Source organism: Lagenorhynchus albirostris, chromosome 2 (assembly GCF_949774975.1).
Source record: "Lagenorhynchus albirostris chromosome 2, mLagAlb1.1, whole genome shotgun sequence".
Classification (NCBI taxonomy): Eukaryota; Metazoa; Chordata; class Mammalia; order Artiodactyla; family Delphinidae; genus Lagenorhynchus; species Lagenorhynchus albirostris.
Window position 1 is genome coordinate 73,021,235 of NC_083096.1, and position 66,481 is coordinate 73,087,715.

General features: G+C 53.9%; 6 protein-coding genes across 12 annotated transcripts in view; 5 read left to right on the forward strand and 1 right to left on the reverse strand.

The window, feature by feature from the left end:
* Positions 1-480: 480 nt before the first annotated feature.
* On the forward strand, positions 481-10,362 carry HDGF (heparin binding growth factor). 2 transcript variants are annotated; one of them, XM_060135947.1, is made up of 6 exons: positions 481-854; positions 7,098-7,174; positions 7,318-7,456; positions 8,134-8,313; positions 8,589-8,812; positions 9,840-10,362. In XM_060135947.1, the coding sequence occupies exons 1-6, from the start codon at positions 768-770 to the stop codon at positions 9,880-9,882; spliced, it is 750 nt and encodes a 249-aa protein (XP_059991930.1). In that variant the 5' UTR covers positions 481-767; the 3' UTR covers positions 9,883-10,362. The 2 variants fall into 2 exon arrangements, with proteins under 2 accessions (XP_059991930.1, XP_059991940.1); XM_060135957.1 differs by having other exon boundaries at positions 484-854; positions 9,008-10,362.
* A 1,169-nt stretch (positions 10,363-11,531) lies between these two features.
* MRPL24 (mitochondrial ribosomal protein L24) lies at positions 11,532-15,129 on the forward strand. The gene is made up of 6 exons (XM_060136023.1): positions 11,532-11,602; positions 13,675-13,918; positions 13,999-14,094; positions 14,302-14,405; positions 14,667-14,797; positions 14,899-15,129. The coding sequence occupies exons 2-6, from the start codon at positions 13,736-13,738 to the stop codon at positions 15,033-15,035; spliced, it is 651 nt and encodes a 216-aa protein (XP_059992006.1). The 5' UTR covers positions 11,532-11,602; positions 13,675-13,735; the 3' UTR covers positions 15,036-15,129.
* A 121-nt stretch (positions 15,130-15,250) lies between these two features.
* Positions 15,251-29,290, forward strand: ISG20L2 (interferon stimulated exonuclease gene 20 like 2). 3 transcript variants are annotated; one of them, XM_060136007.1, is made up of 4 exons: positions 15,251-18,582; positions 23,001-23,846; positions 25,940-26,140; positions 26,852-29,290. In XM_060136007.1, the coding sequence occupies exons 2-4, from the start codon at positions 23,115-23,117 to the stop codon at positions 26,963-26,965; spliced, it is 1,047 nt and encodes a 348-aa protein (XP_059991990.1). In that variant the 5' UTR covers positions 15,251-18,582; positions 23,001-23,114; the 3' UTR covers positions 26,966-29,290. The 3 variants fall into 3 exon arrangements, with proteins under 3 accessions (XP_059991990.1, XP_059991979.1, XP_059991969.1); XM_060135996.1 differs by lacking the exon at positions 15,251-18,582 and adding an exon at positions 22,188-22,379; XM_060135986.1 differs by lacking the exon at positions 15,251-18,582 and having other exon boundaries at positions 22,188-23,846.
* Positions 15,463-22,117, reverse strand: METTL25B (methyltransferase like 25B). Its single transcript, XM_060135971.1, has 8 exons — positions 21,562-22,117; positions 19,019-19,143; positions 18,673-18,865; positions 18,147-18,209; positions 17,769-17,912; positions 16,836-17,317; positions 16,234-16,418; positions 15,463-15,805 (listed from the first exon to the last, which is right to left on the reverse strand). Exons 1-8 carry the CDS (start codon positions 21,670-21,672, stop codon positions 15,684-15,686), a joined length of 1,425 nt encoding a protein of 474 aa, XP_059991954.1. The 5' UTR covers positions 21,673-22,117; the 3' UTR covers positions 15,463-15,683.
* Positions 29,291-41,438: 12,148 nt separating the features above from the next.
* On the forward strand, positions 41,439-47,073 carry CRABP2 (cellular retinoic acid binding protein 2). Of its 4 annotated transcripts, XM_060136047.1 has the most exons (5): positions 41,439-41,557; positions 42,003-42,160; positions 45,625-45,803; positions 46,018-46,134; positions 46,592-47,073. In XM_060136047.1, the coding sequence occupies exons 2-5, from the start codon at positions 42,091-42,093 to the stop codon at positions 46,640-46,642; spliced, it is 417 nt and encodes a 138-aa protein (XP_059992030.1). In that variant the 5' UTR covers positions 41,439-41,557; positions 42,003-42,090; the 3' UTR covers positions 46,643-47,073. The 4 variants fall into 4 exon arrangements, with proteins under 4 accessions (XP_059992030.1, XP_059992021.1, XP_059992051.1 ...); XM_060136038.1 differs by lacking the exon at positions 41,439-41,557 and having other exon boundaries at positions 41,894-42,160; XM_060136068.1 differs by lacking the exons at positions 41,439-41,557; positions 42,003-42,160 and adding an exon at positions 42,400-42,418.
* A 17,490-nt stretch (positions 47,074-64,563) lies between these two features.
* NES (nestin) overlaps positions 64,564-66,481 on the forward strand; it is an 8,513-nt gene continuing 6,595 nt past the window's right edge. The window contains exon 1 of the mRNA XM_060136082.1: positions 64,564-65,502. Within this exon, the coding sequence (XP_059992065.1) occupies positions 64,720-65,502 (783 nt within the window). The 5' untranslated portion in view covers positions 64,564-64,719. The remainder of the gene's footprint in view (positions 65,503-66,481) is intronic.

Here is a 66,481-nt window from a genome sequence, read left to right on the forward strand (position 1 = left end):
CAAACCTCTGTGCGCTCAGGGGCGCGGTGCCCAGCTCTCGTCCCGGCGCCCAGCACGCTGCCATGCACTGGGTGCCCAGCAAACATTCGTGGATGGGGATGGAGCCGAGGGCAGGGAGACACTGCGCCTAGACGTCGACAGTTGGCAGCGCCGAAGCCGCAGTTGGGAGCGACCCGAGGGGCCGGGGGAGGGGCGCCAGGCCGCTCCGTCCTGCCGGGCGCCAGCTCCTCCCGGGCGGGCGGGCACCCACCGACAGCGGGCACACAAAGCCTACTCGGCTTGCTCGGCAATCGGCTCCTCACGCCTGTGTCGCCGCGCACCGCCAGGCGGCTCCAGGTTGGGCGTCGGGCAGTGGCAGGCACAGGGCGTCAAGAAGCCGCACTCATCAAACCGCCGCGGGAGGGAGCGCGGAGGAGGGAGGAGGAGGAGGAGTGAGAAAGGGAGGAGGGAGGAGGAGGAGTGGGGACCGGGAGGGGGGTGGAGGAAGAGGCCTCGCGCAGCGGAGGGAGCAATTGAATTTCAAACACAAACAACTGCACGAGCGCGCACCCATCGCGCCGGAGCGTTGCCCCCGATCCGCGCCCGCCCCGTCCGTGCGGCGCGCGGGCGGAGACGCCGTGGCCGCGCAGGAGCCCGGGCCGGGGGCCACCATCGAGGCGGGGGCCGCGCGAGGGCCGGAGCGGAGCGGCGCCGCCACCGCCGCACGCGCAAACTTGGGCTCGCGCTTTCCGGCCCGGCGCGGAGCCCGGGGCGCCCGGAGCCCCGCCATGTCGCGATCCAACCGGCAGAAGGAGTACAAATGCGGGGACCTGGTGTTCGCCAAGATGAAGGGCTACCCACACTGGCCGGCCCGGGTGAGCAGGGCGGCCCGCCGCCCCCTATCCACCTCCAGACTTGGGTTGCATAACACCCGAGAGGGCAAGAGCGCTCCGCGCGGAGGGGGTGGGGGTGGGGGGCGTCTGAGTCCCCGAATCTTTCCCGAGCGACTCAAGCCCACCCGCCGGTTATATAATGGTGGAGGCGGGGTGGTGGGGGTGGTGGTGGCGGCAGCGGCGAACACCTGGCCACACGGCGTCCGCGCGTGGTGGCGTGTGCACGGCGTGGGGATCTGAGGGCGCCGGTCACTTCCCGGCCCCCGGCTCCGCGTGCTCAGTTCCGCCCCCAGCCCCCATACTCCCAGCGGTTTCGGGCGCGCTGCCTGGGTTTGGGCCAGCAGTGTAACTCCTCCCACCACCACCCCCAGGCGCCACCGCTACCCCCTTCAGGGACCCCCTTAGAGACCCCCAGTTTCTTCACTGATTGTTACCCCCAGTTCAAACTCTCCTCTTCCTACATTAGATGGTTAAGAAGGATCTCAGCCCTGAAAGGCTAGATGGAGGCGGAGTTCGCTTCTAGAAAACTTTGGTTTGGGGCATCCGTAAGAGGTCTGAAGTTGGGAGGGTCGAGGAATCGTTGGGGGGGCGGCAGAAGAGGGGATCCGTCTAGCTTGGAAATCACCGGCTAGTACCCTTCACTCCTCAGCTCCACAAAAATATTTCTCCGTATGCTGCCGACTCAGATTGGGGGCTGAAGGTGGCAGAGCCCTTGTTGGGATTGGGAAGTCCAGTCCAGACTGCCCTGCCTCTTAGTGGAGGTGGGGGGAACCCGAGTTGCTTCTCCCCATTTCTGAGCCTCTCCTGCCAGAACGGCCCAGTCTGCCATGTGGTTGATTAAGCCCGCCAATGTGAGGCGCCCACCCTCCCCCCACCCCAGCACCTGGCCAGGTGGGAGGGTGGGGCCCAAATGCCCAGCCTGGCGCATTCATCATGTTTCCCCTAAGAACTGAGACAGGTGAAGTAAGGAGTAAGGGAGGTTGCCAGAGGGTGCTGGAGGAGGTTGGGGGTGTCACAGGGCACAGTGTCTCTGGCACCTTATTTCAACGTTGGTGTAGAGAGAGGCCTTTGGTATCGGCCCTAGAGTATAGGACTCCTGTAGAGTGTAATCCAAGGGCAGAGAGGAGTAGAGGGAGGGAGTCTTCTGGGCAAGGGGACCAAGTGCAGAACTGCCTTATGGCTGTGGGTTGCTCTTTTCCACATGAGTCTGTGTCTTCATCTGGGCCAGACCCTGCTCTGAGCTTGGGAAGTTGCCCCAGGCTCCCTTGGGTCCTGTTCAGTGTCCAGACCAACTTTGGGGCCACTCCGAGAAAATCCAGGAGACCCTTCCTCACTCAGTACCCTCTCCTGAGGAATATACCTAATCCCATATGCCTTGAGCTCCTTGTTCCCTGCAACTTCTAGATGTCTGGCCTCCGGAATGGGAGTGAAGTACAGAGTGAAGCAGGGCTCTCCAAGCCTCCAGGGCCTTCTAGGGGACTTGGGTTTGGGGGGTGGGGGGCAGTGTGAGGAAGCAGCCACAGACAGCCTTGTGTGTGCATGTATGTGTGTGGTGTGTGAACACTCATGTACTTTACCCTGCACCTTTGATCCATCTGGCTTCTTGGTCCAGATGCCAAGGTCCTGGTGGGCAGGGCAAGAACTGAACACAGGTCTCTACTGCTTCTACCTCCTGGGGGTGGGACAAAGTCCAGAGACTGAGGAGGGGGCTCAGCTGGAATGGGGGTTGTAGGGAACCCCTTCAGGCTGCAGGGAAGAGAGAAAGGGGGGCCCATGCAGACCCACATTGGCCCCTGTGAAGAAGGCCTTCAGGTTTCTGGTAGCCTTTGGAGTGAGGGCAGCGCCTGGGACTGGGGATGCTGTCCATTTCCTCTGTTCACCCTAGGCCTCCAGGACAGAAGGGCAGGACAGGGAGGCAGTCTCTTGCTCTGTTGAGGCCTGGGCCCTTTAGATAAAGTTCGGGTTGGGGGAGGGAGATCAGACTGGATCCCAAAGAGATAGGACCCCACCCTTTGCCTGTGCTCCGGGTCTTGATTCTGAAAATTGGAGAGAGTGGTACACCCAAGGTTGTTATCTTCCGAATACCTCACCATCCTTGGGTGCTGTCTTAGTCTTGTGAGTGGCAGAGCCTGAAGGGGGGCCTGGCTCCTCCTGAGATGGAGGAGGAGTAGGGGGGCCTCGCTGACTGCTCCATCTAATAGGCAACCAGAGTCCTCAGCCATGGTGAAGGCCACTGTGTGGGCTTTCCTTCCTCAGCCCCTGCTTCTGGGGAGGATGGCTGACTCTGGGTGAGACTGGAACAGCCCAGTGCTTGGAGAGTTCAGCCAGAGGGACCACGTGGTAGGCAAGACCTGCCTGGAAGGATGGTGTGACTCCATCTTAACCTTCTCCTTTCCTCTTCCTCCTGCCAGACTTCCTGGGGGATCTCCAAGCACTTAACAGTTAACCTCCAAGACTCAGGGATTTTCCCCCTGAGGTTCCTTCCTCCTTTCTCCACTTCCTGTTTCACAGTCCCAGGAAACCTGAGCAGCCAGAGGGCCTCGCCCATCTGTCCGCCCTCTGCCCTTCCCCCACATCCAGGCACCACCTTCTCTTTTCTGCCTGTTGGGCTTGCCACACTTTCCTGACCCCAACTGTCTCCTGCCCCACATTTTACGGTTCATGGGTCAGGTTGGGCCTGGGCCTTGGGTGTGGTGGTCAGAACCCTGGCTGGCAGTCAGGGTGGGCTTAGCCTTCTCTGCTGCCTTTCTATGTGCTGAGCTGGCGCCCCTGGGCCTGGATTTGGTATGAGGCTGGGGGAGAGGTGTTCAGTCCTCTCTCCCCACTCCTCACCTGGGTACTTCAGGCCTTAGAAGGTGCCCTGGGCTCTGGGAGGATGGGACTTGTGCTCAGGCCTGTGTGATGGAATGAGGCACGTGCAGAGGGCAGAGGGTGGGGGGTGGGGTGGGGGTGGGAGTGGATGAGCCCCAGCCGGGGTGGGGGTGGGGGAAAGTAACTTGCCAGGATTCCTGGAATGGCTGAGAAGTAGCAGAGCCCCCTCCCCTGTTGGCCAGTGGAGGAGGTGCAGTGGGGTACCCAGCACTCATCTGGCCCCACCCTGACCCACTTAGCTTTGACTCACTTGTTCTGAGTCACAACCTGGATATAAAGGCACCGCCTGGGAGACACATGTCTGTATTGGGAGTACAGGCCTCCCCTGAGACTTCATATCCTCTATGTCGTCGACGAAGAACCTCCCTTCACTTCCAAATGCAGAAAGACATTTCCTTTGTGGCTTGAAGGATGAAGGGTCCACTAGAGAAGGAATGTCTCCCCTTTTTGGGGTGAGGGGTTGGGAATTCCATTAAGTTAAAGGAGCACGCCTCTCCTGGCCCTTCCCCGACGGTTGCCTACACTCGAGGTGAGGTGGGATTGGGGTGGTTTTATGCTTTGGGGGTAGATGCCCATCTGCCCAGGCCCCTGGCCTCCCTCTTTCCTCTTTCCTCTCGACCTACCCTTTATCTGGCTAGAAGTCAGCAGGGCGGGTATATCTGGTGTGTCCCGTTCTGTCTATTTTTAATTCCCATCCATTCTTTGGTTTCTCCCCCGCCCCTGAGGCTGGGCAGCTGGTGGCCTCCTGGATCCCCTGTCACAGCGTTCAGCTACCTCTCTTTGAGTTCGCTTCCCACGGGAAAGAGACTGACGGGCAGAGCGCTGCTTTGCCTGGTCTGAGCTCCTTGAGAGGACCTCATGTCTCCTGTTTCTGACCCCTTCACTCACCATCCCCCCTTTCCTGAGCCTCAGTTTCTCCCTTTTCATCACGTTTCCTACAAGCCTGTTAACGTCCTGGCTCAAGTGTGGCACTGAAAATGCAGAGCCCAAAGTAGTTTCCAGCTGGGACCCTTAGATATTCCCCCCCCCCGCCCCCCGTCCTCTTTCCTCGTGCTCGATGATCCACCAACAAGAGGCCTAGGAAAGAGCTTTTGCTATTATTGTCCTCTGCCTGTCTCCTGGGATCTCTAAGCCCTGGAGGCCCTCATTTTATTTTTTGCTTCCCCCTCTGAGAGGAGGGTGGGGAGCTAGCAACAGGACCCAGGTATCCTAGCAGAGGACTGGCTCCTCCTTTGCCCACACCCCAGCTCTGCCTTCCTGAGAAGGGCCCGCAGCCCTCAGCCCTAGCTGTGGTTTCAGGCACAGCCAGGGACCCAGGTGCCAGACTCCAGGCTTGGGGGTGGGGTGTGTGTTAGTGTCCCCTCCTCCCCAATCTGGAGAGAGGGCCTGGGGGGGGAGGGGCAGTCACATTCCTGGTTGCTGAGTGGCCCCGGGGGCGGGGTTGGGTTGTCATGGCGATGGGGATTGAGCTGGGGTGGGGGACAGCGTGCCTTTCCACCCCCAGCTCTCACACCCCAGTGTCTTCCCGATTGTGGGGAGGGCCCAGTTTGTGCTGAGCCTTCCTGGGGGGGGAGGGGCTGGACCTCTGTCCCCAGAGGCCACAGGGCAAGGGGGGAGGTGCTCAGGAGCTTGAAGACTCCATGTCTGGAGCAAGATGCCCCTCAGATTCTTGCTCAGGTTCCACCCCATCTCCTGGGTGTGTCTCAGCTTATTTCCATCCACGTAGCCTCCCTGTCTCCCCAGGCCCCCAGTCAGGCACTCTGTCCTAGTCTCTGTGTGTTTAATCACTGCCTTAGCCTGTCTGTCTCTTTCCTATCTGCACCCCGGGCCCCAGCCAACATGGCCACCTGGCCTCTGTCCGGTGGGAAGCCCGGCCGCTAGGGCTGCTGCAAGTGTTGCTGGGAGTTGTAGTCCTCTTCCCCCGTCCCCCACACCTCCTCCCCCCCCCCCAGCTCAGCTTGGCCTGGGCTTCCAGGGCCTGATCTGGGAGAGGGTATCTGGGCCACTGTCTCTCACCATTTCCCTGACCTCAGACCTCTGCACCTTCTCCACCACAGCATCCCTTAAGCCCCCAGGACATTTGAGGCAGAGGATCAAGTCAGGAGCTCTAGTTCTGAAATCTGGCCCTCACTAACTTGTCCTGTCATCTTGGGCAAATCACTTTTCTTTTCTGGGCCTCAGTTTCCTTGTCTGTAAAATAAGAGAGTCTGACTACATGACATGACTTTCAGAGAGTTCCCCAGAAGTCTTTTGGAGCTGCTACTGATGGGGGATATTGAATAGGCAGCCCTTGGCCTCACCTCTCCACTTCAGTCAGAGCAGGTTGCTTCTGTCTGTTTCATAGAGTCATTCAGCATATCTTCACTGTGCACTCACTGGGTGCTAGGCACTGTGTTGGGCTTATAAACAGACCTCTCTGTTCTCGGGGCAGGTATAGTCCACGTAGACATTAAGCAAACGGTAACATGAAGGACTGTAAAACTAGAATTGTGAAAAGCACTGTGAAGGAGAGGTGCTGAGAGTTTTATCTGGGAAGCCAACCAGGTTGGGAGAGGTGGAGAAGCTTTCTGGAGGAAGTGATGATGGGGCTGAGGTTGGAAGGCTGATCAGGAGTTACTATAGGAGACTGAAAGGTCAGTGTGGCTGGAGCAGAGAGCAGAGGGGCAGCGTACTGGGGAGAGGATGATAGCGAGCACATATGCGGGACGTACTACACTATGGTCATTTAATCCTTACAATGCTATGGCTTAAGTACTGTGACCATCTCCATTTTACAGTTGAGAAAATTGAGGTTCTGTCAGTTGCCCAAGCTCATACAAATACTGTTGGCAGCATTGGAATTCAGACCTTGACATTAGGGACAATGGTGAACAGGTGGGCCCTAGAGTCCTGAAAAGCCACCGGAAGGTTTCTAGCAGGGGGAATGAAATGCTCAGACCCGCACTTGGAAAGGCCCCCTCTGGCTGCAGTGTGGAGAATGAGTTGTAGTGGGGCAAGAATGGAGATTGAGAGAAGAGAGGGAGGCTGTGGTTTCAGTCCAGGCAAGAGGGGACAGTGGTTGGACCCGGGTGTTGGCAAAGACGTGGAGCTTATGGGCAGGATCTGTTTATGGACGCTGTTTGGTTTGTGAAAGAGAGGCGGGGATTCTGCTGGGCTTTTATGCCTGACTTCTTTTGAACAAAGTCACACTGCTAAAAATGGTTCAGAAACCCCTTTGGTGAACTCCTGGGTCCCTCTCAGTCTGATTTTTCACAGATGTGCCTTAGAGATCAGCCCCTTAACCCCTACCCTCCGGCCCCAAATTCGTGACCTCAAGACTCCAGCTCACGCTCACTTTACTCATCTTGCTCTCAGATTGACGAGATGCCTGAGGCTGCCGTGAAATCAACAGCCAACAAATACCAAGTCTTTTTTTTCGGGACCCACGAGACGTGAGTGAGGGGGCAGAGGTGGGGAGGGCCACGGGGGGACCACTTTGGGGAACGAGCAGTGGTGACGGCACGCCTTCCCTATGGGGCTGCGCAGCTCAGATGCGGTGAGGGACTCGAGAGCACAGTCTCCCATCTCTCACCAGGGCATTCCTGGGCCCCAAAGACCTCTTCCCTTACGAGGAGTCCAAGGAGAAGTTTGGCAAGCCCAACAAACGGAAAGGGTTCAGCGAGGGGCTGTGGGAGATCGAGAACAACCCTACCGTCAAGGCTTCTGGCTACCAGGTGAGCTGCCATCCGCCCCAGAGACCTCCTGGAAAGCGGGTGTGGCCATAGGTGCCGGGAGCCCCTGGGCCCACGTGTGCTGCTTCAGGAACAGGGGGCTCAGACACCAACACCAGGGCTTTCAGAGTAGGAGCTCGTGGGGTGGGGGGTTGGGGGAGGCTTCTTGCAGAGGGGAAGGGGTTCCGGGTGTGTGATGTAGCTGTGGTCAGGGGCCACCTGTTAGACAGCGCCTGGGGGGGCAGGAACAGGATGGAGGCGGTAAGTGGGGACAGGCCTTTGGCAGGCCCAGTGTGAGTATAGGATGTGGCCTTAACTCTTTCCACAAAGGCTTCCAGGAGGAGGTGCTCGTGAGCCGGGCAGGATGAGGCGGGAGGGTGGGGGGCGGGGGTTGGCGGGGAAAGGGTCCCAGCTCCCTCTGGGAGAAGTTGACCCGAGGTTTTGCCTCCTGCTCCAGCCCTCCCCCCTCCTGCACAGAGCCCTGCCTGCCCGGCCAGTGGGTTTACCCCGGGGCTAATCCGACAGAGGTGGGTCTCAAATCACTTGTGAGACTGGGCACCTGGGTGGGGGCGGGGGAGAGGTGGGAGAAGGAAGGAGTGAGTGGCCGAGGGAGGGGTCTGGGGAGGGGGCCCAGCGTGGCAGTCGCTGGTGCCACTCAGCCTTTGCTGTCTCCGCCGCAGTCCTCCCAGAAAAAGAGCTGTGTGGAAGAGCCCGAGCCCGAAGCCACCGAGGGTGACGGCGATAAGAAGGGGAATGCCGAAGGTAGCAGTGATGAGGAAGGGAAGCTGGTCATTGATGAGCCGACCAAGGAGAAGAATGAGAAGGGGGCGCTGAAGAGGAGAGCAGGAGACCTGCTGGAGGTAACTGCCCCCTACCTGGGGCCCCGGAGCAAGGCTCCTAGTCTGAGGAGGGACGTTACGACTTTTTCAGGGAGTGCCCGTCTGAGAGACAGACTCAGCCCCTAGTTTTGGGGAGTCTCTTGCTGAGAAGATGGGACACAGGAGACCTCTCAGCTAGCAGAGGGTTGGAGGACTGTGGGTCTGCCTAGGAAGGAGAGCCTCTGGGGAAAGGAGGGGGAGGCTGGTGTCCTCCCTCTCTAGCCTCAACCCACCTCATCTCTGCTAACCCTGCCCAGGACTCCCCCAAACGTCCCAAGGAGACAGAAGACCCCGAAGGGGAGGAGAAGGAAGGGGCCACCTTGGAGGGTGAGAGGCCCGTTCCAGTGGAGGTGGAGAAGAACAGCACCCCCTCGGAGCCGGGCTCTGGCCGGGGGCCTCCTCAGGAGGAAGAAGAGGAGGAAGAAGAGGACGAGGCTGCCAAGGAAGATGCTGAGGCCCCGGGCATCAGAGACCATGAGAGGTGAGTGAGCCCCCTGCCCCTAGGCAGCTGGGCTGGGAGGGCCCAGCCCCCTGCTGAGAGGAGGAGGAGGAGGGCCTGTAGCAGTCAGCCTCCAGGGAGGCAGGGTGGGCTCTCCCAGGAGGCCGGCACTGGCTGGGGCCCGGCCAGGCCAAGGCCACACCATTAACCCTTCTCCCCTCCAACCCTCCCCCGCAGCCTGTAGCCACCAATGTTTCAAGAGGAGCCCCCGCCCCGTTCCTGCTGCTGTCTGGGTGCTACTGGGGAAACTGGCCATGGCCTGCAAACTGGGAACCCCTTCCCCACCCCAACCCACTCTCCTCTTCCACTCACTCTCCCCCTTCTGAGCTCAGACCCTGGAGATTGACCCGGATGGGGCAGGCCACCTGGCCCTCACCTCCATGTCCCCACACCCCTGTGACCTGAGTCAGGTCCATGTCTTCTGCTCTGTGGGATGAGATGAGGCCACTGTGTCCCTCCCTGCCTGGAGCTGTTTCCCAGTGTATTTGTTAGGGCCTGGACTGGCTATTTCCATCTTCTGACACCCCTCTCGCCCTTCCCCGGGCATTCTAGACCTCTGGGTTGGTTGGGATCAGGGCTATGAGTGGAAGGGATGGAGTGTAAGTAGCACGGTGGGCTTCTGGGGCCTGGGAGGGGCAATCTTCAAGTTGGGGTGGGGGAGTGGGCAAGAGGATGGCATCCTGTCCCTTCCTCCCACACCTGTTCTCCCAGCTGCCTGGATTCAGGGAAAGTGGGACAGCTTGTGGGAGATGGGCTCCCTTCAATAAATCCTTGATGGTTGACAATGCCCATTCTCTTACGCCAACCCTAGGTGTTATGGGAGTTACAGTTTATCATCAAAAGATTTGGGGTCTTCCAAGTTCTTTGGGTCAAGGACCTGAGATCTGAAGGGTTAACTTCACCCAGCTCCTATGGGAGTGTTGAGGAGTATCCATCCACCTTTAGACCTCAGGCCAGAGATGGGATGCCCTGGGGAGACCCTTAGCTGCCCTTTTCCCTCTCCCCACAGTGCTCAAGGCCAGCCTACAGTCACATACATCACCCAGACATAAAGGAAAAGACACATTTTTTAGGAAATGTTTTTAATAAAAGAAAATTACAAAAAAAAAATTTTAAAGACCCCCCCATCCCTTTGTGTGCCCCCCACTCTGCTCCTTTCTTCCCCACTGTTGCCCCCATTTCTGAGGTGCACTTGGAGGCTCCCCTTCTGTTTGGGGCTTGATGACTTTTCTTGTTGTAGTTGGGGCTTTGGTGTTCCTTCTGGTGTCATTTCCCATCCACATACCCTCACCTGGTCCCCTCAGTGTTGTCACCAGATCCAATTTGTAACCCACTGAGAGGCCAGAGGGAAATAAGCACCCTCTCCCAGCCTCTTTTCTAGTGGTCTATTTGGCTCTTCCGTCTCTCGTCTCTTTCACCCTTGCCCCCCTCCCTTGGGCTCTGATGAAAAATTGCTGACTGTAGCTTTGGAAGTTTAGCTCTGAGAACGTAGATGATTTCAGTTCTAGGAAAATAAAACCCATTGATTACTACATTGGATTTTGACTGATTCTTTGGGGGTGTATTAGTTAACTGATGGTGCAGGGGAATGGGAAAGGGAATGCAAATGATTTCCAAATCCACTTTTCAGATTGAGGTAAGGTGTGCTAGCCTTCTCCATTCTCAGTCTGTTAGAGATATCTAAAATTCTACATGAGGGCAAAGTCACAGAATACGGTGCCCAGTATTCTACTTCTGCCCAGCCACTGTTTAACACAGTTTCCCTCATAAGCACCTGGGAAAGTTTTTCTAAAAGTTTGCACAAGAAGTAGGGTGTGGGACTTCCCTGGTGGTCCAATGGGAAAGACTCCCCGCTTCCAGTGCAGGGGACCTGGGTTCGATACCTGGTCAGGGAACTGGATCCCGCATGCATGCCACAACTAAGAACTCCACATGCCGCAACGAAGATCCCACGTGCTGCAACTGAGACACGGTGCAGCCAAAATAAATAAATATTTAAAAAAAGAAGAGGTAGGTTGTGAGAGGTGACAGTATCAGTCACAGCTCACGATGGCCAGGGAAGTTAGGGTGTTGGGGCTGGTTGTAGAAACAACTTTGACCCTCAAGGGCAAAGCCAGGGATGCCCGCTACTGATAACGTGATGAGGGTCGGGGAGGTTGATAGCATGGAATCCTCCCAATACTCCTGAATTAAGTGGAATGGCTGGATTAGATCCTCTCAGGTTTCTTTCAGTCTGACATTTTGTGACTGGATCATCGACTGGCATTGGAAGGGCCCACGTTTCATCCCTTAGTTTAGAAAGCCTATGACACTTTCTTCACTGCCTTGGCTCCTTCCAGCAGAGGGCGGGCGGGGAGAGTATTGACTGTAGCCTCACTAGAAAGCGAGGCCCTCTGCTTTGAAGAAGCCGCAATCACCTAGAAAATGGAGCCGTCGTCTCTAGTAACTACAATTCCCAGCGGCCTCCACGGAGAGCACGTGCAGGAATGTGCCAGGCGCGATAGCATATTCCGCTTTGCCTTCAATTCCCGACGTGCTTCACGGTGCTCTTAGGCTTCCTAGATTTCCTACAAGGCCAAATTTCCTGTTTCTCGCTTGCTTTGCAGCAGCGGACTACAACTCCCAGCATGCAGAGAGGCTAGATTATCGTTGCGCGTCCATTGTACCATTAGACTACTTTTCCCAGAAAGCCGGGGGACGCTGTGGGGCGGGGCTTAGATCCCACGTGCAGAAGGGACTGGCGGAGGCTCCGGGGCTCAGCGGGAAGCGGAGGTGAGAACTGCGTGGCCCGGACGTTTTGGCAGCTTTGGGCTGGTCCGAGAGCGGGAGCGGGAAGAGCCTTCTTTTACCCTGGCATGGCTTAGTGGCTTCGTCCGAGGTCTCCCTGCTTCGGAAGCTCGGAGCGGGTGGTTGCTGAAGACTGCTGGGGGATGGACATCACCCGTACCTAAGATGGGGCCGGCGGGGCCTTTGGAGCCGGGGTCTGAGGGAGCAGACGCTCTACCTCACTACCTAGCACGGCGCCCCAGAGCGCGCCATGAAAGCCCCACTGCGGAAGGGCACCAGCCTCTCCAGGGTTTGGAGAAAAAAAAGGAAAACATCTAGGGGGCTGGCTTCTGGGATCTCCTCCCAGAGCTTCAGATCTTGAATAGCTGAGGTTAAGGGACGTCCTGCAGCAATCACGCAGGAGTCTCGGGTCTTAAGATTGTCTTTTTTGGGGGCCGCACTGCGCGGCCTGCGGAATCTTAGTTCCCCCACCAGGGTTGGAACCCGTGCCCCCTACAGTCCTTCAGTGGAAGCGCAAAGTCTTAAGCACTGGACCGCCAGAGAATTCTGCTTCTATCAAGTCATGAACTAGGGCAAGTCTCCGGCTCTCAGGGCCTTGGTTTCCTCGTCCCCTGTCAACCTCCCGCGGAGAGCAGTGTGAAGATCAAATGCTGGGAATAGTGAAGTTCCTAGCATTAGACCTGTCACATAGTAGTGCTCCCTAAGCATTTTTTGATTCTGAATGGGAACACCAAGGCACCTAACATTCATCCAGCATTAATTAAAAATAATATTAGGTCTTTTCCGTATAGAGAAGAGAAATGACCTGATATCTCACTGTTCAGATAAACCAGCTGATGTATTATTTTAAAGGTACGTGGTTAGAAAATGCAAACGTTATGGAAAGGAACAAGATGGAAAGAAATAGCCCTCCCAAACTTCCTCATCTCCAAAACAAGTACTTTATTTGTTCCCTGTTGCCTTCTTGTAAATATTTATGTCTGTGATAGAATATATATATTTTAATTTACCCAAAAAAGGATACTATCCACATGATTCTGTACATTGCTTTGTTAAAATGTTAAAAATAACTCGAATGACAGAAACAACCCTGTAAAGTTTTATGGATGATGAAACTGAAGCTCGGAAGTCAAGTTGCCTAGGGTCACAGAATAAGTTGGTGGTGGAGCGGGGACTAGAACCCAGGTCGTCTGATTCCCAATCCAGAGCTTTTAATGTCATTAGAGTGCACTTTAATTGTACTTTTAAGTTAGGCTTTATTCTTAGCTATGAAACAAGGTTAATGGTACCTCCTTCATCAGTTGTCCTTGGGCTTAAATGAGATGATACAGGAAAGCACTTAGCATGGCAACTGGAAGGTAGCAAGTGCTCAGCAAACTGAAGCACTTACTATTTTTGCCCTCAGTTGTCTCACCGCCCCATTGGTTTAGTCCATTATCCAAAATTGGGAGGCTTAGAGTACATACTTAGTTTGGAAATGTAGGACTCTATAATCCTAGAGTCTGGTTCTGGGTCCTTTTCCTTTAGAAAAGAAACTATCTTAGGGAGAAGTGGTTATTTCCTGATTGAGATTAGGAATTGGACATTTTGTAGGGACATTTTAATCCCGGTTTTTATCTCTGCCACCTGTTTGATTGTTTTACCTTATAACTGCCTGTTTTCTGGCTTTACGCCAGTGTTTTGTCCATTACTTGTTTTCTTTCCATCTTGCTGTTGGTGCATTTATTAAATAACTTTTTATTGAGTACCTACTACATGCCAGGCCCTGCTGGGATCTGCTGGATTCAAGGGTGATCTAGATAACATGGTCCCTGGCCTCAATGAAGTTTTGGACTTTGAAGTCAGATATATGTGGCTTTGAATGCTGATTCTCCCACATAGTAGCCTTATGACCATTGACAAGTCACTTAACTTCTCTGAGTCTCTATCGTCATCTGTAAAGCGAAGATAATATCTTGTGAGGATTCAGTAAGATCAAGTCCATTGAGCCATGAAGTAAGTGCTTAAGAAAATGTTGCTTCCCTTGTTTCTTTGCCCCTTTCTTTGTCCTACCCCAGAGCCGACTAGGAAGATTTCTGGGTCTTTCACCGGCCAGGGGATTTCTCACAGTCTCCAGCCATGCGGCTCTCTGCTCTGCTGGCCTTGGCATCCAAGGTCACTCTGCCTCCCAATTACCGCTATGGGATGAGCCGCCCAGGCTCCTTGTCAGACAGGAAGAAGAACCCTCCAGGGACTAGGCGGCGCCGGGTGGCTGTGGAACCTATCTCTGATGAAGACTGGCATCTGTTCTGTGGGGACAGGGTGAGAATCTCAGATGGGGTAGGGTGGCGGGGTGCTCCTGGGCAAGGATCTCCTTCCCTGACGGTCATCTCTTCCCACAGGTCGAGATCCTAGAAGGCAAGGACGCTGGGAAGCAAGGCAAAGTGGTTCAAGTTATCCGGCAGCGAAACTGGGTGGTCGTGGAGGGGCTGAATACAGTAAGTGAAGAGTGAGGATGGCGATGCTCAGGAAGCCTGTGCCATCCGTCCCTGTCCACTAAGAGCAGCACAGGGAGGCCAGAGACTGGCTGAGGGGATGGTGAGACAACTGAACCTTCTGCTTTTCAACTTGAATGCTCTGAGTTGTGGTAGACAAGCCCCCTTCTCACCTCCTGGGTTCTGATAGCCCCCTCCTGTTTTGGACAGCATTATCGCTATGTTGGCAAGACCGTGGATTACCGGGGAACCATGATCCCCAGCGAAGCACCCTTGCTCCACAACCAGGTCAAACTTGTGGATCCTGTGGACAGGCAAGCACATGGGGCTCTGGTCAGAGGGTTTCTTGCCCTCTGAGTCCACACAGCTGTTGACCATGTTTATCCAAAGGGAATGGTGGGTTGGATGTGCTGAAAATTGAGAGGGGCCATCCATGACCCCCCGTAGGAAACCCCAGTGCAGGGGTAGCAGAGAAACGAGATGGTGACCTTAGTGTTCTTAGTCATTGACTTTCGGGTTGGAACATAGGAGGGAGACCTAACTCCCTGGCTGGCCTCACTTCTTCTATCCCCTAGGAAACCCACTGAGGTGGAGTGGAGATTCACTGAGGCAGGAGAGCGGGTACGAGTCTCCAGAAGATCAGGAAGAATTATCCCTAAACCTGAATTTCCCAGAGCTGATGGCATCGTCCCTGAAACATGGATTGGTGAGGCTGGATGAGGCGGCAAGAAGTGGGGGGGTGGGAGGAGTGGGAGTAAGGGATGTTAAGAAGCCCTCCCACCCATCTTCTTTTCTCTGGCTCAATAGGTGGCCCCAAAGACACATCAGTGGAAGATGCTCTAGAAAAAACCTATGTGCCCAGTCTAAAGACACTGGAGGAGGAGGTGATGGAGGCGATGGGGATCCAGGAGACTCGGAGACATAAGAAAGTCTATTGGTATTGAGTCTGGGCAGAGCTGCTTCTCCCCTCCTTGCCTTAACCTTGAAGATTGGGGCCACCTCTTCTTCAGACTCTAATAAAGAGCCTTGGGTCCTGTGTGTGCAGCTGCTGTCTTTTGGTAGACTGGCACCCCTAACGCCTGTTTCAAGGACTGAGGGAGGGAGCATCTGTCTTGATGTTATGACAAAACCTGGATAGAAGTTAGCCAGCCTTAAGGTGGTCCTCCCAAAGGGCAGGGCCTGCAGATTCTGGGATGGAGATCTAAGGGAGAGACAGCTTCCCTCCATGGAGACCTCTGAGTAACAAGGTGCTACCTGTTAGGGAAGACAGTGGGGACTGGGGATGTGAGACCTAATTTAGCACCTCTGCAGGATTCGGTAGGGAGGGTGCATGTCTGTCCTTTCCTATACTTAATAGAAAAGACAGAGAAGTAAAGATTTCAATTTTTTAATAAATTAAAAATAACTTTTTGCATAATGTTACATAACACACAGAGGGAGAGAAAGGGTATGAAGCTGAAGGTTTGTACGGAACCAGGATTCCACGGAGGATGCTGGTTCTCTGGCTGAGGAGGTGGGTGAAGACTCCGCCACCCAGTGTGGTACCTGGCAGTTTCAGATGGGGTCTGAGATATGCCCTTCCTCAGGCTGTGTCAGCTGTCTTCAGTCTCCAGAACAGAGAAGGTCTCACCCAGAGGCCTTTTGGTGGCCACCAGAACCAGGTTTCTCGGAGAGAGTTCGGGGCTGAAGATGGGCAGGAGCTCAGCATGGAAGCCTATGAGAAAGGCAGGGCTACTCAGAAGGGGAGAAATGGAACAGACTCTTAGCCACTTCCTGCTTAGCCTGTAGGCATAGCCCCTTTTCCCCATGGGGGAGGCTCCAGGGGGTCTAAGGAGACCCAGCTCTCCAGGAACATGAGTGCCCGAGACACTGACTCGGGAGGAGGCAGTCTGCAGCACATCGTAGGTTCTCAGTGCCTGGGATGCTGGCTTAAAATGCACCTCAGGGAGGTACCACCACAGGCAGATTCAGTAGGAATTTGCATTAACAAGTTCCCCTTCCCCCATCTGACTCTGAAGCAGCTGGTCTGAGAATCACCACAGCAAGGAACCTAGTCCTGGCAGGTGCAGGGGCCAGGACCTGAAGGAGAGCCCTAGAACTCCAGCCCCTCTGGCCCTGGGTCCCTGCTTTGGCCACCCTCACCCTGCTCCTGAAGGTAGAGCAGCCGGTCCAGTAGAATCAGTGTCTCCACCAGCGGGGCCAGCAGCAGGGCCAGGCTGAAGAAGGCCACCACACGGTTCTCCTGGGACTGGTGGGCCCGAAGGGCAGCCAGATTCAGCGGCAGGTGGGGGTCAAGCCCCACCCGCTGGAGCCCCCGCTGCACGTATCTGTGGGGTCAGCCACAGACAGCACTCAGTTTGGTTTTAGAACCCTCCTCCCCCATTCAAACTGTCCATTCCTAATTCAATTCCAGCTGTAATAGATTTGCCACCCTAAGGCATTTTTAAATGTTTTTCTGGCTGTGAGCTGTCTGTCCAATAGCAAATCAATCCAAAAATTTATTTTCATCCTAATCTGTCCAATTATTTAGCCATATTTTTAGTATTTCAAAAACTTGATAAAAGAGTGACAACTGCCTTTTAAAGAAAGTTTGAAGCTGCTTCAGAACTCAAAATCACTCCCCTCCTCCCAGCACGTTTAGATTTTCTTCAGGACATGCTAAACAGTTGAGGGTGGGAGGGGAGTCATACCTCCAGTAGGTGATACCCCCCTCCTCACGCCCCCCCCCAACTCCCCAGCCTCACTCTTCAATCTTGAGCTCGTGGACCCTGGGGATCCCCTGCACGCCTGGCCGACGGAGCTCGGGCCGGGCACGCCGGATGACTGTCTCCAGTGCTGCCCGGTAGCAGTGGGTTCGGAGGCCAGGGCCTGCTTTCTGCAGCCGCTCAGCGTATTCCTCCAGGGCGTGGCAGGCCCCCTCCCGTAGCCTGTAGGGCAGTTCACGGCCGGGCAGCCCAGCCACCCACTGACTCAGTGGGTAGCCACCGGGGTCACTCAGCTTCATGTAACAGCAGCCCACTGAGGCCAGGGCCGCCACCTCAGGGCGGCAGAAGTGCCTCAGCAAGGCAACACTCAGATCCCCACAGGCGTGGAGGCCTGTCAGCAGCAAGCGGGCCTCACTCTGAGGTGAGTTCTCCAGTGGAAGCAGGAGCTCCTCACACAGGGCCGTGGGGTCTACCCACCTAACCACATGGTGGGGGCGGTGGCGAGGGCCAGTGTGGACCACCTGTGGAGGCAGGACAGAACAGAGGCAGATGGGAAGCCGGCTTCCCGTCCCCGTGCCACCTCAAGCCACGGGAATGGATCTGTCCTCCGAGTTCCTTCCCAAGGAGGAAGGTGGGGGAGAAACTGGGGCAGAGGAGAAAGTGGAACTTTAAATCAGGAGATGGGATAGATTCTGGGTCTGTTATTAGTAACTGCAGGTCTTTTCGTCTGAGCTTCCTCATTTGATTGGCCACTTTTTACAGGTGGCTGTGAGAAGGACATATCGGTGTGGAAAGCACTTTTTAACTAGAAGGTGCCTTTAAGATATGAGGAGGCTTTGGGAAAGGGGTAGCAGAAATAGAGACACGCCATGTCAAGCTGAGAAACTTAAAAGAGGGAATTAGCCTTGGTGCCCAATTCCAGCCAAGCAGACCCTGCTCTCACGGTCCTGGCTGCAGGAAGGGCTGGTCTACCTGTGGGTTCCTCTTCTCCTCTTTCTGCAGAGCCTGCAGGAGCTCCTGGTCTAGGCGCTGGGCTCTCTCCACCAGTCTCTGATCCCCTTCAATGCTCTTCACCATCAGCCCCAGCCCCAGGGACATGAAGCGGGAGAGATGGCCCTGGAGTCCCGAGAGGGAGGGTGGAGACAGCCCCGTTCAGTGTCCTCTCCACTGTCCCCCTCCCTATCTGTGGTTTGGACGCCTGGGTCCTAGGCCCCCAGAAGGCTTAAATTCTGCCCAGCTTGCTTCTACCACTCCTTAGCACCTGCCTCCCTGGGCCTGTGGCCCGATAACCTGTCTTCCAGCTGTTCTATCCCCACAACAAAAAACCAGAACATTAGGGGTCTGGCTCACCTGGCCTGAGCCTACATCCACAACTTGGGTGCAGCCTGTGAGGTCACTCAGCTTCTTCACCAACTGAAAGAGGAGGGAACAAAGGTCTCCTGCCATTGGTGTTGGCTCCCAGGGCAAACACCCATAATGAGGGTGGAGGAGCTGAAGATGGCAGAGGAAGATGGGTAGAGGGAAGAGACAAGAGACATGGAAACCAAAATGGGGGGTGCTGACCCCAGGCTCAGGCTACTGTCTTTGCTCCTCTCAGGCTAGTGATTCAGTCTCCTCCACAGAACAAGAGCCCTGCTGTGAAGCCGTGAGCAGATTGTGAAGGTTATCAGAACAAGATTAAGCCAGTGATTCAAATACAGCCACCAAACAACCCAGCAAAAGGATGAAGATATGATTATAGTGTATCTGACAAGGAAGGGACCTTCTGGGGCCTCTGGTCCTGCAGGTAATATAAGGTGCCCACACCTTTGTAACCCATAGGCTTAAGGAGTCCCCAGGCTCCCAGATACCACCTATACCCCAGCCATCTCCTCACCTCTCCCAGCCTCCGAATCTCATGCTGCTTCTTGGGCCTGACATGTTTCCGGAATGGAGCTGTCAGTCGGGAACTCTGGCTGGGGTTCTCCAGGAACTCTGAGGGGGTCTGAAACCCAGGCGTCCGGGTAAAAGCCAGGGCATAGGCTGTGGACTTCAGGGCCAGCAGGGTGAGTGGCCACACCGACCTGTACCTGAGATAGCCCACCCAGGCCCCCAGTGAATAGTCCCATTGCATCCTGAGTGTGCAAGTTTACAACCCAGGAAGCCCTTGTGAGACTCTGAGCAATGGCTCCCTGCAGGGCTCAGCACCAAGCCCCCCAACACAGGTGCCCTCTTGCCCATACCTGGCCACTTCCCCTTCCCCAGGCTTCCCCAGCAGCAGTGTGGCCAGCTGTGGCGGGTTCAGTCCATCCAGGGCTTCCTGCCATGAGCAAGGGAGTGTGCCCCATAGGTTGTCTGTGAAAAATTCCTGTAGGGGAAAGGGAGAAGCAATCAACAGGCTACTACTCTTCCCATTCTTCCCTGCCCCACTCAACACATGGCCACTGGCTGCAACTAACAGGCACCTCTACTCATTGGCTGTCATCTCTTCTCTGAAGCCTGCTCTAGCCTCCCCCTCCTTCCTCTGAGCCCAAACTGCATTTTGGACACATCTCTCCTTTTAGCAGTGTCCCCACTTATTTATGTGTCTGTTTCCTCCACTCAACTAAAGGGCAGGGATGGTGGCTTCACATCTGCATCCTCAACACCACAGTGACTGACGCCCAGTATTAGTGTTACCATCTAGTAACCTACCATTAGATGTGCCAGACATTATATATGTCAGAATGTTGGGTGTTTTTTTTTTTTTTTGCCCGAACTGCGTGGTTTGTGGGATCTTAGTTCCCCAACCAGGGATTGAACCCAGGCCCTCCGCAGTGAAAGCGCCGAGTCCTAACCACTGGACCACCAGGGAATTCCCTGCCAGAATGTATTTTTATTCATTCATTTATTCAACACAAATTCTGGAGCTTTGGTTAGGCACCAAGTTCTATCCTAGGCTCAGGGGATACAAACAATGAAGCAGACAGACAAGATCCTTGCTCTTACAGAGCTTACATTTTAAAAAATTATTTCAGATAACATCAAATGCCACATAGACAATAAAACACTAATGAAACAGTAACAATGGAGAGTTTGAGACAGTACTATTTTAGAGCAATGAGGGAAGACTTGTCTGAGAAGGTGACACTTGAGCTGAGACTTGAATGATGAACAGGAAACAACACATGTAAAAAAATTCAGGCAGTGGTTGCCAGAGTCAGGGGGTGGGGGTGGGTAAAATGGGTGAGGAGGGTCAAAAGGTACAAACTTCCAGTTACAAAATAAATGTCATGGAGATGTAATGTACACCATAGTGACTATAGTAAATAATACTGTATTGTATACTTGAAAGTACTGTGCACTTGAAAGTTGCTGAGAGAAGATCTTAAAAGTTCTCATCACAAGAAAAAAATGTAGCTATGTACGGTGATGGATATTAACTAGACTTACTGTAATCATTTCATAATATATACAAATCACTATATTATACACCTGAAACTAAAATGTCAATTCTATCTCAATTTTTAAAAATTCAGGTAATAGCAAACACAGAATACTATAATATGCCAGGCACTGTCTGAAACATTTTACGTATATTAATGCATTTAATCCTCACAATTACCCTATGAGATAGTACTATTTTTATCCCCCATTTTACCGATAAGGAAACCAAAGTACAGCAATTAAGTATTCTGTCTAAGTCAAAAAGCTAGTAAGTGGCACAGCTGGGATTTGAAACCAATTTGACTCTAGAGTTCTTGCTCTTAACCACCCTACTCAATTGCCTTTCTGTGGAGGAAAAACATTCCAGGCAGATCAGTAGTGTACAGATCAGTGTAGTACAGTGAATGTGGGAGAGACTGAAATGTGATGGGGTTTAAAAGAGAGCAGGGGACAGATCATGTAGGGTTTTATAGGTAATGGTAAAGAATTACAATTTCATCAAAATACCTAAGAAGCAAGAAGTGTCCTGGTGAGATTTACATTTTTAAAAGATTAATCTGGCTGTTTTGTGAAGAACTGGGTATGGAGGAGAGGAAGCAAACAGAGAGATCAGTTAGGAAGTAGTCCAGGAGAGAGATGATGTTGGCTTGTCCTAGGGTGGTAGCAATGGCAATGGAGACAAATGGGTGAATTTGGATCTATTCTGGAAGTTGAGCCAATAGGACTTGTTGAAGGGCTGGATCGTAGATCAATGAAGAAAAGAGCTGAATCGAGCATGGCTTCTGGGCTTGGGAGCTGAACAATTCGGTGGATGTTGGTGCCATTTATACATCATCTCATTTATTCTTCACAATGATCCTTCAAAAAGAGATCCATTTTACCGCTCAGGAACTGAGGCTAGGAGGAATGTTTTTTTTTATGCCTAAGGTTAACACAGTAGGGGAGGCAGGATTCTAGTCCAAGTCTGTCAACTCCAAAGTTGGAATTGTCCATTACACTGCAAAGCCAGGAATTTATTCAAAGCTTGAATGAATGAACATGTGTGTTCTCGAAACACCTCACATGTTTCTGGGAGAGTTTAACGTAGCTGCAGCAACATGGCTCAAATATCCATGCGTTTTATTACTTTGGACTTGAGAGGGTTAGAAAAACAACCTAGATGCTAAAACTATTAATATTTAGGTCATCTGAAAGAAAAAGGGGGGGGGGCTGCCCCAGCTTTAACCCTTTCTTGTACAGACAGAAGACTGAATAAACATTAGAAAAGAGATCAGAAGCTAACTCTACATTCTTCCCCTGCCGTGGCTAGGGAGCCACCCACATAACCAGGAGCACCCCACCCACAACCCTGTGGCCTCACAATGATGTAGGCGTCCAGGATGGAACGGTAGAGCGTCACGACCCGGGTGAGGTTCACAGCTAGCTGCCTCCTCGCTTCGTGAGAGAGGCCCCGGGCGGAGACCCCCGGCATTCCGGGTCCCAGCCGGTGGCGCGGGGAGGGAGAATGCAGTGAGGCGGTAACCTGGGTCAGGACTACGCGGGTCCGGGACCCGGGCTTGGCTCAGCTCTGCAGAACCGGAAGAAAGCGCTCAGAACCCGGTCCCAGACGCCGCCTTTCCGGGATTCGAGCTTGGGGTTGAAGACTTGAGGCGCCCTCCTGACGTCACAGGCCGCGACGTCCCATAGACCGAAGCTGTCAGCATTGGACGCAAACCGGGAGGCGGTGCCAGCGCAGTGACGCCACAGAGGCGTGCCGCGGCGCCCACCTCAAGGAGTGGGGCGGGCCAAGTTCCAGGTCCCGCCTCCAGATCCCGCCCCTTCCCATACACTTCCCTCTTCTAACGGAAGTGAGGCCCGGGGCCTCCGGCACGCTGCAGTGCCAGTTTGTAGCGGTCTCCTCACACCTTCGAATTGTACCTCCACTGGGCTAGAGGGGCCGGGGAGAGCATCCCGCCTCCGCCCCCACCCACGCCGCCCCGCCGCCGCCGCTGCCGCTGCCGCATCTCACACACTAGGAATCCCTGGCCTCGCTCCCGGAGGCAGGTGCGCTGTGGGTACGCGGGCCCGGCCTCCGGCGCGTTCCAATCCGCTAGCCTGCCGGCTCGGGCCTCGCCTACGCGCGCCAATTTCCGCATCCGGCTCCTGGCGCTTCCGGTCTTAGCTGGGCCCATCTGGGAGGTAGGTGTGTGAGGGTGGGAAGCTGGCTCCGTGGCTTGGACGACCAGAGTGTGCTGTCCCCAGCCTCGGTTTTCCCCTCCGCTAATATGTGTTGTCAAAGGTCCTTTCTTGGGAGAAGGACTTGAGTGAGCTGCATGTGGAGATTTCCTTCACGTGGAGATGAGGGAAATGGGTGCCTGAATTTCTATCTCTGTCCTTGGGACCCGCGCTGGGGATGCCTGGGTAATTCAGAGGTCAACTATGTCAAACCTGTGACTGCCTTCGAGCATACTTAGACGTTCCTTCCCTGGGCAAATGATAGAGCTCACCTATTCTGGCGTTCCAGATCACAAGAGTTTCAGATGGTTGGCCCTGCAACCCCCTCAGTTTACAAGTGAGACTGAGATCTAGAGAGGGGAAATGGCCTTCCTAATACCATACTGCTGGAGAATTGTGGGGCTTCCCCGGAACCCAGGCTTCCTGGTTCAGAAGGAAGTCCTCCTTCCATCATTTCACATTTCACGTTATCTGAGAGGTTACTCTGATGTCTTTCCTCTCTCCTTTAAGTCCTACGGAGATGGGTCTTATCTTACTGGTTCCCAGGCCTATGGACTCCGTTATCAGGATCATTTTCTTCCCCAGGGTATACTACAAACCTCCAGATGTTGGCCTATGGGATTCAGCAGAGGATGAGTTGTCCATCCTCTCATTGGTAAGCTGTTTTTCCCAACTGTTCTCCCACCATCCACCGTCATCATGTCTACCTTACTCCTCAATCTGGATTTTGGCGAACCTCCCCCCAGAAGGGCATTAGAAGGCAATGCCAAGCACCAAAAATTTGTCAAGAAGCGGCGGCTCTTGGAAAGGAAAGGCTTTCTGAATAAGAAGCAGCAGCCCCCTAGCAAGGTCCCTAAGTTGCGCTCAGAACCTTCAAAGAAAGGGGACACTCCCAAGGTGGATGGCACTTGGAAGGCCCCTCCCCTTCCAAAAAAGAAGACTGCTGCTTCCAGCAGTGGGTCAGAGCAGTCCCTGGACAAGAAAGCTGCAGTGCCTTGGCTGACCCCTGCTCCTTCACAGAAAGCTAGTTCTGTTGTGGCTAAAGTAGATTTGCTGGGGGAGTTCCAGAGTGCCCTACCAAAGATCAAGAGCCTCCCAATTCGCCCCCAGAAGAAGGGCTCCCAGAAGAACCCTCCTCAGAAGACTGCCCCACAGATCTCCACCCAAGCTCACTCAGAGAATAAATACCCTGGAGCATCCCAGAAGATGCCAACGAAGATGGTGGCAATTGACTGTGAGATGGTGGGCACAGGACCCAAGGGGCATGTCAGTTCCTTGGCTCGATGTAGCATTGTCAGCTACAGCGGAGATGTGCTTTATGATGAGTACATCCTTCCCCCCTGCCACATTGTGGACTACCGGACCAGATGGAGCGGTATCCGGAAGCAGCACATGGTGAATGCTACACCCTTCAAGATTGCTCGGAGCCAGGTGAGAGGCATGGGAGATGGTGGTAGCAGCGGGGTGGGTGGGGAGAGGTCCAAATCATTTTTCTGCAAAGAATATCACCCTGGGGAGGCGCCGAAGGATTGTGGAGGGAGGGATGGAGTGGGTGGAGTAGCAGATGAAGAAGGCTTTCTGTTGGGATAAAGAGTGGTGAGAGTCTGGAAAGTTACAATTAGCGGGTGTAACGAACTTTATTAAGATCTTTTAGGTCCCAAGTGGAATCCTCATCTGGAGAACCGGGAATCTGCTAGAGAAATATCAGCCAGTGATGGACAGAGCAACAGGCATGAGTGCCAGGGGGAAAGGGCTCAATTTGAGAATGCCTTGTAGAGGTGGGGTCTAGGGTTGAGAATAGAGAGGTGGAGAGGGCTTCCCAAGCAAGAAGTAGCCTGTGGCAATGTGGAAAGTTGGTGGTAGGAGAAGGCAGAGCATTGACAGAAGGAGCTGGGGCATATTTGTATAACTGGAACAGGTAGCCTGCAGTGGAGGGGATAAAAGACACCGGGCTGGTATGTTGGGGTTCTCATCTCACTCACTGAGCAAACCTAGCCACTGTAAGTCCTATGCTGAATACTGGAAGCCCAACAAATGAACAGGAGAGGAGGGTGAGCCGGTAAATGTGAAGGGGAAGGGAGCCTGCTGGTCTTGGAAGGCCTCCAGAGGGCGCCTTTGGTCCACTTCTTTGTAATTTCAGCTCCACATTCTTTGCCTTCTCTAGACACACACTGTTCCAATAATTCCTCATATGCCAGAGCAGTCAGTTGGAGGAATTTCATCAGAGGTGGAACAGCTGGATTTTAGAAGGAACTTGAAGAGTTGAAGAACATCCTGTGCACCAGGGGCATAGCTGAGCAAAGGCTTGGGAGAGGCAGAAGATGGGGTGGGCCTGAAAGAGCAAATCCACTTAGCTTTAAGGCAGGCTATATGTTGAAATTAATGCGAAGTAAAGGTGTTAGTGGTCAGTAAACTGCAGGTGCAGTTAGGAGCAACTAAATACCAAGTTGATTGGACTATATCTGGCTTTCATCATAAAAACCAGTGCCCAAGCTGGGGTATGAGACTAAGGTACATTCAGATGAGTCTTTTCCCTTCCAAGGGGTCCCATTGGGAGGCCAGGCATTGATTCCAGGCCTGTTGCTCTTGTTCACAATCTGTTTGGAACCCCATTTTGGTAATGGCCTTCAGAGCTCATGACATATTCTTTAGTTATCCTCATTGGCAGTATGTTCTTATGCTTTAAGATTCTGAAATGGTGAGAAATTATTTGGTTCCAAGAATGGTGTGAATAAGGTTCCTGACCAGCTGGTAAATACCCTCTGGTTATGAGCAGGAGGAGCTATGAAGCGCCGGGACTGATTTGTTAAAGCAGCATAAGTGTGGGCACTTGATCACTTCCCTCTGCAGCCTTAGTCTATAAATGATTCTTAATCTTTTTCTTTTTTGAGGTGGGGCGCTGTACCTCACAGCTTGCAGGACCTTAGTTCCCTAACCAGGGATCGAACCCCGGCCCCAGGCAGTGAGAGTGCCGAGTCCTAACCACTAGACTGCCAAGGAACTCCCAATTCTTAACCTTTTATGGCTTGTAGGCTCTTTGAGAATCTGATGAAAGCCATGGATTCCCCCCCCAAAAAAGGCAAACATATGCATATCTATTTGCATATAATTTGGGGCTTCCAGTACCTTCCTGGAGCCCATCTTTAACAACATTTATCCCAGCCTATGTCAAACGCCAACATAATGATCATGGTTAAAGAACTTCAGGTATCAAGCCAGGACTGAACTAGGTAGTTACATGAACATCACATTGGGGTAGAAATTAATGTGAAGATAAGGTGCCACTGGTGATGTAAATCCAAACAGGGTTACACCATAGAAAATACCTACTTTTACCTTGGGGAGAGGAGACAGATTTCAGGTGAAAGAAAACTTGTGGAAGAGGGCATTTCAAGGATGAGGCAGGTGGGCAATTGGTTAAAAGAACCTAGAAGGACTTAAGCAGCCATGTTGGGCTTTGAAGATGCAGGGGCTACATCTTTGAATGCTGTTCCTCACCACCTCTTCTCCCATGCCTGTTTCAGATCTTGAAGATTCTCACAGGGAAGATAGTGGTGGGGCATGCCATCCACAATGACTTCAAAGCCCTTCAGTATTTTCACCCTAAGTCCCTCACCCGAGACACCTCCCATATCCCCCTCCTCAACCGTAAGGCCGACTGCCCAGAGAATGCAACCGTGTCTCTGAAGCATCTCACCAAGAAGCTGCTGAGCCGGGACATCCAGGTAGCGTCTTCCCAAATGCTGCCAGACCTCTGGCCTGGACACTGAAGGCTCTCCTGCTGCCTTTCTCCAGGCTCTGACCCTCAAATTCCTCTGGTTGTAGAGAGATCTGGATGGGATGCTCTGATGGGAAGAGCTTTGGGCAAAGGGGTCCATCTCTACATAGGGATAACTATTCCTGTTCTCTACCTCCCAGAGTGTTCCAAAGGATACTTGGAAAAGGAAAAAAGCCTGAAAGTGGGGATAAAACCCTAACTAAGAAAAGTAGAAAGCAGGTAGTTGTGGTGGTCTAAAAGACCACATAGTGGATGCAAGAGGCTCTTATGTATTTCATATGTTTGGCAGTCAAAGAGGGGATGGCCTGCCTGGCATGAGGCTGTAGACACATGTCATATACAGATCAGTTAAGGAACTGGGGAAGGTGGAAGACTCAGAAGGCCTGTCTATGGTCTGGTTTGTTGTGCCTCTACAGAAGAATGTAGAACAATATGGTATGTACATGTTGCTACAGAAAGGATTGAGGCAGACAGTAGCATAGGAGTTGAACCCCTGAAATGAGGTAAGGAGTAGGCTCTCACCACAGGTCTACCTTTGTAGCCCGCTACCTGCAGAAGCAGCAGCATCAGTGGGTTGGAGGGATCCAGTTGGGAAGGGAAGAAACAGTCTCTTGTAGCTTCATGTTCTTTTCTTCCTCCCTTTTCTTCCTTCTCTCAGGTTGGGAAAAGCGGACATTCCTCTGTGGAAGATGCTCAGGCCACCATGGAGCTGTACAAGTTGGTCGAAGTTGAGTGGGAACAGCACCTGGCCCAGAATCCCCCAAAAGACTAGTGCCAGTGGGGACACTGGTGGTGTGGGGAGGCAGAGGCAGCACCACACCCAGGAGAACAGGGCAGTGGACCAGTGGACAGCTCTACCAGCTCTACACCTTTGGAAACTAGAGTTGTTGGGGAGAGTGAGGCTCCACCCCAGACTTAAAATCCATTAAAATTTCACCTCAGGTGTTGTTAAGTGTTCCATGGAAGGAGGAAGGCTCCATGTCAGAACCCAGCCCTGAAGGCTGTTTACCTCTTAAATGGTGCTAACCATGGGTCCCAGGGTGCTTTGCTCCTGGGAAAGCCTTTTGACTTTCAAGGGGCAGGGCATACTGGGAAGTGTAGTTTCCCAAACTGCCTTATCACTAGGGTGACCATATGTCTCATTTTATGCCTTTTGTTCTCAAGTAATTAGCAGCACCGTGTTGAACTTTCCCAAAGTATCCTGCTGGATGATAACTTGTATGATCACAGTTTCTCTCAGACTTTTTTTGGCTCAGAGTCTACATCCAGTCTGTGTTGGGATATCACCTGTTGTTTCCACCTTGACTTCCAGAGGAGCCATCCCTGGTGAGGTTTAGTTCTTAGGGTTACAAGGCAGTAGAGGTAAGAGAGTGTGACTTGGAAATCAATTTTTCGGATTTAGGAAAGCAGCCTCTTTCCTAAAGTGATAGAGGATTTATTTAATTTAGACCCCACTTGGAAGGTTAAAGAAGAATTCAAAGTGTTTTAATGGTTTTTAGTCTTTTACTTTGCTAAACCAAGCCTTTTAAAACTCAAATTATTCCCTTGATAAATTTTTATAAAGGAAAAACAATTGTGTGATGTTTTCTTTATAACTTCACATTAAATAGCTTTGTCACAGGATCCTGTAGAGCTGTAATTCTGATAGGGGGTCCAGGGTCTGTGTGAATGACACTAACTGGGCCCTGGTTTGCTGGAAGTCATCAAGAAGCGCTGACCAAGCCTTTGTGTGTAGCCCATGTGCTCTGCTGCCTTGTCCTCGTCCCTACCACATGTCAACGAGCACACCTAAAGTGACACCCCAAGCCATGCGAACACCCTCACACAGAGGGTATGTGACCAAGAGAGTGACTCAGAGAGTGGGCGTGCGGGAGGGATGGAGCCGGGGAAGAAGGGTGCTTCATGACGCCAGCCTGGTCGCTCCTGCCAGCTCTTCCTCGGTGGTATACACCCTCATGTTGGGAAGGTGAATCACAGGTCTGACTTTGTGTCTGGGATCGCTGCACTCTGTCTTGAGAGAACGCAGACTCCATGTATACACCAAGGCTTGTGCCCTCTTGAGTGGCTAGTTTGGCTCCAGGGGCCAGAGTCACAGTCATGGCTGCCCATAGAAGGGAATTTCCTGCAGCCAAACCGGACCCCACATGTGGTCTTGCTGTTGTGTCCTGCGCTACAGGATCTGCTTGCACAGGCAGCTGTTGAGCTCTGAGCAAGTTGGTTCCTGTTGAACCCAAAATATGTAGTGTCCATGACACTTCACAAAGAGGTGCTAGGCGTCCTTACACACCTCTAAGTGGGATTAATCAAGGAAGGCTACACCAAAAAGCAGGGATAGAAGTCTTATTTGAAATGAAGGCGAGTCTTACTTACATTGTGATCAGTAAACTAGAATATATGTGGAAAATTCTCATTTGAGTTCAAGTTTTAGGGTACCTGGCTTTGTAATTTATTCCACTGAAGTATAGTTGATTTACAATGTTGTGTTAATTTCTGATGTACAGCAAAGTGATTCAGTTATACATGTATATATACATTCTTTTTCATATTCTTTTCCAATGTAATTTATCGCAGGATATTGAATATAGTTCCCTGTGCTATACAGTAGGACCTTGTTGTTTATCCATACTATATATAACAGTTTGCATTTGCTAATCCAAACTCCCAATCCATCCCTTCCCCACCCCACTTCCCCTTGGCAACCACAAGTCTGTTCTCTATTCTGAGTCTGTTTCTTTTTCATAGATAAGTTCATTTGTGTCATAGTTTAGATTCCACATGTAAGTGATAGCATATGGTATTCGTCTTTCTCTTTCTGGCTTACTTCACTTAGTGTGATAATCTCTAGGTCCATCCATGTGAGTAGCAACTGGCTTTTATGCTCCACTTCACCCCCCACTCAGGTGCCCTCAGTCCAGCATTGGGAACAGCTCAGTCTCACTTTAGCTCACCAGGAAGAACCTGGAGACCAGAGGACCTTGCAGACATTTTCTTACTCTTCTCTTATCACACTTCCTGGTCAGAGCCCAGCTCACCCTGCAAGGTGCCTGGGGATCCCTGTACTTTATTATTATATTTTTAATAAATTTATTTATTTATTTATTTATTTTTGGCTGCGTTGGTTCTTTGTTGCGAGCAGGGGCTACTCTTCATTGTGGTGCACGGGCTTCTCATTGGGGTGGCTTCTCGTCGCGGAGCACGGGCTCTAGGCGCGCAGGCTTCAGTGGTTGTGGCCCGTGGGCTCTAGAGCACAGACTTAGTTGCTCCGCGGCATGTGGGATCTTCCTGGACCAGGGCTCGAACCCATGTCCCCTGCATTCGCAGGTAGATTCTTAACCACTGCACCACCAGGGAAGCCCTGGGGATCCCTGTATTTTAATCCCCTCTTTCTCTGCCCCTCTGTTCCCAGGCTTCATCCAACTGATGACAGATAAGCCCCATTGCAGATTACTATGGAAATAGCAATCAGCAAGTCCTGTTTTGTCTTGGGTATTAAGGCTGTTCAGAGTGGAGCATACGTATAACAAAACACATGCTCTTCCAATAGCATTCTTTTCATAGCATAATAATGTTTTCTAATGCCAAGACCCCCTTCTGCAGGTGAGAAGGATAAAGGGAAAAGAGTGTGAGAAGTGTTATCATGCCAAACACATTACTGATCTTAAAATTTCATGTAACAAAGTGATTCTCAGAAGGGTAAGGGGGGATGTATTTTGAAATTTCAGGTGATAGCACTGCCATTCTCTCTACCCTTAAGAACCACTGATTGAGGGAATTCCCTGGCCGTCCCGTTAACCACTGGACTCTGCACTCTCACTGTCAAGGTCGTGGGTTCAATCCCTGGTTGGGGAACTAAGATCCCACAAGTCACACGGTGTGGCCAAAAGAAAAAAGAAACCACTGATCGAGTTAAGGCTCTAAAGGAATCATTTGATTCCTAGTTTAACAGATGGTTACAGCTGACAATAGGAAGGATGAACAGCACTGTAATTATGAACTTACCCCAAGACACATTAGCACAAGTGCAAGTTTAGAGACGCAAATTCCCATGTATGCAATATGCCAAGTGCATTTATGAATATCCTACGTCTACAGTCTACGTATCATTGTTCACAGTGCTCTTTCATTTACCCTGTAATTAAGGGCAAGTCCACAAAACAGCCCATAACAGCATTTTATTGTTGTATTGATACTAGGTTTTAAGTTTGATCTTGCCACTTACTAAATTCGTGATGGTCAGTCAGTTTGTTTCTTGGAGCCCCAGTGGTTCTAGCATTAAAATTCTGGGGTTCTTTTCTAACCTTGAAGTTTAACTGATGGTTGCTGTCATTAATAATAATAATGGCAACATTTATAGAGTGCTTCTCTGTGTCAGGCACTGTGCTGAGTCCTCTAGGAGCATTGTCCCATTCTCTGTAAGGTAGGTGGAGGTATTCCCATTTAACAGTTGAGGAAACTGAGGCTGACAAAAAGGAAGAAATATTCCCCAGGCCAAATAGCTGGAGGTTGGTGGTGCTGGCATTCAGACTGCCAAGTCTGCCTGTCTGAAGCCTCTGCTCTTAACCGCTGCCCTGCTTGGCTGTTAACACATTCAGGCAGCACCTGATGAGGCTTGGAATCCTTCCACTCAAATGTTTATTAAGTACCTGCTATGTGCCAGGCATTGTGCTAGGCACAGAGAAATGGCCTGTGACCCCGAGTTGCTTACGGCAACCTGAAGAAGAGAAACCAGTAAACTAATTTCAATTTAAATTTAAATCCTGCAAGGATTTAAAGCAGGGGAGTGATGTGGTTAGATCTGGGTTTTAGGAAGACGACGCTGGCAGCCCAATGGAAGCAGGATTGGGAAAGGGCCAGGAGCTGAGTTCTTCTGTTTGACTAATTTGATGAGCAGTGACGGAGTCCTGAATTAATGAAGTGGGAAGATGTATATGATCATCACTGAGGAGGTAGAGTCAGTAAGACTTAGAGATCAGGGCAAGAGGATTAAAGGTTGCCTTGATATTTCTGAATTACAGTGAATAGACAGCAGTGGTACCATTCACCAAGACAGAGAATATGGTGGGCAGAAGAGCAGGTTTTTGAGGAGGATGACTTGGGTATTGACTGACTTGACTTTGAGCTGCCTGAAGATACCCAAATGGAGATGTCCAGCCAGCAGCTGGATGTACCAGACTGGAGTTTAGCAGAGTAAAAGAGATCTGGGGCTGGAAACTAAGGCTTAGAGACAAGAGTGTAGCAGTGGGATGGAAGCCTTGGATTGGAACGAAGCCTTTATACATAAAGGTATAAAGAGCAGCAGAAGGTCAAAGTCTCAGGAAGTACCCATCCTTATAAGCTGCTGGAAGAAGAGAGGTCTGAGAGAGGGCTATTGGGTAAGAGGACAGCTAAGGAGAATCCCCAGGAGGGAGGAGATAGCATTAACAGCACGGAGAGCCAGTAAGCTGAGAGCAAAGAAAAGGGTCTATTTTGTAGCGATTTGGTGCCCTTGATCTCAGCAATGTCTGTGGTGGTGGTGGGGAAGGCAGCAGAAGCTCAGCTGACGTGGGCTGGAGAATAAATTGGAGGTGAGGAAGGAGAGGAGTGGGTGTGGACTGCTCTTTCTTGGCTCTGAAGAAAAGCAGGTGAAGGTTGCTGTAGGAGTGAGAAGTCTTAGGATGCCAATGGACAAAGCCAGTAGAGCATAAGGTGGATCACGAGGGGGCAGGTGAAGTAAGCTACAGGGGATCCTGAAAGAGTAGGGGGAAGGGATGCCAAGCTTAGCCTTGGCCAGCAATAGGGATCCCTTGTCTTCTGGGACAGAAAGGAAAAAGGAACGGGTAGGGCAGATGGAGATGGTTTGGGATGATGGTGGAATAAAGTGATTAGCACCTGGTGACCTCGATTGCTCATTAAATGGGAGGCAGAGTGCTCTGCTGAGTATGAGGGGGAAGTCAGGGGACAGGAGCTTGGGAAGAATAAAGACGGTTTGCAGCAGCCACTGAGAAGACGGGAGAGCGAGCCGACCGAGAACACAAGGAAAGGCCTCTGAGCAATGGCAGAGTTCCGATCGAGGTCAGAACCTGAATTTGCAGGAGCACTGCAAGCTGCAAGCTGCAAGCTGCAAGCTGCAAGCTGCTTGTCACAGTTTTTTTCTAGCATCACTCGGCAGCCCAAACAGAGAAGTGGAGAGTTTAAATGCTTGCGGCTGCATAGGCCGCAATGGGAGGACAGTGTGTGGTCCTGGAGGTGAGTGTCTGAACTGAGATGGAGATGAGATTGTTGGAGTCCATGGAGTCAAGGACCTGAGAGGCTGACCTGTTGAGTAAGCGCTGGAAGCCCCCAGGTGGCTGGCTGTAGGATTACATATCTATATATATCTGTACCTATATCTATAGATAGATAGATAGATAGATTTCTTTTTGGTTGCACTGCACGGCACGTGGGATCTTAGTTCCCTAACTAGGGATCAAACCCGTGCCCCCTACGGTGGAAGCATGGAGTCCTAACCACAGGACCTCCGGGGAACTCCCCGGCAGCAGGATTAGAAACAGGAGGATGGGGAGCCTGAGCTAGATCCTTAGGGACCTGAGATAGATAGATGCAGCGAACAAGGAGTTGAAGATGCAATAAACATGGCATGAGCCTCAAAGAGTTGGGTCAGGGATTTCTAAGAGGGCGGCTGAGGCATCGTGGAGAGTTCTGAGGCCTCCCAGGCAGCGGTCATGGCCTCCGCCAGGGCTATATCACTCTCGTTTTCAGACCTGATTTTTGTCAGAGTACCTCTTTCATGCATCTATCAAGGACAGTTAAATAAATGATTAAGCCAGGAACAAGAGTACTAATGAAAGACAGGTATTTCTTTCAGCCTTAGTAGTCATTGATTTTGGTTGATGTCATTCACTTTTCAGTCACTTGTTCAAGAAATATTTATTGAGTACAAACCATGTGCCAGGTACCGTTGTAGGCTAGCGAAGTCTGCACGAACTTCCCTTGTAGTGGGGTGATGAGTGACATGAGGAAAAGTAAGGGGATAAGGCAGATATGTGTACATAAGATTTTAGATGGGCTGTTTAGAGAAGACCTCGCTGAGGAAGTGACACTTGAGCAGACCTGAAAGAAGTGAAGAAGCAAGTTATGTAGATATCTAGGGGAAGAACATTCCAGAGAAAGAGGGAGGTGCAAAGGCAGGAGGAATGTTTGGTGTATTTAGGGAGCAGCAAGGAGGCTGGCATGGCTGGAACAGGGGAAGCCAAGGGGAAGGGGGTAGGAGTTGGGGTTAGTGAGCAGGGCGAGATACAGGCAGATAATATAGAGCCTTGTAGCCCATCGTAAGGAGTTGGGCTTACTATCTGCACAAAATGGGGAACAAATGCAGGGTTTTGAGCAGACTGGTGTGAACTGGCTCAGGATTTAAAGGACTGCCCCTGACTGCTGTGAAGGGAGGAGAGTGGGAACAGAGAACCAAAGAGGAGGCTCTTGCTGTAATCTAGGCAAGAGATGATAGGAGTTGAGGCAGTGGATGTGGTAAGTGGCCTCATTTGAGACTAATTTTACATACACATGGATGATCTTTGGCGTGGTTGATGCTGAACAAATGTTTAAGCCAAGACCGACACCTTTGGCTTTTCAACTCTCACCCAAGCTCCTGTATACACTAGCCCACCAAAGAGAGCTCAGGAAGTACATGCACCCTCAGAAGTTGGGGACCCAAGGATGGTCAGGAGTGGAGATTTGCTGCAGACTCTGAGCAGACAGTCAGAGTTGCACTATCTCTTTCGCGCAGTGACTAAATGGGTAAGTAACATCTAGTGGCACTGCTAGGGGAGGGGTCCTGGTGAGTCCCTTCCACCCCAGCCCCTGGCCTGTGGGAACTGCTGCACAGGTCTTTGCTCCAATCTCCTCTCTGCCCTCCCACCGCTTAACTGGGCTGACTTGCTGGTTTAGTTTGTTTCTTTCTTCAATATGTAAGGCTTCTAGCCTTATTTAGGGATACCATCAACTCTGTGCTTTCTTTGAAAGAGTATATATAATGCATAGGATTTTGAGAGAGATGGGGGTGGAGGGAAGAGGCAGAGAGAGAAGGTATTTTTAAGAATTTGCCATGGAAAGACAAGTACATCTTAATCTTCCTCCAGGCTCAACTGAATTCCACTCTGAAGTGTTTTAGAGCAAAGCTTTGGAATCAAACAGACCCAAGACAGTACATGGAAAGCTGTTGCACAGTGGTGGGTTCAGAGTCAGAGCCACTCCTTTCCCAGACCTGGGCACTGAGGATCGGGCCCTGTGCCTGTGACCCTGACCCCCCTGTCCCAATGCAGCACCAGGAACCTAAATTGTCTGGCATCCCTAGACCAGAGGCAGCTTCCCCAAGGGGCAGGTTCTTCACTCCCTTCTACCTTGTGGAATCCTGCTCGGTTCCTTCTTGGAAAGATTCCATGAGACGGATCCAAACCATAACCAAAGGAGGAAGAAGGCAGACTGCCCCCGCCCTGGGACCTGGGGAGGGAGATGGAGCCCACACCCAGGACCAACAGGGAGGCAGAGGCAGATAATATAGCCCGATAGCCGGACACCTAAGGCTGGGGCTTGGACGCCGGGCTGAGCTGGCAGAGTGGGTAGGTCTGGGAAGCTTTCCTGAAGGGTGGGAGGGTGGATCTGGGGTCAGATCAAAGGGGCCCCCGGGCTGGGGAAAGGGCAGAGCGATCTGTTGCCTTTCTGCTAGGTTAGAACCCACCCCCATGCCCACTCTCCACTCCAAGGCAAGAACTGCCTCCTCCCAGCTTTGGAATCAATTCCCTGGGGCTCCTAGGAACCTAGCACCCGTGGGTCAGGGAGCTCATCGGAGGAGACTTGGCCCAATGAGACCACACTGCCCCCAAGCAGGGAGAAAGGCACACACTGTGTGTCCTTGACTCAGGATGGCTCCCTCTCTAGGCCAGCCACTGCAAGCTCAGTGGGAAGACTAACCAAAACTCCGGATCATCCGGAAACCTGGAAATGTGTGGCTAACAGTCCTAGAGCACTGGGATTTAGGAGGCGTGAGACCGTGGCGAGAGGTTGGCAGCTGTGAAATCCAGGAGCTGCTGGCTCCTTTGATCCCCCAGGGACGTGTCCCTGAGTATCCCAAGTGCCAAAGCTCCCGCTTGGATGTCTTTCCCAGATTGGTGGAGAAGACGCAAGCGGGGCGGGGTGGGGTGGGGGGTTGTCACAACAGTGTGTCCTCAGCCTGGCGAGCTGAAATTCACAGACACTAGCCCAGTGCCCTTTAGGAATCCAGACAGGCTGGGGGGCCCTGGTGGATGGGATGGGGTAAGGGGTACTGGGTTGGGGGAGGCAGGGAGACTGTACAGTCTCTCTTTGACAGCTAACATTTTCCAGAGCTGGAGCCTACAGGGGAAAGGAAATCAGAGCTTCCCACTTCACACATCTTTTTCCCATTTTGTTCATGCTGCCCAGGGAAAGCCATTAGGGCTAGGTCAGTCTGGGGCCTCCCCCACACTCCCATGTCTCCAGCCCTGCTATAAGGAGGGGTGGGATGGCAGGGTCACTGGAAGGACAAGGCCCTAGCCTGGCAAAGGGGCCAGACTCTGAACTCTTGTATCCCTTCTTAATTCCCTGCCTGCTCAAGATGGGAGGATGGGGGCAGGGACCAGGAATCTGGGCTCCTGGGGCCCTCCCTTACTCTGCTCTAATCCCCCTGCACCTCTGATTCTGTCTCCAGGGAGTCTGGCCCCCTGGCCTGGGCCTGGTCTGCAGCAGGAAGGGCCCTGGTGTTGGGGAAGCTGGCCCTTATTACCCGACTCTTGGGGCTTCAGCCCCCTTCCTGGAGCCATTAGCACAGCTGGTTTCCATAGGCCCCTAGGAGCCAGGCTGGGGGCCAAGCTACTAGGTCTTTTTTTTTTTTTTAATTTATTTTTGGCTGTGTTGGGTCTTCATTGCTGCACGCCGGCTTTCTCTAGGTGCGACGAGCGGGGGATACGCTTCGTCGCGGTGCCCGGGCTTCTCATTGCGGTGGCTTCTCTTGTTGCAGAGCACTGGCTCTAGGCGCGCAGGCTCAGTAGTTGTGGCGCACAGGCTTAGTTGCTCCGCAGCATGTGGGATCTTCCCGGACCAGGGCTCGAACCCGTGTCCCCTGCTCGAACCCGTGTCCCCAGATTCTTAACCACTGCGCCACCAGGGAAGTCCCAAGCTACTAGGTCTTACCTGGAGACAGTAGCTGCATTTGGGGGCTAGAGACAGGAGGGGAATGTGAGAGCTAAGGAGCTTTGAAGTGGTGTTCTCCCCAAGCTGGCCGACGTTCCTGAGTCTGACCCATCAGCCCCCTTACCCTGCCCACAGCCCCCCCCCCAGGGACAGTGAGTCCAACACCCTCTTTCTGTCTCCATCCAGAACCTCAAAGCTCAGACCTGCGGCCCCCTCAGTTTCTCCTCTGGGACCTCGCCCTTCTCGCCTCCCTCCTGCCTCTTTCCTCTTCAACCCCAGAGTCTGATTATCTGGCCCAGTGCCCACCTTCTGCAGTTCAGGCCAGAAGAGGGATAGAGCACCCATCCAATCTGCAGCCTTGCCGATTTCTTTCTTCCTCCAGAAACTCCAGACCATCTCAATGGAGAGAGGGGTTCTTTACACCCCTGGCTCTTCTTCCATTTGCCATCCTCAGAGAGTGGGAGAGGAGGCATCTGGGAGATGGTTCGGGCTCCCCAGAACCAGTTTTGGGCTAGACTGCAGGCTGTTCATCTTTTCCAGGGTTAGCCACAGGGTTAAGGGGCCAGTGCAGGGCAGGGAGTGGAAATGGCAGAGGGGTCTGGCCCTAGTCACTGCATCATAAAAGCTAAAAGGAGTTTAACTGCAGGTCTCGGTGCTGACTGACTTCTTCATCCAGCAGTGCTGCCCTGGGGGGATTCCTTCGGGGGGAGAGGGGCCACAGCTGGCCAGAGTCAGGTCCAGGCCCATCCAGCTTCAGATGCTGGCAACTGCCACCAACAGTCCCAGCCACACTGAATCCCCACCTCAGCCGGGAGGTTCTCTGAGAAGCGTAGAGGCTCCAGAGGAAGGGGAGTCGGATTTGGTGCCTTTCACTGCAGTAGGAGAGAAAACTGAGCAGGGGCCTACGTGGAGAAAGGGATGACCTCCCATGCCAGACTGGCAAGAAGCAAAGTCTAGGTGGTGGAGCCACGGTAGAGGGACAGAGAAACAAAGAGCCCAGGGTCAAGGAATAGAATCAGTGCAGTGGTGGCCAGGCCTTGTGCAGGGGGTCTCCAGGCTCTTCAGTGACTGCCCACACCTCTGCGCCTGCCCCCTGAAAAGGCGAGCAGAGCCAGGGGCCTCTCTCAGGCGAAAGAGATTCAATCCGAACACTGTCTTCAGCCAGTGCATCCCCACCTCCTCCTTCTCCCCTCCCTTGCTCAGCCCCCCCCGCGGCTCAGTGTGCCCGGCCCAGCCCTGAGGAAAGCGTTGGCGGAAGGAGCTGGGAACCAGGTAGCAGAGCCAAAAACAACAGAGGAGCCGCCTGGCTGCCTGGGTGCGGTGCAGATCCTCCCCTTGTCTAACTGTAATCCCTCCTATCACAGTCAGTCCCCTCCTCACACCCCATGGCTCTGACCCTACTGGGCCATACTTACCTCCCTCTTTGCAGGGCCCTGGGGCTGGCCCCAGAGGCCACTTGTCATCCCCTACCTTTGAGTCCAGCTGCCCCTTCCCCCGGTCACTCGGATTCTCTGCTCACGTCTTCCTTAGTTCTCAGGGTCTCTCCCATGTGCCCAGATGTTCCTGGGAAATGAGTTGCCTCCTTTCTAGTTCTCTGCCTCCCAGCTTGCACTTTAGCTTGCTGGAAGCTCTTTTTTGGTCTAACTGCCATCCATCCTGTTGCAACGGCAATTTCATTTGCGGAGAATCAGAGCCGGCCTTACCAGGTTTGAAAAGGGCTGGTCCCTAAACCCAGGGAGACACACGAACGGAACATCCCCTTCGGTACCGAGGATCAGAGCAGACTAGGAGGCAGGATGCTTAAGTCTATGCTCGGTGCTGAGTGGAATCCTGAGGGCTCAGGGAGGCCAGGAGACACAGCTGTCCTGCCCCAGGCACTCCCAACTCCCCTCTTCTACTTTCCGACTTCCCCACCCTCTATAGAAGTCCTGCTTTATTTGCTGCCCCTACCCTGAGTGGCAGAGACCCAGGTGTCCAGCCCCACCTGGGTTTAATTTCTACATGACTCCCAGCCAACAAACTCTGTGATCCAGCAGATGCAATAACACTGGTCAGGGTGAGGCCCTTCTACAAGTGCTGGCTTTGGCCAGAGAATCTCCTTGGTCCCAGTTGGGGGTGAGGGTGAGGGGTTCATGACACTCCCACCCTTCCCATCACTCCTCCCCCACTCAGCTTCAAGGGAATGATGGAGAGGAGTGGGGGAGCCTCCTCTTCCCAAGCCCCCAGACCCCTCAATCGTGCACGCATCTACATCTACTCACACCCACACTCTTGCAACCATTCAGAGCCTGCCCATCTCCATTCCTTGTGCAAAACCAGCCACTTTCCTCATAGCCACACTGCAACGGGAACAAATCCCCAGAGTGTTTCTTTCCTAACTCTCTCAAGCCGGTTGGTTTCCTCCCCACCCCACCCCCATCCTGCCTCTGCTCCCCCAGCTTTTCTCACCAATTAAGCACCCTCCCCCACCTGAGTCTCCAAATTCCTAGGGGGAACCCCAAGAGGAGTATGACCAAGGCTCCTAGAAAGGGGAACGCGTTGCCCCAGGAGATCTGCAGCAGATTTGGTCATAATTAAAAGGCCAGCGACACTAGGAAATTCCTTCTCCTTATGGATCCCAGTGGGAAATTAAAGCCAGTTGTGACTGAATGACTGATGCTGGCTAAACTCCTCCCCATCGCCTTGTTCCAGGGCCCTAGTCCCCGCCCCTTGCCCCTAGGCTCCCCCAGCCTCCTCTGTTAGCCCCCTTTCCCGGTACCCCCAGCCCTCTCATCCCACTGCTCCCAACCCCAGTCCCCCAACCCCCTTCCCCTGAATCTCCCCTAAGCACCCCTTACACATGAGCCTCCATGCTTCTGTGGGGTAACAGGGCTGCTGGAGGCTGAGGCATCCAGCCTAGCTGCCCGGCACCATGCTCTGGACCCTCTGCCCACCTCCCTCAGCCAGGGTTGGGGTGCGGGGGCTGAAACTCAGGCCCAGAGCTGCCAAACCACAAGCACATCTGGAAAAAATTCCCCTCCCAGCCCGACTTTCCTTTGTCTTACTTCTGTCTTTTTGGAAATTCTGGCTGCCTGGCCAGTCGGGGGAGTGAGGAAGTGAAGGGAGGGGAGTGGGCCCAGGCCTCCTTCCTCCACCCCAGGGAGCCCCCACCTCCAGCCTCTCCAGTTTCCTCAGCCAGACCACATCCCTCCTCTGTGCTCCTGCAGGTCTAGGCTCCCTCGTTCTGGTTGACCATCTTTTGAGCGAGGTTTCTACATCCTTCTCACAAGGCTTGTGGGGGAGAGGGCCACCACTGGCCCTTCTCTTTTGCAGCAGGAGGGATGCATATTGAGGAGGAGACTGGACTATTCTGGCTGGGGTCTCAAGAGGGCTGGAGTGGAGATGGACATGGGACCTGGGTGGAAGAGGTAGGGGGCAGTGAGGGGGAAGGAGAGGCAGCAGGAGTCTGCTTTCCGCCATGTTCCCTCCCCCAGCCTCTCCTCATCCCTTTGGCTGGGAGCCTGATTTCACTGTCAGAACCTAATCCCCCTCCCTTTACCTACAGCGTTGCTGGAGCCGGGTGGATGGGGGAGGAGCACAGGCTGTGCCTTAACCCCAGGCCCTAAGCACCCCCCAGGGACCACCCCCTTCCCTCCACCACCTCTGCTTTTGTCTGTCCATCCTCTGAGAGCCCTTCGACCTGCTGCCCCCTCACTTCCAGAAGACCAGGCCACCCGCACCCCCAAATAAACTCTCCCACACCAAACCTGGAACCCTAAAACCAGGCTGGAGCATCCAGCTCCCTTCTTCAGAACTGACATTTTATTGGTTATTGCAGGGTGGGACCCTGTCAAGAAGTCCTTTCTACAGTCTAATCTCCATCCCTCCTGCTCCAGAGTCACCCTAGTTGCATTATTTTTTTTCCCTACACACCCGTAATTCAGAGATTTTGCTCTTTACAGCACAGAGACTCGACCTCCAGTGTGACTTTGGTAAATCCTCCAGCCCCTCTCCCTTGGCTCTCCTCCTCTGGGCTCCTCCCCAACTAAGGCCCCTACCTCCTTAGACCGTTCCCAGGCTCTAAGGGAAAGGGCTTAGAATCTCGGAGAGCCTGTCTTCTGCTCCACCCATGGCCACGCTCGCAGGGAGGGGCCAGGGCAGGAACCCAGGGCTGGGACCAGATGAGGGGATTTTCTTCACCGTCTCGGAAGAAGCTGGGAGGACAGCTCCGGCAGGGTGGCGGGGGTGGGGTGCGGTACGGGCATCGGGGCCACGTGCACGGATTCGCCGAGGGCAGCTGGGCTGCAGTGTCCCTCAGCGCTAGACAGGTCCCCGGGTTCCGCCCGCTCAGGATACCGCATCCTCTGCGGTCGGCGGTCTTGAGTCTCCCGGCCTGTCTCCGAGGTTCCCTGCCTGACTTCCATTTGTTTCTCTGTCTCCTGGCCCTCTCCCCCGGGGTCTCGCTCACTCCCACTTGGGTCTCCGCGGGGAGCCGTTCCCTACCCCCTTCCTTTGATCTCCCACTTCAAAGCTGCTCGCGGCGGGGCGGCCTCTCCTTCCGCCAGTTTTACGGCTCAGAATGGTGACACCTGAGACCCCGCTCCGCCCCTTCCCCGGGGCACCCAGACTCCCCCCAACCTAGGTGGCAGCGCGGCGCGCCGAGGGCTCCGCGCCTCAGTCCCCGCCTCCCCTCCCTGCCGCCTGCTGCGATTCCCTCGGGGGTCTGGGGAGCCGAGTGACAGAGAAAGCGCCGTAATAAAGAGCTCGTGTCAAGTGATTGGCTGTGACCTCTGCCCTCCCCAGCCTGGCGCTCCAGGCTCCTGTTTAACCCTTCGATGCCCGCCCAACGCTTTAAGAAGAATGAGTCTCTTTGCTTCAACTTCCAGCGTCCGCAGGCGCTACTTGAGCCCGATACCGGGTGGGGAGTCGAGGGTGGTGGGTAGGGGGTGAAGCCCCCTCCCAGCCTCTTCGAGTTGTTCCAGTAGGGGGAGCCGTTGCCTCACTTAGGTGCCTGGCCCCTAAACCCCAGGGCTCCCCAGCCGGTCTCGAGTTCGGAGCGGTCACACTGGATCCAACTCAAGCTTCAGTGGAGCCGGAGCTCGGCCGCGCATTCTCTTCCCCAGCTCTGGCTTGCAAGCAGGGGTTCACCCGCCGGTGGTGTCGCCGGGTGTCCGGCGCCAAGGAGTCGAGCGCACCGTGTCAGGTTGGGCAGGGATGGGGAACAAGCGAGGTGCGACCCTGTGCCTCGGACTGCAGGACGTGAGAGCCCAGCATCTGTGCCCCGGGCCTAGCGCCCTCTCCTCTCGGTTGAGAGCCCAGTCCGAGGGCTATAGCCCTCCGTCCGCCTCCTCATCCACCCACTGGCGCGGGAGCCAGCAATCTCGGGCCCTCTCAGCGAATTCTGGACCCGCCCACTGGGCTAGATCCAGAGGACGGGGTGGGAGTGGGGGTGGGGTGGTAATGCAGGGCCGGGGCTCAAGGCCCCCCAGGTGGGGTGGAGGGGGGGCGGAGCGGGAGGCGGGACCACCTCATTCTTGGGCAAGGGCGGGTCCACAAAGGGTATAAAAGCTGCCCGCGCGAGAGCCCAGGCCGGCTTTAGGGTTATCCTCGGACGAGTCCTGGATCCTGAGTCTTACCATCCGGCGAAGGCGGCGGAGACATCTCTTTCGACTAAAGGACTCAGCGTCCAGTGCTCCAGCCGAAGGATCTAAGGGGACCGCCACTAGCACCGCCACCATGCCCAACTTCTCTGGCAACTGGAAGATCATCCGATCGGAGAACTTTGAGGATCTGCTCAAAGTTCTGGGTAAGGAGATTTTTGAGCGCCCGGGAGAGGAGAGGGGGCTCCGCCGAGGCTTCGGAGGTGGGTACGAGAAAGAAAGGGAAGTTGGAATCAGGGCGTGGGAAGCTGGGCGCCTGCATTCCCAAGAATAGGGGTCAGACGCCTGGGTCCCGGGGCGCTGAGCCCGAACACCTAAATCCTTCTTCCTCTGGCGGGGCGCCCACAGACGCCAACTCCTGCGGCGACTCAGCCTCTGAATCAAGTAGAAACCAGAAGCATGAGGTCGGTATTCCCTGGGGTGAGGCAGTGGGGTTCTCCGCAGTTCGGAAGCTGCAAACCCTGCATCCAGGCTGGGAGCCTGGGTCCCTACCCAGCCGAGTCTCCCACCCCCACCCCAGGCATTCCTGCCTCCTTCCCCTTGCCCCCCGCAGGTAACCCAATCCCCGGGCAGATTCCAGATCTCTCTGTGCGGGGCTCCACCCACCAGGTGATCCGTCACCGCAGGGCCCCCAGATCCCCCTTTCAGAACTTTTCCACTCTGCTCCCCCCACCCTCCATCTGTGAGACAAATATTTTCCTACAGCGAGCAGCTCCAGAATCCTAAACTCGCTCTGGATAATTATCACTTTCTTAGATTTCAACAAATGGCTTCGTGTGAAACCCCAGCCATCCCCTCCCTTTGAGAAAATCCGAATTCTCTTCTCCCTGCCTCCCTGGAGACGGGCTGCAGCCCAGCTAGGTCTGTTGGTTAAAGGTGGAGGAAGTTGAATCTACCCAGACTGCCCTTCCCAACTCCTGTGTGCCCTCTGGTGTCTGGGGAGGAGGGGTGGGGAAAGCCTGGGCCGGCTGGGGAGAGGGCTCTGCAAAGAGATGGAGGTTAGTCAAGGACCCAGCCACTGGGAAGCCACCTGGAAACCCTGGAGCCATCCATTTCTGAACTGAACAGAGAGACCCCAGCTGGAATGAGCAGAGGGCACCCTGTGTGGGGCCGGGGGCTGTAGAAATGAGTCAGGAACTAGGAAGGGGCTGGAATGCAGCGAGGAAAGCAGGGATTTCCATCCTTCCTTACCATTAGTTCTGCTTGCAGTCTGACCACAGTATTTCTTGTAATCATGTCAGCCTTTCTTGCCCTACCCTTGTTGAAATGAAAGATCCAGGACTTCCCTGGTGGTCCAATGGGGACCCCGCACTCCCAGTGCAGGGGGCCTGGGTTTGATCCCTGGTCGGAGAACTAGATCCCGCATGCATGCCTCATGCTGCAGCCAGGATCCCGCGTGCCACCAAGATCCTGCCAAAGGATAACAGTTTTCCCTTCAGAAAGCCTAGATGCCATTCCATCCCCCAACTTCTCTGGATTCTGGCCCCTCTCCCCAGTGGAGGAGGCAGTGGCCTGGCACACCCCCAGGCCCCAGCTGGAGGATAAGATCCCAAACCCAACCCTGTTGTCTGTCTTCAGTCTGTTTGTCCTCCCTGCGGGGTCTCTCAGAGCCACGTGCCCTCCTCAGGGCTTGCTGTGGGGCAGATTGAAAACAGACCCATTAGACAAACACAGTCCTGAGTCAGCCAACGTTGGCTGAGCCTGGCCCCAGCACCACAGGTACCAGAAGCGGGCTGGAGGGGTGTCTCCTCTGGACCTAGCCTTGCTTCCGCAGGAATCTCAGTCCCTTCTCACCCCTCTTTGTCCTATGCAAGAGTCTCTCTCCCGGGGAGGGATGCTCAGGTATTTGGGGGATACCCGTCCCATCCAGTATGATGGTTAGGACACATAGCTAGCAGCTCCTGTTCCTATAACGGGAAAGATGGATAACAGGATGGACTTCCCGGGTAGCACCAGAGAGTGAAGTAGTCTTTTTGTCCAAGGAGGTGGAGTGGGATATGTCTCTTTTACCAAGTCAATTAGTCCTGGGAACCTCAGTCATTTCTCCCTGGACCCAAGAGATTGGCAGCCAAGAAGTGGGCTCCTGGGGCTCCTGAGGGACAGGGCTTCCTCCCACTCCCTTCTGTCTGGAATAGAGTGGGTCTGCTCTGGTGCCGAGGGGAAAGGGGATTTGTTTCTTCTCTAGGGACCCAGGTCTGGAGGAGGGCCAGGGGGTCTGGACCGCATTGGGAGGTAGGGAATCCCACTTGCCTGGCCCAGCCCAGCTTGGCCCCCATCCCACCCATTGCTTCCCTGAAGCATTCTGCTCCAGTTCAGGGCAGGAGGCCAGGCCAGGTGAAGGGTGTAGAGCTTGGACCTGGGCCCTGACTAGAGGTGCCTCCCTGCCTGCTTGACTTCCTGCCAGAGGGCTGCTCTCTCTGGCTCCTCCACTCCTTTGAAATAACTAGGGAATAGAGAGAAGGGGTCCAATCTGGGAAAGGATAGGGGGACAGGCACAGCGACTCTGAATCCACAGAGGCTGAATGAGAAGACCTGACCCCTGAAGTTGGGTGGGTGTTCCTGGAGTCGGGCCCACATCAGGGGAGGGGAGGGGAGTGTCCCTTTCTGTTCCAGGAGGGCAGGTGGGCAGGAGTCCGATGCAGGGAACTTTGTCTGAGCCCCAACTCTGGCTTTTTCTTTGCCTTCCTTTTATCAGTGAAAATAACAACAACAATAAGAGTAGCTATTGTTTCCTGAAAACATATAGATGTGCCTGGCACTGCGTGTGCTAGGGCCTAAACACACATCATCCCATGTGATAGGCTCTTGAAGAAGTTACTGTCTCCATTTTACAGTTGTGGAATCTAAGGCTCAGAGAGGTTAAGCCATTTGCCCAGGGTCACCCAGCCTGCAAGGGAGGGTGAGCCAGGTGGAAATCATGGCCTAATGGATCTTATTTCACAGCCGGTGATGTCCCCAGGCTTCTGACCATTCTGTAGGGGGAAACAGCTGTCCCACCTCTTCCCCTGCTGAGAATCCCTGCTTCTTCTCATCCTGGGGAGGGACAGAGGCTCAGCAAATAAAGGTCACAAGACAGGGGAGGGGAGTGGGCAGAGAGGGAAGTGGCCCCTACTCCAGGACGTGAGTAGTGAGGCCTGGCGGGGGAAGGCCTGCCCTGCACGTGGGCGGGGGTGCAGACGCAGTGACTCTGATGAGCCCACCCCAGCAGATGGTCTCCAGCAGGATGGACAAAGGACCAAAAGTGAGGTGAATTGAGCCAAGGTGAGCTGTCGCAGGATGAGAGGAATAGGGGGAAGCTGCCCCCAAGAACCGAGTGAAGAGCTGAGACTTGGGGATCCCGATCCAGGGCTGCTGACTCATCCAGGTGGGGCCGTAGCTAGAAGCAGAACTCCCAAGGGCGGGGCACTGCCTCTTGGTCCCTCTTCCCTGAACCCACCAGCCATCAGGGCTGTACCACCTGCCCTCCCTTCAAGGTGCTTTCTTGGACACCCAGGCAGCTTGCCCCTCTTCCCAGCCGCTCACAGTTCAGCCTGCTCCTGCTGTCCCTGGGGAGAGTGTGAGCCAGGCGCCTGGAGCACCCATAAGAGTTGAGCCTCTCCTCTCCCTCCAGGGGTGAACGTGATGCTGAGGAAGATCGCCGTGGCTGCAGCATCCAAGCCAGCAGTGGAGATCAAACAGGAGGGAGACACTTTCTACATCAAAACCTCTACCACCGTGCGTACCACAGAGATCAACTTCAATATTGGAGAAGAGTTTGAGGAGCAGACTGTGGACGGGAGACCCTGTAAGGTGCGTGCCGGGACGGGGTCCCCCAGGGTCATGGCATCTGTTGCCCTGCCTCTCAACATGACATTTTCCAGTCTTTTCCTAGAGTCTTTCCTCCAGTTCCAATGGAGAAAGTCCCTAGATAGTGGTGGTGGGAAGAAAGGGGGTGCATCCCCTATACCTCTCACAGCATTGTCCCTGCTGTGGGCCCACCTCACCTGACCACCCTCTCATGCAGAGCCTGGTAAAATGGGAGAGTGAGAACAAAATGGTCTGCGAGCAGAGGCTTTTGAAGGGAGAGGGTCCCAAGACCTCCTGGACCAGAGAACTGACCAATGACGGAGAGCTGATCCTGGTAAGGCCTGCCTCCTCTCAGCTCAGAGCAAGCCCAGTGCTACCTTCAGAGATTTTCCGGGACATTCCAGGGTGCAGGAGATTTAAGAACAACTGTGGCTGGTCTCCCCGTCTCCTATGAGGCTGCTGGGGCAGGACTAGGCTGTCCCTGTCCCATACAGTGTCCTTGTGCAAACGTAAAAGGGTGTCCCTTCCATTTGGAACAAAGGACATGCGCTGAGAGGTCCCAACAGTTCTCCGCGGGGATCTTCCTGGCTTGGGGAGAAAGACTTAGGATGGACCCCTGGGGCTGTACTGTCCTCCATCCCATGATGCCCAGGCATTTTGTGACCAGCTCTTACCTGTCAGTCCTGAGCCAAGAAGTAGGTTTGGACCTGGAGGTCAAGCAGAGTACCTCCGCTCAACCCTCCTGCAACCAAGCACAGGACCCAGGCTAACAATGCCTTCTCCCCTTTCAGACCATGACGGCGGACGACATCGTGTGCACCAGGGTCTATGTCCGAGAGTGAGTGGCTGTGGCCCAAGAGCCTCCAGAGCCTGCCACCAGCCCATGCTTCCTGCTTCACTGCCCCATGGGCTGCCCCTCCCCCATTCCTTCCTTCTAGGCTAGCTCTCCCCTCACCCCAGTCACTTCTGGGGGTGCTAGGATGCCTCCTGCAGGGGCTCTGCTTTTTTTGGCCCCTCCTCTCCTCCCATACACCAACAAAGTGGGATGGATGGCAGGACCCCAGATCACCCGTTCCAGAATCACTGCCCCCATCCCAACTCAGCAGTCCCAGCCCCAAGCCAGCCCAGAGCACCGTCTCTCTCTTTTTCTGCAAGGGGACCTGAGGGCCCGACTGGGAAGACCGGCCCTCTGTCTTCCACTCTTTGTCCCTGTAGCCCATACAGTGTAGAATATTTATTGGTTAATTTTATTAAAATGTTTTAGAAAATAAAACCTGTCTCTGGCTCATTGGGAAGGGGTTGGGTAAGTCACCTGAGTTCAACTTTGCCTCTAAATTGCAGCGTGAGAGAGTCCATGTTTCAGCAGCACCGGTGCGACTTACACACCTGGGAGGGAACCACCTTCCCTTCACCTTTCTCATCACCACCCCCTCATTTTCTGCTGAGTCCATGAGCATCACCTTCACTTCCCCTCCTCCAGCCTCCTTTGTCTCCTGCTCTGGCTTCCAAGGCCACCAGGGCCCCCCTGACTCTGAGCTGGCATGCTGGGGAACTGATTCCCACCTTCTCCCATGATGGTGACACAGCTTCCTCCTCCTCCAATTGTTCCTTCTCTCTCCTCCAACCCCAATCTGTGGGCGACCCTGGGCCTGGCCTTGGCTTCCCACCTGGTTCCAGATGAGCTCGTCACCGCCCACGGGCTGGCCTTGCTCTTACCCAGGTATCCTCTGTGTCTGAGACAAACCCATCTCTGCCTTGAGATCCCTCACTCTGCCCCATCTGCCCTGTCTCCTGGGTCTTCCAGGCCCCTTGGGTCCTCCTCCCACTCACCTCACTGAGCCGCCACACTCAGGTCTGTCCCGTGTCTTCCCAAATTCCATCATCATCTCTCTCAAATGCCTGCCTTCCTTCCCCAGGCCACTGCCCTAGACCATGCTTTCTCACTGCTCACCTCCTAACTGGTTTGCCTGTTTGCTCTTTACATTGTCATGCTGTGATAGGGCGAAATGAGCACAAGTGTTAGAATAAGAGAGGCTCAAATCCTGGTTCTGCCACTTGCTAGTTGTGTGACCTCAGACAAGTTACTTAGTGTCTCTGAGCTTCAGTTGTCTGGATTTTTTGTTTTTGTTTTGTTTTTGAGGTACGCGGGCCTCTCACTGTTGTGGCCTCTCCCGTTGCGGAGCACAGGCTCCGGACGCGCAGGCTCAGCAGCCATGGCTCACGGGCCCAGCCGCTCTGCGGCATGTGGGATCTTCCCGGACCAGGGCACGAACCCGTGTCCCCTGCATCGGCAGGCAGACTCTCTTCCCTTCTCTGCGCCACAAGGGAAGCCCCTTGTTTTTGTTTTTAATTGAAGTATAGTTGGTTTACAATATTGTGTTAGTTTCAGGTGTACAGCAATGTGATTCGGATATATATATATATTTTTTCAATTCTTTTCCATTTTAGGCTATTACAAAATACTGAATACAGTTCCCTGTGCTATACAGTAAATCCTTGTTGTTCATCTATTTTATATATGTTAGTGTGTATCTGTTATTCCCATACTCCTAATTTATCCCTCCCCCATCCCCTTTCCCCTTTGGTAACCATAAATTTGTTTTCTATGTCTGTGAGTCTGTTTCTGTTTTGTAAACAAGTTCATTTGTATTATTATTTTTTTGGCCACACTACCCGGCTTTCGGGATCTTAGTTCCCTGACCAGGGAGTGAACCCTGGCCCCCTGCAGTGGAAGTGTGGAGTCCTAACCACTGAACCACCAGGGAATTCCCTGTATTATTTTTTAGATTCCACATATAAGTGATATATAATATTTGTCTTTCTCTGACTTACTTCACTTAGTATAATAATCACTACGTCCATCCATGTTGCTGCAAATGACAATATTTTATTCTTTTTTATGGCTGAGTAATATTCCATAGTATATATATATATATATATATATATATATACATACATGCCATATCTTCTCAGGCCAATCCTTCGTTGATGGGCACTTGGATTATTTTCCATGTCTTGGCTATTGTAAATAGTGCTGCTCTGAACATGGTGGGGGAGTACATGTATAGTTTTGAACTAAACACAAAATAATGTAATTCAATAGCTTATGTACTGGGAATTTTCAGCTGGGTCTAGCTTCAGGTGTGGCTAAGTCCAGGGACTCAAACAAGTACATCAGCCTCTCCCTTTGCATCCATCCTGCTCACCTCTGTTTCTTTGTGCATTGGTCGCCTTCAATCCTATCACACAGAAATGTTCTCTAAGTCATAGGAAATTGGCTTCATATGCCCCAAGCTTACATGGTTACCGCTTGAGATCCCAAAACAAGTGGGACTCTCTCCCGGGGTCTATATCTTCAACATCCCAGAAGGACTCAGTCTGGTTCTGCTTATATCACATGACCATCCCTTGGACCCTTGATCTAGTTGCTGTTGGCAAAGCAAGGGGCCCACTGATTGGCCAGGCCTGGACCTCATGCCACACCCATGGCCAAGGAACAGGTCTGGTTCGGTGATTAACAATCGCATCAGAATCCCATGGGATGGGAAGCAGCACTTTTCCAATGAAGAGGGCTGTTATGAGTCTCAGGCGTCTAATCTAGAAAACAGCAATTATATATAACATCTACCTCACAAGGGTGTTGTAATAGTTAAATAAAATAAATCTCATTACGTACATAGCACTTAGCAATAGTAAGCTCTTAGCGTCTCTGATCTATCCTCCACAGTGCTGCCAGAGGATCCTTCAACACATACATTTTATTAAGTCAGAGCCCTGTTTAAAAAACCATAAAACAAGACACAAAATCCCTTTAGCTGCACCCCCTCTTTTTGTCCAAAATAAAGTCCAAACGGGTATTAGAGGCCCTTCAAGACATGGCCCCTGCCCTTTCCGGTGTGTGTTCCTCCAGGCAGGCCTCAGCTCCAACCTCCCCTGCATGGTATGCCGCCCTCTCACCCACTGGCATTCAGCTGCTTCTCCAAAGCTTAGCTCCTCACACGGCCTGAAGCGGCCTCTCCCACCATCGGCACAGTGCACAGTTGGTGGTCACACTTCAGAGCCTCTGTGTCGGCTGGGGAGCCTCCTCTCCCTGCAAGACCAGGATGCCCTGGGGCCAGAGCCTTCTGTTCCTGCCCCAAGAGAGGCCACATTCGGCAGCTGAGGGCAGAGGGTCAGGGCCAGGGAGCAGGCAGACAGTGTGCAGAGTCTTTGGGTAAGCAAGTCCCGTCTCTGAGTGTGGGGTGGGGGAGGTGAGGGACCCTTTCATTTATTCATCCAACTATTGTTTCCTGAGAGCCTCCTAGGAGCTGGGCACCCTGCTAGGTACTGGAAACACAGAAATGAATAAAATGGACAAGATCTCTGCCCTCATGGGGGCTGTGGGGGGGAGGGGAACAGACCTTTAGTAGGGAAAGATGGTTAAAAAGTAAATGCATCAATAACTATGCAAGGGACTTCCTTGGTGGTCCAGTGGTAAAGCACCCACTTACAATGCAGGGGACGCGTGTTGGATCCCTGGTCAGGAAACTAAGATCCCACATGTCGCAGGGCAACTAAGCCCATGAACCACAGCTACTGAGCTCACGCGCCTCAACTAGAAAGCCCGTGTGCCGCAAACTACAGAGCCCACGAGCTCTGGAGCCTGGGTGCCACAACTAGAGAGAAGCCCATGCACCGCCACGAAGACCCCGCACGGCTCAACGAAGGCCCCGCGTGCCGCAACTAAGACCCGATGCAGCAAAAAAAAAAAAAAAATATATATATATATATATATGCAATTACCTGTGTGGTAGGTGCTATGAAGGAGAAGCAGAGTAGAGGGAGAGAGTGCCACAGAGAAGACCTCATTCAGATTGGGGGTGGGCAGAGCATCAGAAGAGCAGGTGTTTTGGAGGACAAAGCACTTAGGGGGTCCTGGAGGACTCAGTGGGGTAGAGCAGAGGGGAAGGCGCTCTAGGCAGAGAGAACCATGGGGTAGAGTCTCTAAGGACAGTTTGGGGCTGTTCAAGGTCCCATAACTGGAGTGCCTGGCAGCTGGGGGCCATCAGTGGCTGGATGGTGCAGAGCCTGAAGGACCTGAGGGCCACAGTAAGTATTTCTTTTCTTTTTCTTTCTTTCTTTTCTTCTGACTGCGCCTTGCGCAGCTTGTGGGATCTCAGTTCCTGACCAGGGATCAAACCCGGGCCCTCAGCCGGGAGAGCACGGACTCCTTACCACTGGATCACCAGGGGATTGCCACTATTTCTTATTTTATTCTAAGAGCAATGAGAAGCCATTGAAGGATTTTAAAAAAGGGGGTGGCATTTCACTTGTGTTCTAAGGATTTTCTTCTGGCAGCCAGGTGGAGATGGAACAGAGAAAAGGGGAAGTGAAGGAAAGCCATCAGAAGACTGGTGAGGTGCTCGGGCAGAAGGTGGAGAAAAATTTGGGGGAGGGTGCAGACTGTGATGCATTAGAAGGGAGGCATCAAGAATGGCTGTCTGGGGGCTTCCCCGGTGGCACAGTGGTTAAGAATCCACCTGCCAATGCAAGGGACACGGGTTCGAGCCCTGGTCTGGGGAGATCCCACACGCCGCGGAGCAGCTAAGCTCGTGAGCCACATCTACTGAGCCTGCCCTCTAAAGCCCACGAGCCACAGCTACGGAGCCCACGAGCCACATCTACTGAAGCCCGCGCGCTCTAGAGCCCGCGATCCGCAACAAGAGAAGCGACCGCAATGAGAAGCCCGCGCACCGCAACCAAGAGCAGCCCCCACTCGCTGCAACTAGAGAAAGCCTGTGCGTAGCAACGAAGACCCAACGCAGCCAAAAATAAATAAATAAGAATAAATTTATGAAAAAAAAAAAGAATGGCTGTCTGGCTTTGGTCGCTGCTGGTGCTGTTTTCAGAACTGGAAGAATGAATCAGGCTGAGCTTTCTGGATGCGTTTTGTGTTTGGTTTAACCCAGAAGAGTCTTAATTTGTCAGCCTGAGCCCTTTCTTTATCTTTGGCATCACCTCCTCCCCTCTCACCCCATCCTTGACTCCAGCTCTGTCTGGCCTGCATCCAGGCTGCTGGCTCCCCAACCTACCCTTCCCCTGTCAACTTGACTCCCCACTCCCACCCTGGAGAGGCCTTTTTTCAAGCCTTTCCCAGGCCCTTGCGGCTGGAGCTCTGTCTGTCTGTTCGGGGCATCTGCTCTTGTTTCTCTGCCTAGCTTGTCTCTTTCTGAATAAAGTTGTTGAGAATGGCAGACAGAAGAGACATTTCTTTTTCCCAGGAGATCTCGGAGGGCAGGGACTGGGTCTCCCCCAGCGGACTGGGGGTTCTCTGAAGGCAGTAGCTGGGTGTCCACCCTGAGACGGAGGCTCCCCTTGGGCAGGCACCTCCTCCTGGCTCTGCTTCTCCAGTACTTCCCTGCCTGCCAGCCTGAGATGACGAGGAAGTTACAGTCCTGGACCCAGGAGATTGGACCAGGGAGCGGCCACCTCACCCATTTGGCCCAGCCCAGCCCAGCCTGTGAGAAAATCTCTCCAGCTTCCCCTCCCAACCCAAGGCCTCTTGGGTTCCTCTTCTGTTACCTGCCCTCATTACTCAGCAGTGCACTGGAGGGAAAATGCATAGGACCCCCCACCCCCTGCATACATCCTGAAAATTCTGTGAGATATCTGTGGGCAGAGGCTTTTCTAGAGTCCAAGCTTCTCAGAGGAGAGGGAGAAGGTGAAACCTCTGGGGCAACAGAGGGACCTGGGTCACTGAGCCCCAACAAGGGCCAGAGCAAGAAGAGCCAGAGAGGAAGGGAGGGCAAAGCCAAGGGAGGGGGTATGTGTGATTCTCTCCTGAGGTCAGGGCTGGCATACATGGCAGGGGCACTTACAGGCACTGGGACAGTCTACAGCGACATCTTAGGGAAACTGAAGTATACACACACACACACACCAAGAAACAGGAGCATGGAGCTGAGAGAAGAGTCTAGAAATGTCAAAACCAAGAGAGTCAGGGCACAGCTGAGACCACAGAGGAGAAAGCCCTGGGGAAGCCAAGGCCCAGGGTACCTCTGAGGCCTCCAGAACCTGAGGGCAGCTCCATGCCAGTGTGTGACAGGAGGAACCACGTTACAGGAATCCACATGGGAGGGATTGGCCGAGGTGGAGCCAGATACAGGAAGCCCTGAGAGAGGGGAGAGAGAGACAGAGAGAGAGACAGAGAGATCTAGGCTGGAGAAGGCTGAGATACTCAGGAGGAGGGGAAGAGGGGGAAAGAAAGGGCCCCAGGGGTGGGGCTCAGAGGAGAGGGGGCATGCTGGTCAGGCCCTCTGACCCCAGGTCCCAACAAAGGGCTACTTAAGGACCGCCACAGGCACAAGATGGATGGGACTGGGGCCGCCAGGCCCTTTGTAGCGGAGGATGAAAGGGAGCAGGCTCTGAGGAGAGTCCCCCAGAGTCCCCCACCTCTTGCTGGCTCCTCTGCCTCTCTCCTCAGTGACTTTAGGACTCTTCAGGCGTCAGTGGAAAGGGAGAGACTGGGGTGGGGAGGTGGGGAGGAGTCCCCCCAGGGATTTCTTCTGCCTGGGCCAGTCGTACCTGAGAAAGACGAGGGACAGGATAGCAGGACAGGGACAGCTGGGGGACCTGGGAGGGTCCTTCAGTCCGTCTAGAAAGTGAATCCGTCATATGCAAATAGGATGCAAAAGCGATGCCTACGGAGGTCCCCCGGTTGAGATTGCGGCTCTAGTGAGGGTCGGGGGTCCCCAGGTCAGGTCCTCCCACCTCTCCTTCAAGCCTGCCACTGCCCTCCTGACCTCTTGGCTTCTTCCTTCCCTTGTCCCCCTTGGTGCTGCCAGTCGAGAAACCAGTTCTGTCCCTGCCCTGGATAAGGATCTCTGGGCTGGGCTCTTCCCAGGCAGCGGCAGAAACCTGGCTGGCTGACAGCACCCTCACTCCCAGCCGGGGCTGCCAAGAGCTCCCCACTCCAGGCCCACCCGAGGGTGGCCTGGCCCCTTCCTCACCATCCCTCCTACAGTCCAGTCGCACCTTCCTTCCCAGCCCTATCCCCACTCAAAGAGAAGTTCTCCTCAGAGTAGCCTTGTAGGGGGCAGTGTCCCTCCCTCACCTTCTTCCTTGGGTGTCCCAGGAACCCCAGTCCCTCTCCTCCCATCTCTGTTCCCCTTTCCCTTTGGACTGGTGGGCTGGTGGGGTTTGCCTGAATTGCCCCTTCCTCCCCCGCTCCCCGCCCGCTCCCCACAGGGCTGTGACAATTGCTCCCAGACAGCAGGGTCAGCCCCTTGCCCAGTCACTGGCACCAAAGGGGGTGAGATGAGACAGGGTTGACCCCACTTAACCCCAGCCCCTGGTCTCCTCTTGAACCATCATTCTTTTCCCTTGACATTCTCGTCCTTTTCTCATCCCTTGGAGCTGCATGCCCGACTCCTCCAACTGGAAGGGACTTTAAAAGGTCATCTCCTCCGTTCTTCTGCCTCCTCATCAAATGCCTGCCTGACCTCTGCCCCCGGCCAGCGCCCCAGAAACCTCATTCCTATCCCAGCCCTCCACAGGTTTGGCCAGCCTCTCCCAGCTTCCCCCAGGGGATCCAGCCACTTGCAGGGGAGTAGGAGATGAGAAAAGCAGAGAGGAAGGCAATTCTGGCAGCCATCAGAGGAGATCTGGGGGTGTCTGGAGGTAACTGGACTCAGGTCTCAGCTCCCACCCCCACTCATTGAGGTGAGCAGGTGTGTCAGGTCAGGTTGGGATTCAAGCTGGTGACTCAAGCTGGAGTAGCCTGACAGCTGCACGGTCCTCGGCAACGTGCCCTCCCTTCCGGCTGCCTCAAGGTGGAATCTTAGAAGCTGGGAATTGTAGAACCAGAGAACAGAGTCCCAGAAGGAAGGGCCTTTGGGGATCATGCCTCTCCTTTGTTCAAGAAGCAACTGAGGACCAGAAAGTGGTGTGGCCTGCTTGGGGGATCACTCAGGCATCAGGGAAATCATTGGTCACATTAAGAGGGGTCTGCTTGGTCCCAACAGGTGTCAGCAGGACCCCTCCACATCCTCTTTCTCCCCAGCCGGGGAAGTGGGTGCCCCAGGGTGGAGAAGTGTTAGTCTTCCCCATAGGCTCTCTTCCATCTCTCACCCTGGAAGGGGGACAAGCCTCTGCTCCTTGCTGGGCCTCTCCTCTCCTTCTGGACTGAAGATTATGAGGCCAGGATAGCTGTGGGAGCCCTTCAGGCTCAGGTGGGGGATTATGGGCTAAAGTTTCAGCAGGAGCCTAAGGGCAGGGGATCCTGGGCTCAGCCCAGAGCTGCCTGGGGAGGGAGAGCCACCCTCACTTGGCCCAGCTTTGGGGCGGGACACTGGAGCTTCCTCAGAGGCCTGATGGTCCAGCCCCCAATTCATTTCAGCCCACCCAGGGTGTACCTAAGCGTAAGGAGACCCAAGGACCAGCCCATCCTCCTCTTGGTTCGACCACAGCACAGGTGTCATTACTGTTTTCAGGGATGCCTACAAAGGCAGGGCCCAGGCCTGGCCTTGGCCAGATGGGCAGCATTTATTCCCTCGACAAACATTTACGGAGCATCAGCTATTCACCAGACCCTGTGCTGAGCAGGACCAATGCAGTCCCTGACTTTCATCCGTCCTCTCATCCATTGAGGAAATACTCCCCGACCTCCTAGTATGTGCCAAGCACATCATTCCGGCTCCTCGCCCTCAGTTCCAGAGCTGAGCCAGGATGGGACACCCCACAGCAAGCTCTGTGGGACAAGGTGTCAGAAGGGCCCTCTCGTGCCATCCTCAGCCTCTGCCATCAGGCCGCCCAGGTCTCAGCTCCAGCCCCTTTCCTCACAGCTGGGTATAGAGGCTAATCTTTCAGTGAAACTTTCCTGTAATTGTCCTTCTGTCATCACAGTCCCTGACTCAGAAATCAGCCAAGGAACTGCATAAACAGAGGCAGAAAGGTGAGGTCATCCTTCCAGCAGCCTGTCTCAGGGCAAGAACGTGGGCCACAACCCAGCTGAGTCCCAGGACTTAACAGAGAAGGAGAGATTGCACCCTCCCACAATCCTCTCTGGCTCACTCCTTCCCTTGCCCCCATTCCTCCAGGGAAGTCCTTCCTAAAGGCTAACTGAAGTTCCTCCTGCTGTAGCTTCAGCTCCTCAAGGGGCTGGAACTCAGAGGACAGGCTCCTTTCCTCAAGTAGCTTTAGAGACTCAGAAGAGGAGTAGTGTGGACGCACCCACGTGGGGACACTTTCTCCACCTCTCCCAGCTCTCTTTTCTTTTTCTCTTCTCCACCCCTCATCCTTTCCCCTTCCCTCCTCTCTCCTCAGTCCCGGACTCCAGCTCCTGGCTCAGTGCCAGCATTGTTCCTGCCTGGCTCCCCGCTCCCCTCCTCCTTCCCTCCCTGCCCCCTCCAGCCAGCCCTAGGGGCACCAGCCTGCCCAGTCCCTGCCCTCAGTAGCCCCAGGCTGGGGGGGGCGGGGTGGGAGGAGACCTTTCTGATTCCATCCTCTGCTTCCTCTTTGCTCTGCCCTTCTAGTCCCCACTGATGGCCTCCACCCTGCCTTAGAAACCTGGGAGCTTGGGTTACGCAGGGGCCCTGGTTATTTTTAATGCCACCAGCTCAGAAGATAAATATACCTCCCCCTCCCCCCAGCTGCCCTGCATAGACCAACACCTCCTCCAGATACCCTCATTCTCCCACCTTTTATCCAATCTCCTCAGTCTTGCTAAATGCCTTCCCATCACATTCCTCCCTAGTGGGTCCCCCCACCTTGGACTCTCAGCAGGAAGACAGCCTGACCCCCAAACCCCCATAGATGAGGTGGGAGGTGTCCCGGTGTCCTGCCTCCACTTGGTGGCTTCCTGAGACAAGGGCTCCACGGGAGCTTCCCCCTCGGCTGGCATGGCTGGGGCAAGACTCATAGAGCCCTGGGGAGGAGGCGCTGGACAGGAGTCACTCCTTGGCCCCAGCCTCAGCCCTGGGGTCCCTCTCCTATTTGGCCAGGGGAGGGGCCAGTGGTCAAGAGCCCACGGCCTCTTCCTCTCCCTTATCCCACTCCATTTCTGTTTGATCCCACAAGACAGGCAAGTTCTTCCTGGAATTAACTTCCAGGCCTCTTGTTTTGGCTCAAAGAACCAAACTCTGGCAGGGAGTTCCCTGGTGGCCTAGTGGTTAGGATTCTGGGCTTTCACTGCCATGGCCTGGGTTCGATTCCTGGTCGGGGAACTGAGATCCCGCGAACCACGGTGCAGCCAGAAAAAAGACAACCCTCTGGCAATATTTCAGGGCAGGAACTGCAGCTCTCCAGGGAGGACAGGAGCGGGGTCCTGGGGTCCAGACGGATTGTTGTTCATTCCTAGAGTGTTGGAATCCCCAGGGTTGAAGAAGCCACCAAGGTCCTCTAGGACAGATCACAAAATGGATCACCCTAGAGTGGCTAGCTGTCTTGTGTCCCAGTAACGGGACTCACACTCCCTCTGGTGGCAACCTGCTCCAGGACAGAAACAAGTCCTGTGCCCATCTCCTTTGTCTGGGCTGGCATCTGGGCCCGTAGCATCTACTCATCAGGACAGGTTCTGATCTCTGGACCCACTAAGAGGAGTCTGGGCCCTTTTACCCAAGAGCCCCTCAGGCACTTCAAATGACCCCACCGTATGTATTTATTTTCAAATATTTCACATACCCTATCAATAAAGAACTACATTACGCACAGTGGTGTACCTCTCCATCCCCCTTGCATCTCCTCCCTCCTCCCCAGAGGGAACTACTATCCTTTCCTTCATTTTTACCATTATTTTGCCTTTCAAAAACGTTTTTACGTACATATCTCCAGATAACACATTGTTCTGCAGGGGTTTGAACTTTGATAGAAAAGGCATCTGCCGTGTGGATTTTACTGCAGCTTTTCCTTCTCAACATGATGTTCGTGAGGCTCGTCCACGCTGATGCGTTTCCACAATTGTGCTGAATGAACACACTTCACGATTGTGAAAACTTAAAAAATCTGACAGTACCAAGACACTGTGGAGCAATGGGAACTCTTTGCACACTGTTAGTGGAGAGTAACCTGGTATGCCCGCTTTAAAAAACGATGTAGCAGGAAGTCGCTGGTGGTTCAGTAATTAAGACTCCAGGCTTTCACTGCCAAGGGCGTAGGTTCGATCCCTGGTTGGGGAACTAAGATCCCGCAAACTGTGTGGCCAAAAAAAAAAAAAAAAAGATGTGGCATTGTCCAGTGGAGTTGAAGATGTGCCTTCCCTCCAACAAGCAATTCCCTTCCAGATGGCTCCGAAGAGAATGGGACACACACGGGCCCCAGAAGACCTGGCCAAGAATGTTTGCAGCAGCATGGGTAGTAACAACCTAACACACCCCACCTTATTGACTCATTTATTCATTTCACAAACATACACTGAACACCTGTTGAGGACCAGGCGCTTGGACAGACTGAGAGGCGAGCTCTCTGTGCTCAGATTGGGTGGGTATTATTTCCCCCATTTTATAGATGAGGAAGCTGAGACTCAGAGAGGTTAAGTGTCTCTCCAGGACTCAGGTCTGCCACCAGAGCCTATGCTCTTAACATCCTCACCACACTTCGTCCAGGTGCCTGGTCCTTCAGTGGGCACGTTATGGTGTGTCTGTGCCCTCCTTCAGCAGGGTGCTCGGAGCCAAACTCAGCCCTGGAGTGTGGCCAGACCAGCGTGGGGTTGGACAGTCAGTCAGCAAACACCTGATCGGAGCTCAGTGTAGGCAGGGCACCAAGGTACCACCAAACACAGATGGCACCTTCAGCATCTTCCCTGAGATCCCAGCCCAAGCCAACCCTAGCTCCCTGATTCCAGCTCCAGTCCAGCCCCAGCTGGCCTTCTCTGTCCACTGCTCCTAAAAACTGGGTGGGTGGGTGGGTGTTGGTGGGGTGAAGACTGGATGATTTGAACCAGGGGAGAGTGTTTTGAGTCCAAAGTTAGTCATCTCCCGGTTGGTGCTGTGTGTGCTAAGGTGGCCCTGAGTGAGATGCTAGGAGAAGCATGAGGGATGGTAGAGATTAAAGACTTTCCCACAAGGTCCTCTCTGACTCATCCCCTGACCCCGCCCCCCCATCATCACCTTCTTTCCCAGAGAGAGGGAGGTGCAGGCTGAGTCAGAACTCTGAGTTCAAGTTCTATTTGTGTGGTCTTGGATAGGTTACTTAGCTTCTTTAGGTTGTTTCCTCTGTTAGAAAATCATGAATGATAATGATGATAATAGTATCTACCTCACTACCTAGATATTATAGCTTACAATCATCATCATCATCATCATCACAGGATTTCCCCAGGGAATGTAGCTTTTCTTGTGGCAATAGTGGCGCCCGGTGGCCGTGCCCCACTGCAGCCCCTTTTACTTTGCGGGGGTGGAGACCTGAGCTGAGCCGGAGCAGGCGGGTGGCGGCTGCTTTGCAAGCTGCTCAGCAAACCACAGACCCAGAGCGTCACAGAGAGAAGGGAACAGCTCATCGTTCTGTACTTTTATCCTCTGTCCCTGAACAACCTAGTCCATGCTCACAGTCCCCCAGCTTATCCACCCCACTCGGGCATCGTCCTTCTAAATGTGATCCCCAACCCTGTACATCTGGCAGCCACTGCACCTCTCCCCATGCCACCCTCCCTCCCCACCCTAGGGCCAAGCCACCCGTATGGGAATCTTCCCTGTCCCCTCCCGCCAACCCACATCTAACTCTTATTGGAACCAACACATCCTAAGTATTCTCACACTCATCCCTCCTCTCCGGCCCTAGGCTCTGGTCTCACCACCTCGAAGGTGGCAACTGCCTCCTGATTGGCCATCCTGCCTGTCTCCCCCCAGCCCGCCCCAGTCCTTCACAGTGATCTCACCAGGTTACCCGTGGTTGAGGTTAAAACCTTTTCAGGGCTCCTCGCTGCCTGGAGGGCAAAGGCCCCAAATTAACCACACGGCCACCTCCTTTGCCCCCTCCCCCCTCCCCCCTCCCCCTCCAGTTCATCACGCCTCTCTACCCGGATCGCACTCTACGGTTCCCACGTCTGTCCTCCAACGTGCCCATCGGCTTCCTGAGGACAGGGCTCCACATTAGTCATTTTTGATTCCTTCACAATATTTATTTAGTGCCTATGGTGCACCTGGCACTCCATAAGTGCTTTCTAAATATTATTTGAATAAATTACTGTGGAAACCACGACCCAAAGAGGTGAACTGACTAGTCCAAGGTTGCATAGAGAGACAAGGCTCTTTGTTCAATGCTTTTCCCATGCTACTTGCCTTCCCTTAACCCCTCCCTCAGGATGTAGAATGAGGAGTCCAGCTGGCCTGCTGTGGATGTGAGGGACAGGAAAAGCTGCAAAACAAAGCCAGCCCCATCATCCCTCCAGCCGGGAGAGGAGAAAACGAAGAGAGAAGGAACATTTCTGCCTCCCAGACCCAGCTCCAGCTCCAAGCCTCCCTCACGGGGATGGGGAAAAGCAGCATGGAAAGGGAGGGTCCAGCCAGTACCCAAAGCTCTCAGGCCAAAGCCAGACTTCCCAGGAGGGGTCCCTGGGCCCGCTCTCTGCTCTGTTGATCGCTTCCTCGGCACCCGCTCTCTCCCTCTCTCTATGTCTCCAGATCTCTCGGTACAGAGCTTCCCAAAGTTGCCATCTCTCTTACCATCTGGTCTCCAACCTACTCACTTCCTTCTTCCCATCTCTTTTCTTGTTGTCAAAAGACTTGGGACTCCTTGCTGACGTTACTCCTTGCCACACATGTCCAGCAGGACCCATCTAGTCCTGGAAGTGGAGGGGAAGAGAGAAGGGGGACAGGGAGATTAAAAGGAGGGGTCAAGTTAGGGATAGGGCAAGAGTGATGTCCTGCCCCTGCCCTAGCCTCCGTATTATGAGGCAAAGAAGTGAGAGGTAGGGGAGGTAACAAAAAAGAACAGCTTTAGATCTCTCTGACCACTGCCTGCAATGACATTCTGTTGGGTCTCCCTCTCCTGTCCCTTAAGCACACTTTGGCAGACCCGCCCCGAGGCTTCCTTCTCCTCTGCAGGACAGAGGAGGAGACAGGGGTGAGTGCCACTTACCCAGGGCTACAGTCAGCCTTCCTCAGATGCAGACCTCCCTTGGGGGTGGTGATGCCCAAAGCTTGCTCCCCATCGGGGGCTCCTTTCACAGAGTCCTCTTGGCACACAGAACCTCGCCTGTCCCTCCCTGTGGCCCCCTCTATTTCCAGCCATCCTTCTCCAGTGTCTGTGTCTCAGTGAGGCCCAGATGAACAAACCCCGTGCCCTAAAAGACAGCTGCCCAGAGGTGGGACACCAATGTGCCCTTCATGCGGATGCCCGGCCTTGAGGAGTCATCCCCTTGGAAGTCCACACCCACTCGCCTCAGTAGGCATCACCCTTCCCCTCGGAGCAGAGGAGGGGAAGCCGCAGCCTGCCCTCCAGGGCTGGCTACCCTGCAATCCAATGCTGCGGTGTGCAACCTCTTTGCACTCCACCTGCCTTCTCTCCTGGGGACTGGGGCAGGGGTGAAGCCTTGCAGGCGAGTCTGGCAACTTTCTTTAGGATATATATGGTGCTCAGAGGCTATTATCTTTTAGTTTCGGAACTCAGCTGCAGTCCTGAGACATGAGTAGATTCAGAAAGTCTTCATCAACCATGATTCCAAGTTGCCTTACCATCTGCTCATCTTCCTCTGGGATCAATTCCAACATGCCAAGGTCCCTCTTAAAATACTGTGTCCAGAACAATACTCCAAATGCGGAAGGGCAGAGGGAATGTCACCACCCCTGATCTGGACGCCCTGCATCTATGAATCACTTATATCCTTTTTACTCTTTTAGGTGGCCACATCACAGTGTTGGTTCATAACAAGCTTGTGGTCTGCTAAAACCCCCAGGTCTTCTTCACTAGATAGGCTTTATTCTTTTCTCTTCTTATGCTGTTGATTTTTTTTTTTGAAACCGAAAGCAGAATTTTACATTTATCCCTATTAAATGTCATCTGGTTCATTTTTTTTCCTATTCTGTCAAACCCTCTCATTTCTTGCATAACATGTAGATTTGATCAATATGGCTTCTATGATTTCATCCAAGTCTTTAATTAAAACTTGTGATCTTCAGACCAAGGACAGAACCCTGAGGGCCCACAGAACCCTCTTCAGCTTTCTCATGGACATCTCTGGGGATGGCTACTGAACTTTGTATCCACCCAGTGTAGTATCACACAGTCCATGTGTCCTGGCCAGGCACAGGGACATAAGAAGTGCAGGCAAAGGCCTCATAAAAATCCCAGTAACAGGGCTTCCCTGGTGGCGCAGTGGTTGAGAGTCCACCTGCCAATGCAGGGGACACGGGTTCGTGCCCCAGTCCGGAAAGATCCCACATGCCGCGGAGTGGCTGGGCCCGTGAGCCATGGCCGCTGAGCCTGCGCGTCCGGAGCCTGCGCGTCCGGAGCCTGTGCTCCGCAACGGGAAAGGCCACAACAGTGAGAGGCCCGCGTACCGCAAAAAAAAAAAGAAAAAAAGGAAATCGCAGTAACAATGCAACCCCCCGAGGGAGGAGAGGACACCTGGCCCACCTTGTGCCCATTGAGTGTCCCCTGGTCGCATGGAAGGCCTCATTTTCCTCAGCTTCTCATTGCCTCAAATATCAGTTATCTGTTTAGAATTGTCTGGGCCTTGGTGTCGGCTCCACCAGCTGTGGTTGCCGGGACCCACCTTCTCCTGCCTTAAAAAAATCAACATCCCACTCTTCTCCAGCATTTCAGATCATCTCTGCCTTCCAAGATTCCCAAAACTCACCAAGAGTGGTTCACGGGAAGGGTTTCCTCTAGCTTGATGGCTTTCATGGTGATGGTCCTCAAAAAGGCTTTGTACAAAGACGTGCCCATACCCAGTCTTCTTTGATGCTCAGAACAAACGCCTGGGGATGGGTAAGTATTAACCTCTTTTACCAAACAGGTAAACTGAGGCTCAGTTGGAGAAGCTATGTGATTTGCCTAAGGTCATTCAGCTAGAAAGTGTAAAAGTCAGACCCAGTACTCTTTGCATGAAACACAGTCCAAATGTCTCCCCTCTGGGTGAGAGTGAGAGGCCCAGGAGGGAAACTCCCCACACCAGTGCCACCCCACATTTCCAGGGGACCCCCCCCCCTTGGAGGAACCCAAGGATCTCAAGTATTCAGCTTCTCTCTCCCCACAGCCAGGAAGAGAAAGAGGAGGGAGAGATGCCAAGTGACCTCCCCTGGACACAACTTTTGGGATGCCCCAGCCCAAACCAAACCGCAGGATTTGTGAGGTAATGTGGGGATGGAGAAGCCTCAGCCTCCCGGTCTGCACTAAGTCTCAGTCAATCCCCCCACTCCACGCCCACTGGCCCCTCCCTTTCTGCTCCACATATGGTAGTGAATTCAAAGTCCAGTTGGCCTGGTGGGATGGCCTCCTGGTCATTGACCCTGCTGTACCCCCTTTCCAGAAAACCTTCTCCATTTTCTGTGCTCCCCCAGGTCTCTGTGGATACCTCAGGTGCTAAGTATTATGATAATATTACCTCCACCACCATTGCCGTTGCCCTCACATTACCAAACTATGTGCTCCTCCAGGGCTGGCACAGAGCGCTGACACATAGTAGGTCTCAATTAACACTTGTAGAGCTAAATTGGATTTACATGAGCAGAAATTCCTTCCCCAAAGACCCCCCTCAGTCTCATTATCTCTGGCCCTCTCCCTCGGACCCTGCTTCCCCTTTACACTACAAACCCCAAATCCCACCTCCCTCACCACCCAGTTCAAGGACCCCTCCTCCTCCAGAAGGCCTTCCCAGCTACTCCCGCCCTCAGTGAGCTCTTCGTTTCCTGAACTGTGGAACCCTCAAAGGGATGTTTTGAGGATTCAGTCAGATTACGTAAATAAAATGTTGGAACATGATTGGCATATTACAAAGGCTCGATAAATTTGGACTAGTTGTGACAAGAGACGCCTCTTCTTTCTGCTTCCTCTTCTTGGCCCGGTCTGCGAGCCACCAGGGGGCGCCCTCTGCCCCAAAATCGCTGACAACGAGGCCAGGATGGGGTGTCCTTCCCTGCGAACTGGCGGGGCGGGGGGAGGGCTTCCATTACCTAAAAAGTGGGTATATGAACCTCAGGTTATATGAAAGATGAGTAGAAAGGATGGAGGTGAATAATGGGGAGAACATCCTTTTGCCTGCTCTCTCCGTTTCCTGGTGGAGACTGAGGAAATAGGGTGTGTGTGCATATAGGGTGTTTCCCAGTAGGACACATTTGTTCTTGTGTTCCAGGCAATGTCTCTTCTAAGTTCTCTCTGCAATGCTGCCTTCTTCCAGTATTTCAGGAGGGTGAGCCTTCGCTATTTACGAAAAACATGGCCACATCTATTCTTTCAACAGTCCCATGACAGTTCCATCATCACTCCCATTTTTTGGATGAAGAAACTGAGTCTTAGAGGAATTCAGTAAGTGATAGCTCTCTTGGATGCGCTGAGTAACTGAGACTCGCACCCCCTCGCAGGACTGAATCCCCTGGCACCCCCTCCACAGGCTCAGTTCTGTGTATAATCTGCTTTTATCTGCGGTTCTGACCTTGCCTCACGGCCTCTTCCCCCTGAAAGCCACCATCGAATCGGATTCTCCGGGCATGGCTTTTCCTTTGGTTTCACTCTCCAGCATACCGGGGGCACAGGGACAAAGGCTGCCGTCGTTTCTCTTAACTCTAAGGGGTTAAGGCCTGGGTCCCGCCCCTTTTCCCGCCAGGCTGGCGGGAGTATGAATAGCCTCGCTCCCACTCCCGACTCTCAGTCGCTTCAGCTGCTCCTCGCCCCGCCCCGTCATTGTCCCCATCCGTCTTCTTTACCCTTCCGTCCTAAAAGCTTTGAGAGCTGCTGGCTTCTCCCGGTGCTTCGCCTCTCTCCACCTGCGGTGGGTCAGACGGGCAGGATGGAGGGCTGCCTGGGGGAGGAATCTTTTCAGATGTGGGAGCTCAACCGGCGCCTGGAGGCCTACCTGGCCCGGGTCAAGGCGCTAGAGGAGCAGAATGAGCTGCTCAGCGCGGAGCTCGGGGGTCTCCGGGCACAGGCCGGGGACGCCTCCTGGAGGGCCCGTGCCGACGACGAGCTGGCGGCCCTGCGGGCCCTCGTCGACCAGCGCTGGCGGGAGAAGCGCGCGGCCGAGGTGGCGCGCGACAACCTGGAAGAAGAGGTGGAGGGCGTGGCGACCCGGTGCCAGCAGCTGCGGCTGGCCCGGGAGCGGACGGCGGAGGAGACGGCCCGCAGCCGGCGCGCGGTCGAGGCCGAAAAGTGCGCCCAGGCCTGGCTGAGCACCCAGGCGGCGGAGCTGGAGCGCGAGCTGGAGGCTCTGCGCGCGGCGCACGAGGAGGAACGCGCGGGCCTGAACGCTCAGGCTGCCTGCGCCCCCCGCGGCCCCGCTCCGCCCCGCGGGCCCCCCGTGCCGGCCCCCGAGGTTGAGGAGCTGGCGCTGCGGCTGGGCGAGGCGTGGCGCGGGGCAGTGCGCGGCTACCAGGAGCGCGTGGCGCACATGGAGACGTCGCTGGGCCAGGCCCGCGAGCGGCTGGGCCACGCGTTGCAGGGCGCCCGCGAGGGTCGGCTGAAGCTGCAGCAGCTCCAAGCGGAGCGCAGCGGCCTCCAGGAGCGCAGGGCCGCGCTGGAGCAGAGGTTGGAGGGCCGCTGGCAGGAGCGGCTGCGGGCTACTGAGCAGTTCCAGGTGAGGAAGCCTGGGGGCCTGGGCAAGACAAGGCTTCAGGAAGTCCCGTTGGGGATCAGAGACCTGGGAGAGGGAGTGGGAAGTGGGGGGTGTGGTGGCTGCAGGTTCAGGGGCCACTTCTTAGAAAACCATGCCTGGTGCCACTGTCCTAGACTTTCACAGCTCTGTGTAGTGTAGGGCTGGAATGATGGAGGTTCAGACCTCAAAGCACACCCCCTCGAAGGGCAGACAGGCACAAGACGCTGCAGCGGCCTCCTCACTGTCTAAATGGCACGTTCGTACCCTGATGGCCCCTGGACCCCTCCCTAGGCCCTGCCGTTGCTCAGAAGATGCTCAGAACTTTCCCTCTCAGTGCTGATCTGACGGTCTGGCCACTCAAGAGTCTCCAAGTTCCCAGCTGCCCTCCTCCCCCCTGACAGGAGAGGGTGAGGGGCCCTGGATGGGGAGCCACCAGCCCTTCTCTCCCTTGTCTGGGCTTTTCGGCTCCTGAGCACATTCCAGAGGCCTGGGACAGCTGCTCCCCCTCACACTGCGCAGATGTGACCAGCAGCTGAGAAAACAGCCTCCTGCCTGGGCCAGACAGAGGTCTCACCGTGACCGCCCCCCCTTCAGAGGAGAAAGATTCCAGAACATGTGGGAAGTGGAGGGGGTGGGGGCCTAGCATGGGGAGCGGGAGACAGTGACTGGGACCCGGGCTGTTTGGCTTCCAATGCTGCAGGCTCCAGGCCTGGTGATTAATTGTTTTTCCTTCTGCTTCCACTTTTTTCCTTCTCCTCCTCTCTGTAAGCCATCTCCTCTCCTCCCTCACCTCCCCCTTCCTGTGGGAGCTGAATTCTGAGCAGCATGTGCTACCATTTAATCAGCATCTTCAGAGGAGGAGCCAGGCCGTGGGAGAGGGCTGAGAGGGGCCACTGTGCTCTTCTCGGGGGCTTCAGGAGGGGTTCTCTGGGCGGGAGGTGGGGTAGGGGAGGCAGGAATC

Bases quoted from the DNA above. Each gene is read 5' to 3' on its own strand.
- CRABP2 (XM_060136047.1), top strand. From the start codon at position 42,091: ATGCCCAACTTCTCTGGCAACTGGAAGATCATCCGATCGGAGAACTTT. The intron at 45,804-46,017 runs GTGCGTGCCGGG...CCTCTCATGCAG, and splicing joins TGGACGGGAGACCCTGTAAG to AGCCTGGTAAAATGGGAGAG. The intron at 46,135-46,591 runs GTAAGGCCTGCC...CTCCCCTTTCAG, and splicing joins ATGACGGAGAGCTGATCCTG to ACCATGACGGCGGACGACAT.
- HDGF (XM_060135947.1), top strand. From the start codon at position 768: ATGTCGCGATCCAACCGGCAGAAGGAGTACAAATGCGGGGACCTGGTG. The intron at 8,314-8,588 runs GTAACTGCCCCC...AACCCTGCCCAG, and splicing joins GAGCAGGAGACCTGCTGGAG to GACTCCCCCAAACGTCCCAA. The intron at 8,813-9,839 runs GTGAGTGAGCCC...CTCTCCCCACAG, and splicing joins GGCATCAGAGACCATGAGAG to TGCTCAAGGCCAGCCTACAG.
- METTL25B (XM_060135971.1), bottom strand. From the start codon at position 21,672: ATGCCGGGGGTCTCCGCCCGGGGCCTCTCTCACGAAGCGAGGAGGCAG. The intron at 18,210-18,672 runs GTGAGGAGATGG...CTCCTCTTTCAG, and splicing joins AGATTCGGAGGCTGGGAGAG to TTGGTGAAGAAGCTGAGTGA. The intron at 15,806-16,233 runs GTGAGGGTGGCC...CCTTTCTCATAG, and splicing joins GCTCTACCTTCAGGAGCAGG to GCTTCCATGCTGAGCTCCTG.
- ISG20L2 (XM_060136007.1), top strand. From the start codon at position 23,115: ATGTCTACCTTACTCCTCAATCTGGATTTTGGCGAACCTCCCCCCAGA. The intron at 23,847-25,939 runs GTGAGAGGCATG...TGCCTGTTTCAG, and splicing joins TCAAGATTGCTCGGAGCCAG to ATCTTGAAGATTCTCACAGG. The intron at 26,141-26,851 runs GTAGCGTCTTCC...TCCTTCTCTCAG, and splicing joins TGCTGAGCCGGGACATCCAG to GTTGGGAAAAGCGGACATTC.
- MRPL24 (XM_060136023.1), top strand. From the start codon at position 13,736: ATGCGGCTCTCTGCTCTGCTGGCCTTGGCATCCAAGGTCACTCTGCCT. The intron at 14,095-14,301 runs GTAAGTGAAGAG...TGTTTTGGACAG, and splicing joins TCGTGGAGGGGCTGAATACA to CATTATCGCTATGTTGGCAA. The intron at 14,798-14,898 runs GTGAGGCTGGAT...CTGGCTCAATAG, and splicing joins CGTCCCTGAAACATGGATTG to GTGGCCCCAAAGACACATCA.